We start from the raw sequence: 72,089 nt of genomic DNA, 5'->3' as shown, positions 1-72,089 counted from the left end.
AATCATTAGCATTCTCTTTGCCCAAGAGCCTCATGCCTCACGGGCTACTTACTATGCTTGGGGAGAGCGGGGGCCATTGTACTGATGTTTATGACAGCCCTAGACGTCAAATTGACCGTACGGTTACGGCTACGTACTATCTTCATGGACACACCTCTGCCAGTGCTCTGTTCGTCCTAGTCGTTCTATTGTAGTTTTCTCGGGTTACCTACAAGCCGTAATCCACAGATAACGGTCATCACTTGATATTTTTGACTGCGGGCGACCATAATCGGGCTGATCTTCAACGTTTCGTGTCTCGAGCTAGCGGTGTATTCTCCGAATTATATCACTGTGCTGTATGCTGTTTCAACGAGCACTTTCTCATGCTGAAAACCATTCTTGCGACAAAGTGACAACGCACGTTCAGAGCTTGAAATAAACTCTCGAGGCTAGTTTCAGACTGAGCTGTGTACACATCTGCGTTGCCATGTTCACAGTCTGCCAAAAATAGTGAAACACCTGGATGACATGGTAGAACGTTAATCCAACTGCGTACATGTACACGCCATCGGAGTGTAAGTGAAGGGTTACTATTAGCCATTCTCTGTGATAGGTAATACGACCACCAGATTCTGTTAGTGTTGTTCGCATTTAGTGTCGTTATCAGCCTTGATAGTGCACATAAGTAGTATGAGTAGCGTCACATATTGAGAGGAGACACAGATGCCCCGTACTCCAGTAAGAGAGTCATCAGCAGGTGATAGTGTTTGAAATTGTCCTCATTGTGGGTCTTCATTTTGGTGGCTGTTCGAATCGTGAAATATCTAGATTTGTGGGACATTCGGATGTAAGCGCGATCCCAAGTTGGATTGGATGGTAATGCGAAGGAAGGCATATTCATCGTCAAGGTTTCAGTCTATCGCGTCTGACCACTGCAAGGAAGGATCCTAAGTATTGTCTTTGGGAGGAATGATGTATTGAATGTCGAAGCAAGCATGTTGTTAAAAATTTGTTCCGATAATTACGTGAAGTCCGTGAAATCTTTTGACAGTGAAGAAAATCTTGTCCGCAAACTGCATCTGTAATGGTAAAATATAGTTCTTAATATTCATATGTCTTTGGTTGTGCACCAAGCACATCATATGTCTTTCACATCGGCGCCTGCCGTCTGAGATCAAGTAATGGACTCATGGTAACATTCTGAGTTATGCTGCGGCACTGGACAGAGGTTAGCAGCAGACGGATTATGGAGTTACCGTCCCAAGTGTAGCCTGGCGTCAGCACCACAAAGCAACCAGCTGCATGTCGAGTGGTGCCGTGATCGGAAAGAATGACGACTGGCGTCACATCGTGATCAGAAATAAATCGCGATTCTGCACTACCGAGGTATTGTCATCGTCGTTGAGTCTCATTCTTCCATTGTTCTCAGAGGCACATAGGTGTTATTCTGAAGTCATGCTGTGAATGGCCATCGCGTATTTTTAGTTACGGGTGGTACTGATTGAGAGAACTGTGACGGCGCAACGGTAGGTGTGAGATATCCTCACCTGTTACTGCTCATGTACCGTACTGCCATTTTACAACAGAGTAATGCTCGTGCGCGATTGGCACGTGTTGTTATGAACTGTTTTCCAGATGCTGGGACACTTCCGTGACCAGCAAGATCCACAGATCTGTCGCCGATAGAGGTTGAGCGGAAACAGATCGGATCACAGCTTTGTTCCAGTGCCAGTCTCCAGAGTATCAAGGACAAGTTACAACGACTGAGGACAAAATACCTTAGAAAAGGATAGGACAGCTTTATGACATCCTTCCCCATCGAGTCAGTACATGTATCCAGGCCAGAGGGAAAGCGTATTCATACTCAAACATTCCTTGTAAATTTCAATCGATCACTGAAATAACTATATACCTCCTCAGCGTATGAAGTTTCATTTCGTTTCCTCTTACATTCGCGGGTGCTCTACATTATTGTCAGACGATGTAGTTTGCTCTACTGAACTGTAAGGTGCCAGGACATGGGCACTTTCACGTTAGCTTACCAACATTAGTATTAATAATAAAGGGACTGGCAAGGGCATCAGATCATGAGTCTATTGAATTATAATAAATGTGAGGCACTCTCGTGCAGTACTCCCAGCATCCATGCAGGATTGAGCCACTAACTTAAGGCGTTGGTGAAAAGCGTCAGAAGTTGAGCATTGTGGAATATAAAATCTGCAGATGGCCGTAGCTCGCCGGGCCGCCGTGGGCGGCAGGTAGCGGTCACCGGAACGCGGGACAATACGGCGCCTTTGGGGGTAGCCCGGCATCCGGAGCCACCTGTGCTGGGCGACACCTGGCGAAGACGGGAATTTCGTTTGCCTAGGGGCGTTATGACCTACTCGATCATTGGGTGGATCTCAGTGGAGGGATTTCGGCGATGACAGAACTTTCAACACTGGCCGAAACTCAATATTCTTCCACCGAGTTTTCGTACGCGTGGGAGACGAAAGAATTGTGGAAGGAGTTCGCCTTCAGCCATCGACCGGTACAGACTTGGAGACGGCGTCTTGGCCATCGTCTTCGAACGGAGATTTACGCTCTGTATCGCAGCATTGCACCAACGCGTGTTCCGTGCAGAGTTCTGCGGTTAGAGCTCTTTGTGTGCTCAGAAGCGAGATTTTCACCAACGCCTAACCACTTCCAAAAACTTACCTAATATTCTCGATCTAGATGTTATCCTTCTGAGGTGCCGAGTATTTATCAACGCAGCTGCCGGTAATAGGGGAGCGTAATTGCAAATTGTTATTTTGCCACTCTCAGGAGTGTGTGGGTGGACAAAGAGATTCACATTTTTTTGTAAATTTTGTCAGTTGTGGGGAATATCAAATTAAAATGCAATATTACGCTCGATTTATCGACTTCATTGTAGCTAGCATTTACCCTGTCCCAGTAAGCTTTACATATACTCTACTCACTGCACTGCTTGTCCAGACGGGAAGGAAAGAAGGTTTGCAGACTTCTATGTCAGCGACGGACTGATAAGTTTACAGAACTACACTTCTCTGTGGTTAAACAAAAAGACGTCTCCCTTCAGTAGTTGCTGCAGTTGGGATTTAGTCGGAGAGGAACCCAAGGAAGTTTGCAGACTGAGAAAGAGGTGGCAATTGAAATGTTATCGTTTCTTCAAGATTAGTCAATGCAACATGTGGTGTTTTATACCCTCGACTGTGCGGAAATGTATACGAGTAGTACAATGATGATATATGCGTAAAAAGTGAAAGTGATACAGAAGTAGATGTCTAACCATGTAGTTCATCATTCATGTCAGACCGCGACCACCATTTCCTGTTTCCAGTTCAAAATGTGTGTGAATTCCTAAGGGACCAGACTGCTGTGGTAATTGAAACACGTATGTATTCAGTAGGAGCGATGGCGAGGCATGACAGAATCTCTGACCAGAGAGTTATTTATCGTGGATAGTCTGCGCTTGACCGCGGGTGAGTGCAGTTGTTGTACGTAGCGAGTCGCGAGAGCATGTAGTTCGTTCGTGCGAGAGACAGTCGGAGTTGTGTGTGAGGAGTCGGCGGGCGTCGACATGGGTCTCTGGTCAAGGTTCAGGACGAGGTATATTTTTTAAATAAGGTAATGAAGCAGCATTGCGCACATCTGACAATGTAATGTATGTTAACTTTAATTAATTTGTTCAAGAATTGCCCCAATGATATTTTTGTTCTCAAAACAATTTTTTTAAGAAAATAATCATTACAATTGAAACAATATTTCCTTTGCTTTTCCTCCCAGAATCAATTTATCAGGTTGATCTTAACGTTAAGTTTGTGGGGACTTAACATTTTTCACATCTTTTATTATCATTGAATTTTTTTTACCGTGGGAAGCTGACATTTGGCTCTATTTGCAATTCTTATTCAATTCTTTTCATTTTCATATTTTTGTGGGAAGGTTACACTTAGCAGAATGAATATTCACATTCTAAAAATTATCTTTCATTTTTGCGGCAAGGTTATACTGGGCTCTATTCCCATTAACATTTAATTATTGTCTTTTCAAAATTTTTCCGGGGAAGTTACATCATCGGTCCATAAACTTAGACACTACTTAAACTGACTTATGCTAAGAACAACACACACAACCATGTCCGAGGGAGGACCCGAACCTCCCGTCTCCAGTGAAACGTAGTAAAGGACAATCGTTGTCCAATGGGCGGGTACGTAACAATTACGTACGTGGAAGATCATCCGTAGTGCAGAAAGAAAACAATTTAAAATAAGTCTGCAGCAATTTGACAAGGCACACATGACACAAAAACTGCTATTTTCGCGTTTCTAAGATCCTCTATAGAATTTACAATATCTGCATGATAGTGACCTACTACGTTAGCACATCAAATTGCGCGAGGCATAGATTACAATGATTTCAAGGGACACAGTGGATGGTTCCACAACTTCAAACAGCGCTACAGAATAATAGGAGGTAAAGCAACGAAATTTTAAACAAACCGTCAACTTGACGATGCACAGCAAACTGCGGAATAGGCCAGAAAATTTGTAGATGAGTTAAAAAAACCTATCCCATCGTTCAGTAAGGAATTTGTTTTCAACTCCGATCAATCGGGTTTTGAAGAGGAAATGCATATGAAAGGAACCGTGGAAATTAGACTACCAAAATAGTTGTATCAAGATGAACTAATATCCATGCCTTAACGCATTCCTGTGCAGTTGTGCCCACTGTTGATCTGGATGGTAAATTGGCTGTATAGTTAGTTATTGTGCTGGAAAAAGTTGGAGGCGCTTTGCCGCCTACGATTCTTTCTGGAGTGCATGATCTTGAAAGGACAGTAGGAAATATTTACGGTATAACAAACAAGAGTGGGAAAATGAGCGTAACAGCACTACAACTGTGGTATTAGCGCTGCTTTTTGCCAAAAACTGGTCAAAATTATTTGGTTTTGATTGGTTCCTGGTCTGTATACCATAATCATACTCTTTTAGAGCAACCTATCCCTCTGAAAAAGTATCTGTCGTCGCAATTCATATTACCTGGAACAACTTGACAAAGTCAGCCTCTGGATATTGAGTTTTTTCCGTACCTATAGAATCTATTATCGCACTATCTACAGCTACGCCCTAAAAGATGGCCAGTTTCACGATAAGTTCCACGATAGACTGTTTCGCATTCGGTTGCGTACCATCACATTCCATTAGTTCCCATCACCCCGTTACACTACTTTGATTCTACATGCATTCCTTAAGAGTAGATGCCTAGCTCAATCTCCCGCACTGTTTCCAACTCCAAGGAGTTCGCCTTCCATCCAGATGGTGCAGATCTTTGTGATCACTGTGGCGTGTCAGTTTTCATTTTGTGTTCATGGTGCCAGTTAGTGGTTTGGTTCGAACATTTGTTGAACGCTGGTGATGTCCATTTTGCGAAGTGTAATACATACATTCCGTATAAGATAAATTTCTGCACCTCCCGGATACACATTTTCTGTCGTCCTCCTGGTAGACATGGTGAGTCATTAGCAGATAATATTCTTCCTGTCATAATCGTTAACACTTTCAAATAAGCGTTAACAAAGATTGAATTTAACTGCCTTCACCTCATCGAAGTTAAGCGCTGTCAGGCTGGGCTAACCCTTGGATAGGTGACCATCCGGTCTGCCGAGCGCTGTTAGCAAGTGGGGTGCCCTCAGCCCTTGCGAAGCAGAACTGGGGAGCTACTTGATTGAGACGTAACGGTTCAGGTCTCCTAAACAGAGATACGACCGGGAGAGCGGTGTGCTGATAACATACCCCTCCGTATCCTCATCCAGCGACGCCTGTGGGCTGAGGATGACACGACGGCCGGTCGGTACCCTTGGGCCTTCAAGGCCTGTTTGGGCGGAAAGACAACTTGCGGCCTAGCACTCAAGGAATTCCTCGTGAGACCGATTCTGCGTCTGCCTCTTCAGCAGAAGGTAAACGTCTCACTATAGTAAGACGCACAGAGTCAACTGTCTTACACTGATACCGAAGACCTCTCCGATTAAGCTAAACAAATGGTATTAATCATCATTTATCGAAATCCTAAAGCACCTAATTGAGAAAAGCATTTCCCGCTGGTTGTGGCAGATTCCCGAGTAAAATATTTGCATTACAGATTCAGAATCGTCGGTAAAGAACATTTACGCAATATTCAATGTGTTAAAACGGCTCTTCGACGATCCATTAAAAGATCGGTAAACTTACGCCCCCTTTTAAATTTTTACGGATATTCTCTCAGAATATACATTTAGTAACAGAAATTTGTATCTATTTCTTCAAATGTCTTTCAGTCTTTGTGACTATCCTTCTTGTATTTATCAAGTTTAAAAAAGATGATTCAGCAGCCCGTACCTCTGGGTTTTATGCAACCTGAAACGCCTTCAAGCACCACATGCAAGATCTTCATATGCTTTCTCGCTGCGCACACCAATGTTAGTCCTACACAAGAAACGAACATGATAATTTTGTAGGAAATTTAAGGTACTAACATTTTGTAGTGGGATCCGTTTTTTGCTAGAGATCTTAATTTTCGAATTATTTAAGAAAAAGTTACAAAACTGACCTTCAAAAGCATCTTTCTTAATTACTCCAAAACCATGGTTTCCAGCAAGACTGTATCACAGTACAAAATTTAACTAGCTGAAATTTCCTACAAATATGTTCTGTTCATTTTGTCTGGAAGACTAATGGTATGTGCGTAGTGAACGACAGAATATGAAAATCTTGCACATGGTATCTGGAGGCGTTGCGGGCTGCATAAAACCCGGCGATAGTGGCAACTGAATCCACTTGTATGATAATTGTAACTCTTATTGCTTGGCAGAGGTTGAAAATACCGCTTCAGCTGTAAATTTCTTCATTTTCACGCCACCGGTTTCGGACTGTTATAAGCCCATCCTCAGGTGTCGTAGCTGTGCTGTGGTCCCCGAGCACCGCATGTACCTGGCGCGGTGTGCTGCCTATGAGTGCAAAACAGGTTTTTTCAGCCACTGATAAAATGCCCGGTTTCACATGTTCTTCCAGCACGATTATTGCTTGAATTTATTGGTAACATTGCGTAGCACGGATTTCAAGTAAGCTGTAATTGTCAGTAAGAGTCTATAATCTTACCCTGGTTAGGCCAACAATTTGCTAATCTTTTGTTCTGGGAACCCTATGTGATGTGGAGGGAGATTATTATTAGCATCGGATGATTGTAAATACAAGTCACTTGAGCATGGAATTACAGAAAAATGGTTGTCTGTCTATCTTAGATATTTTGGTTGTATTGGCCCTCTGGGACATTCAGCACGCCGTAAACCAACACATACCGACCTGTATTTACAGTCATCGAGTTATCATATCCGTAGCAAACGATGAGTGTGCTTAAAACACTTGTACACAGAGCTCACACAGGCGTAGACGCAGGTAGTTTGCCTAAAGAGCTCGCCCTTCTAAAGACAGTGTTCAGTAGACTAACCAGGTACTATCAGTTAAAACCAGGAACCTCAAAGTAGATAAAGGGGATGGTTCGCCGGCAAACTGTTTATCTTTCCTTAACATTTGCTGGAAATATTCATTTAAAATAGCAAGAACTTTCTACAGATTTCAGGTGCAAATGGTTTTCCGACCGCCCTCTAAGGTTACCAACCTGTTGAAATCAGTAAAGAACGATTTATCATTACAGAAGGCTGAAATTTATAAAATACTTTGCTAGAGCGATATGGCTTGTACAGGCCAGAACACAGGTAGTGTGGAATATTTTTCTTTATTTTTATTTCATCCTCCTCCCCCCATATGGGCAAGGGGTGGGCTGTCAGTGGATACAATTTGCCGCTCCACAGCACAAAAGAGGAAAATTAAAAATAAAAACAACATAAAATAAATATTAGACATGGTATCTGGCAAAACATAACGTTTTTTTAAAATAAGAAGACAGATCGTCTGTTGCGTAAGTTGAATTATAAACGGTCGAATTGGTGGTTAATTAAAATATAGATGAAGATGAACGGAAAATGAGTGTCATGCACGAAGATGTAAAATCAGATACATAAAGTAAAAGAGAAAGGCCGATGTGTGAGCTATTAAAAGAGACTCATGGATGAGTGAAGAGGTGTGGATAGACTGACCGGGAGAAGGGTATCAGGGGAACGTAGCATTTAGAAGTAATGCTTAGGAGGGGTTTGGTAGTTGAATGTTTGGAGAAGGGATGGAGAAAGAATGGAGAGGGATGCGGCCCTGTGCCATGACTTAAAAAGTGAGTGGAAAGGACTGGAGGGGAGGGGAGTTCCGACGAGGCTCGGGTTTTAGGGACCTTCTAGACATGGTAGGATCAGTATATTTAAGAGCGGATTTCATTGTCGGGTAAGAGAAGGAGATTCAAATTTCGTTAGGAGAGGATTCGGTTGCCACTATCGCCGGGTTTTATGCACCCCGTAACGCTTCCAGGTACCATGTGGAAGATTTTCGTATTCTGTCGTGCTGGGGAAATATGGCGGTAGAGGCACGGCAGAGTAACAGATTCAGTGAGCAGTGGGGACTACGGGGTGGGTAGTATCGAGTTTGGGGGTAACAGAGGATACTCGGAAGTGCTCAGGAGGAGGAGCAGATGGGGAAACCTTATAAGGTGACAGAGGATGCCCGTGCTAGAAGGCGCGTATGGCGTTCAAGGATGTGTAGGGCGTGAAAAAAATTGAGTGAGGGTGGAAGTCCATGCCACACTGGCATAGCAGAAGATGGGTCGAAAAAGCGTGGAAGGATGCAGTATCCGTGTTCTTCCGATTAGTCGTTATAGTAAATTAAGCCTATTGAAGGCTTTGTGTGGAACAGTTAGTAGATGAGGCATCCATGTTATGGGCGATGAAGTATTGGTCCGAGGTATTTTAATGTATTAGTTTATAGAAGGGTCTTAAATGCTAAAGTAAATGTCGTGGCGGTGTAAGCTGCGGGTGGTTCGGTCTATAATAAATTCCTGCTGTTTGATGGGGTTGATTTTGAGGAGCCAGTGCCTATCCCAGGAGGTGAACTGATTGAAATGCAGCTGGAGGTATCGTTGGGATTTCTGATTGGTGGACTTCTGAATGTTGGGGTAGAGGATGAGGAAGCTAGGTCATCGGATTACTGGAGGAGATGAAGAGGAGGAGGGGGCTTGGGCATATCGGTTGTGTAGAGGACATAATGGACAGCTGAGAGGACAGAATCTTGGGAAACAGCTGTCGTGGAATGGAAGATATGAGAGTTGGGGTTGTCGATGTTGACGTAATATGGGCTGTTACAGACAGAGGAGGTGATGAGGCAAACATCATTTATGGGAAGTGCATAAGTGTGGAGCTTAAAGAAGAGCCCGGGAAACCATACACGGTCATAAGCTTTCTTAACATCTAGGGAGACAAAAATGGCGGATGTGAGGTACTTGAGTTGGTGGGATAGGAGATGAGTAAAGTACAAGAATTGGACATCGGCAGTTTGGAAGAACGCTGCACCAAACGTTAACGCCTTGCTCGCCTTTTGTGTCTCATCAAGTCTGTAATTGGAGAGCACAACATCTCCACCACATATTCAATAAAAAACATTAATTTAGGCCACCGAACTTCCTTATGAGACTCCTTAATTAAGGACTCCTTGAAAACACGCATGGCGGAAAATCTGATGAGTAGTGGCACCAGTTGGGAAATTCGTGGAGCGCTGTCACCTCCGCGATTCACTGGAACAGAGGACGACAGAGAACTCCGACGATCGCGGCGAGTGGCTACGCAGAGGACTGTTGATTTCTAAGGTTCCACCAGCGAGGGATCTGTCGCTAGTGTGGTCCGTCGGTCAACGTGATTTTAACTCATGCGCTGAATACCCACAGCGTGCCATATATTGCTGATTGGCTGGCCGACTTACCGATAGCCGGACCTATTGCGAGAGTGGCGTTCTCCCCACGTAACTTGAGATAGACATAACACCTTGGGCCACAAAAAATGAAGGAACAGCACTTGTTTGCTCATCCTGCGATTGCGAGCCTCTGTTCGCTCGCTCGAAAGAGCGACGGTTTCCTCACTCTAAAGTGGTTCACCCTAGGTTATCTGGCTGGTGCTGAATTGAAATGTCGTCGACTGTACTCGACTACGACTGGCTGCAAGTAAACAGTGATACAGCGATACAATTAATTAACGACCATGGTTCAAAGTATCATTGTGTATTCCGCTATCGATTGCCTTAATGGTAACTTGCATTAAGCTGTAGGTACGCTATAACTGTTTCAGTGAGAACCTGGTTTGGTACTCTGGTAAAATGGAAATAGATTGCTTCCTTTCGAAGGCAAAGTGACTTCGTTATAACCATCTTCTTAGGCGATTGTGTAAGTAACATAGTTACTTACTGAAATAAAATAATTGCATTTTACTAACAGCAAAGACAGGTTTCCCGTATAATTAGATTTTTATGAAAAAACACAATTGAAAATTAGGAGGTGGGGATAGTAAGGCTTCAAACAGCCAACTAAGCCCCCCCCCCCTTTCCATGTACCGTCTCAACATTGTATTTATCTGTAGCTTTTGCCATCTACGGCCTCTTGTAGTATCGTCAAAGCTAATCTCTGAGGTCATAACACACGTGCTATCAACCTGTTGTTAGTGTACCTCAAATATTTATTTCTTCGGCTATTCCGTCGAGGACCTCCTCATTTTTTTTTATTAGTCCATCAACGTCCAGCATCCCTCTGTATCACCACGTATCCACGCTTCGATTCTCTTCTCTTCCGTTTTTCCCACTGTCTCTGATTAATCTTCTTCTATACGTATCTATTTGTTTTTAACCTTCTTGTATCGTGCGTTACGTGTTGTTCCTTCACTTCATTAAGCACCTGTGCCCCAATTGTGATGTTATGTTCGTCATTTATCTCATTTTTACTGATCATTAGTACTTTTATCTTTCTTTGGTATACTCTTAATGGACATCACATTTCATTGAACAATTACTATAGCTCTTTCTGATTTCCATGTAGGATACCAGTGTCTTCGGCGAATCTAATCTGTGATATCATTTCACAGTGAATTTTAATTCCAGTTCGGAAAATATCTTTTTCTTCCTTAGTAATAACTCTCACTTAAACTTAAATCAGTACAGGGAAAGTATGAATTCGTAAGCTTTCCTGCAAAGATTGTCTATGATGTATTTGCTTCAATGGTTTATAATGCCGCTGCTGAACATTCAACACAATTTTATTCATGTACACGAGAAAGATTGTACCCCAGACTTTGTTAGCCCAAGTGCTTCTCTCTTAGTATTACATTATTGTTCTCCTCTTACCGCGTGCTATCCATCTCACCGTATAGCGTTTATTTATGTCGACGGTTGTTTCAAACATGGAACTTTTTACACTGGCGGAAAACATTTTTCATTTACTCGTTTGTATACTTTCAGGATTTTTATAAGTAACTCCAGAGTTTCGTTGACTTACAAAATTTCGAGTAATGCTCACTTTTTGAAGCGTCTTTTTGCTGCTACTATTCCATAAAATTTACTAGTCCATCTATGGCAGTTCCATTATTTCAAAAGACGATGTACTATTCCTTTTGGAAACAAAATGCGTCCCTCAACATTTCATTCTGTATGATCTTATTTACATGTTTATTTCGCTGAACTTTCAGATACTGCACCACAAATAAAATGTTGGTAAGAAAGAGTAAAAACTTTTTATACTGAGATAATGAATATCACTTAATTATCGACTACGTTCTGCTTTTTAAGATAGGTTCATTCACAAACGAACGCGAGACACCTTCCCTTGCAACAAACATCGTGTTATTGTATTTCCTGTTAGAGAAGGTGCGCTAGTAGATCTTTATCTTACGTTAAGTAAGTGACAAGCGAAAATCTACTTCAACTAATAAAATATAATGTCTTTTCTTTTATAAGACTCACTGGAAACCCTTTTTAATGACCTAAATTTGCAGTACATATAATTTATTTGCAGTAAAGTGTAGTGATATAGTGTCACTGGTGTGTTCCCAGGAACAGATAATTACTAATGAAAGTAGTACAAATATTATTAACTTAAATCACTATTCACATCTACAAATTTTGTTGCTGATATGATGTCAGTGTACTTTTAACTCAAAATTTGCAGGTGAAAATCATCGTAAATATAGTATGATTGGCCTGCTTCACTTACAACTCTGAAGTGTCAACTTCTCAACAGTTAATTAATGATATCACAGCAACAAACTGTTCCATATTTTGTAACGGCTTAGTGTGCTTCGACAATAGAACTTGCGCCGAGGTGGCGGGTTGCCCGGAATTAAAGGATGGCCTTCAGCAGGCATTCTCCCGGTATAACGGCGTGTTTTGTTGAATTCATCGGAATGGTGTATCCTTTTCAGCATCCATGGCGGCAATGAAATCAAGATTTATTGCTATCGTTGCCATTGTTTTCTTTTCGAAGGGATCCCTCAAAACGCCCGCTCGTAAATCGCCAACCCATTCGCTCTCACTGGCAATCAGGATAAGAACTATAGCCCCCTGTCAGCTCAGATATACATCTTTTCTATTGATCCCTAAAGTTATCTTGTAAGCCTATGTACCATTTGCCGATATTGAGAGTTGGATTAAAGTATGTTTCAGTAGGAGCTCATGAATTACCCGTAGTACTGAACAGAGATATTTTTCACAGCGTCCTAAACGGAAAATATTCGACGACTAACAAGAGGTAAGCGCGAAAACTTAAAAAGATGAAGAAAAACAATAACTGGAAGATGATTCACAAAATCAAATCAAATACCTATCGTCAATTTTAATGAAGTGGATCAAAATTTTATCGTAGGTTTGTCGTAAGGAGTTTCTGAAACTACGTATCTAGAATGTACAGGAAATTGAAGCTTGTATAATAATGTGATTTTCATATGAAAACTGGAAGTATATCCGTTACTATGCGATATCGGGAAGTAAAAGAAGCGATAGTGCCATAGTAATTACAACGTAGGTTTCCGAGAGAGCGTACGGAAGGACATTTAAAAAAGTCTTCGAGAGTTGAGAACAGTTTGGAGGGGAATGGGTTTCTCACGGTAGAGAAACGATAAATACATGTTACTGGTTCTTGACGACTATAGTATAAAGGCACACACGAATGAAGCGGAAACTACAGATACGAAGAAAATCGAAAAATGTGATGAAAACTTCTAATCCTCCTCGACGTTTGGATATTTTAAGCTCTGTTCATGCAGCTGACATCCGTTTATGCCGAATCACGTTATCTAACGAAATAAGCCGCAGTACGTACAGGATTAAGGGCTTATACCCCTGTACATTGTGTTGTGCTACCAGCTGATATTTACAAGTAACTAGACTGCAGGACTCCAGCTGCTAGCAACATAATTTGAGACATTCTCGGCTACAATCCAAATAACAAACTCCAAACAGTCAAGGACTTTTATAACTCCTCAGTTAGTTCTAAATCTATCTATACATCTACTGTATAGACTATGTGATCAAAAGTATCCGGACACCAGTCTGAAAAAGAGTTACAAGTTCGTGGCGCCCTGTGGCGGTAATGCTTTAATTCAATATGGTGTTTCCCTACACTTAGCCTTCATGACTGCTTCCATTCTCGCAGTCACACGTTCAATAAAGTGATGGAAAATTGCTTGGGGAATGGTAGCCCGTTCTTCACTGAGTGCTGCACAGAGGACAGGCATCAATGTCGGTCGGTGAAGCCTGGTACGAAGTCGGCGTTCCAAAACATCCCAAAGTTGTTCTGCAGGTTTCAGGTCAGGGCTCTGTACAAGCCAGTCCGTTACAGGGAAGTTATAGTCGTGAAACCACTCCGCCAAAGGCCGTGCTTTATGAACAGGTGCTCGATAGTGTTGAAACATGCTTTCGCCATTCCCGAATTGCAGTTCAACAGTGGGAAGCAAGAAGGTGCTTCAAACATCAATGTAGTGCTGTGCTTTGTTGGTCTCACGCAGAACAAGGGGGGCTAGACCCCTCCATTTAAAACTCGGCCACACCATAACACCACCACCTCCGCGATTCGTCACTCCACACAATATCTTTGCACTGTTCAATCGTCCAATGTTTACGCTCCTTACACCAAGCGAGGCGTCGTTTCGCATTTACCGGCGTGATGTGTAGCTTATGAACAGCCTACGACCATTAAATCCAAGTTTTCTCACCTACCGCCTAACTGCCATTGTACTTTCAGTGGATCCTGATGCAGTTTGGAATTCCTGTGTGATGGTCTGTACAGATGTATGCCTATTACACATTACGACACTCCTCAACTGTCGGCGGTCTCTGTCAGTCAGCAGACGAGGTCGGACTCTACACTTTTGTGCTCTACTTGTCCCTTCACTTTCCACATCACTACCACATCGGAAACAGTTTATCTACGTATGTTTAGGAGTGTGTAAATGCCGCGTACAGACGTATGACACATGAGACTCACAATCGCCTTAATATGTTCGTAGTCCGTGACTTCTGCAGAGCGTCCGATTTTCTCTCTCACGATGTCTAATGGCTGCTGAGCCCGCTGATATGGAGTACCTGGCAGTAGGTGACAGCGCAATTCACCTAATATGCAAAACGTATGTTTTAGGAGTGTCCGCATGCTTTTGATCACATACTGTTTTTACGGTGAACAGTCCGCAGCTCGTGGTCGTGCGGTAGCGTTCTCGCTTCCCACGCCGAGGTTTCCGGGTTCGATTCCCGGCTGGGCCAGGGATTTTCTCTGCCTCGTCATGACTGGGTGTTGTGTGCTGTCCTTAGGTTAGTTAGCTTTAAGTAGTTCTAAGTTCTAGGGGACTGATGACCATAGATGTTAAGTCCCTTTGTGCTCAGAGCCATTTGAACTATTTTTGCTGTGAACATGATCTGGAACAAAAACATTAAAATCTGTTAAGCTGACCGGTGACTGAAACTTCCTGGCAGATTGAAACTGTGTGCCCGACCGAGACTCGAACTCGGGACCTTTGCGTTTCGCGGGCAAGTGCTCTACCATCTGAGCTACCGAAGCACGACTCACGCCCGGTCCTCACAGCTTTAATTCTGCCAGTATCTCGTCTCCTACCTTCCAAACTTTACAGAAGCTCTCCAGCAAACCTTGCAGAACCAGCACTCCTGAAAGAAAGGATACTGCGGAGACATGGCTTAGCCACAGCCTGGGGGATGTTTCCAGGATGAGATTTAGTAAGGTAGGAGACGAGATACTGGCAGAAGTAAAGCTGTGAGAACCGGGTGTGAGTCGTGCTTCGGTAGCTCAGATGGTAGAGCACTTGCCAGCGAAAGGCAAAGGTCTCGAGTTTGAGTCTCTGTTGGGCACACAGTTTTAATCTGCCAGTAAGTTTCATATCAGCGTACACTCCGCTGCTGAGTGAAAATCTCATTCTGACCGGTGACTATCCACACAATCACTCGGAGGCGTAAAGAACATGATGAGTTTAATTCAATATTGACACAGACATGAGCTTACGGTAACAAGTACCATTAAAAAAATCAGCGCTGAACTCTACTCAGGTGTGAATGAGCCATGATATCCAGGACTGAAAGCAAGTATGTTATTGCCTCCAATCCGCGCATGACATCTGCTGGTGCCATAATGTTTAAGACTCTTCAGTTGGCCCAGTGCTTGATGACCAGATTGCATGCGGCGTCTGCTGCTCTTCCTGCAAGTTGCTGCTATCAATACTTAGCCCAGCCAGAAATCTTTGACTGTGACCAGCTTAAGAACTCGTAGCTTCACGAGCTCCACCCCTGGTAGCAGGAGTGCCACAAAACCAACTCGCCAGTGATATGGCCACCCTCTAACTGTCGGTACCACGGCCTGCCAAACCCAACAACATACTCCTCAACCAAATTCGCTAGACCTTGCCAATGACCACGATCGATATCCGCTGTACAAGTAGTTAGTGACGCCAATGGAGTGGAATGCTCTCCAAAATTAAATCCCCCAGGTCTCAACCTCCCCACCTTGAAAGTAATATTTTCCCTACTTGGGGAAAGGCGGTGAGTTCAACTAACAGGCGTAACTTGACTAAAGTGGACTCTGAAGATTTTACTAGGGGCTAAATCCCTGCCCAGCAAATTAACTAGCCTCACAACCTTTACAATGGAGCATAAACCGAGAAAGGGGAAGGTGAATTTACCAAGTCTATCGCCACCCTGGGTTCGCTTGGCGTAATTTCTAACAAAAACCCTAACCCCCAACTTCCCCTGAAAGGGGCGTCTGCCGAGGCTGTAGTTCTTTATCTGGCGACGACGGGCCAATGCAGTATTGTTTCTAGCCCTTGCCAATTTCCTTAAAATTATCGGGTAACAGACGTGGCCAGAAAGTCATTAATATTTCTCAAGTTAGGTAGTGGAGAACTGAGGCGATACGCCAACATACGGGTAGCGCTAAGAGCTTTATGTTGAGCGGAGGTAGCCTCAACATTGAGCCAAGGGAGAGTAGTATCTCATTACCTCGGTGACGTATCGTGGTTTATATTCAAGTTCGACTTAAGATTATCGTTCACTCTTTTGGCAATAGACACCAAAGAATAATATGGCATGGCAGTGATATGCTTAATAGCATTACGAAAACAGAATTGTTTAAATTAGTTAGAAACTAACGTCGAAGCCTTATCGCTCACCAGAGCCTTAGGAAGGCGAAACGAGGAGAAAGAAGAGTCCCACCCACTAACCAATCGCTGGATATCGCTATACATTAAGGTCAGGTGAGGTGAGTTCGGATCTTCGCCAAGGTCTTGTATATCCCTAAATGCCCACCCACCAACGAACTGTGGAAGTACAGAAAAATGGACGGGACCAAATAGAGAGGCAAGCTAATCCTGCATTTGCCAGGTTCGTTCACTTTTTTACATATTATACCATTTTTTTGGGAATACCTAGGCATCTCTTTTCCAGACAAAAATTGGGCGCTAGTCGGTCGCCACAAAGGGTCCTGATATTGCTTAATTTTAAAGTCAGCAAGCAGTTGGGGCACTTCGCTTACAACGGTACAAGCAAAACCATAGGAGCGACGGCTTGATCTCCCTTAGTTATACCAACCTGCTCAAACATGCGACTAAGCGCATCAGCTACCTGGTTGTTGGAGTCTTTAATGTGGCGCACCTAGAAATAAAACGCTGAAATCCGGAACTCCCACATAGCGATTCTACCGGTTTTCCTGGGACTCAACGCCTGATTATGGTTTCTAAATCAAACTTCCCATGTTCCTGATAGAACTGAAATTATCTAAAGTGAACAGAATGACCAGGGCCTCATATGCGTACATGGAATAATTTTATTCGGGGCTGTACATCCTCTCTGATGCAAAATCCAATGGGTGTCTTTGACCATGATCCTTTGAGGAGTACTACAGCAATCTCTGGATTGGACGCGTCGATGTCGTCCACAGCCAAGACCAGATGTTTCCTGATGGCGATTTCCTTCCACTCTGTGGAAATTATTAACAGGAGCAGCAAGTTGAGCTAAACTGGGAACAAACCTGCGGAAAAATTGGCCATTTTGATTAACCTACCTACCTCCTCCCTAGTTCTGTGTTGGGGGTAGCTCTTCAAGTCCTCCGTTCGCTCTTGTTAGATACTGATCTTCGTGAACCATACGACCCAAATATGAAACCTGACGCTTGGTGAGAGTAAACTTAGACGGCTTGGCATCGCTAAACTTCGACAACATCCGTCCAAAATGGGAAAGGTGTTGCTCAAACGGCCACTATAAATGACGACATGATCCATGATCCATGTTCACAGACAAATTTCAAATCCGCCAACATAAGGGCCAACAAACGAGGGAGAACAGTGGCTCCGGTGGTCAACCCATATGGCATCCTACTGAACTAAGAAAGATTGCAGCCAGTGCAAAAGGCCGTGAGATGCTTAGGGCCCTTCGTGAGAAGGTTCTGATAATAGGCTTGACGCAAATCAAGCACAGTGAATCACTTGGTCACAGAGAACCAGGTGCAACAGTTGTGAAGATGGGGCAAGGGGACTGGCTGTAAAACAACCATGTTATTCAGCAGCCTGTAATTCACCACCAGCCCTGATCCTGAGCCTGATCCTTGGACACAATAAAACTTGGGGAGGAATTTAGAAGAGTAAAAGGTTCGTCCTCTAGCATATTAGCCAGCTTCCACTCGAAATTTTCGTTTTGGGGGCTGGGGAAGGGGGCCGAACAGGAACACTATCCTTCAGACGTATATCATATCGTATCGCATTACTCACTCCTAATTTATTAGACAAACCATCAGGATACCCCCAAAAGGACTCAACAAGTGCGTGGCCTGCACTGAGTGCTCAAGTTCCCTGATCCCGCAACTTACAGGATTAATCACGCTCTGGTGGTGACAGCAACAGAGGGCTATTTTCTCCCCTGACGAGAATTTAAAGCCGATGGTACGAGTTGCAACATCAGAGACCAACGCGGCTCTTTGAATAAAATTGCAGCGGAGCAACAAATTAACTGCTATGTCCTTCACACCCGGAAGAGTAACCGGCCACGAGATGTTACCACATACCTCCCCAACGAGAGGAAACTCTTGCCCATTGGCCACACGGCATCTCTATGGGCAGGGGAGCACAGGAGATAGCTTACAAAAATTGCCGAACTACAAATACCACTTGAAATCGAGTAACGAGGCTAAAATACTGGAGTCGAATAATGAAGAAAAGTTCCTGTCCGGCAGGGGCACAAACATATTTTGGTCTTATGTCAAAGCGGTAGGTGGACCAAAACAAAATGTCCAGACACTCTGTGACCAAAATGGTACTGAAACAGAGGATGACGGACTAAAGGCCGAAATACTAAATGTCTTTTTCCAAAGTTGTTTCACAGAGTAAGATTGCACTGTGGTTCCTTCTCTAGATTGTCGCACAGATGACAAAATGGTAGATATCGAAATAGACGACAGAGGGATAGAGAAACAATTAAAATCGCTCAAAAGAGGAAAGGCCTCTGGACCTGATGGGATATCAGTTCAATTTTACACAGAGTACGCGAAGGAACTTGCCCCTCTTCTTGCAGCGGTGTACCGTAGGTCTCTAGAAGAGCGTAGCGTTCCAAAGGATTGGAAAAGGGCACAGGTCATCCCCGTTTTCAAGAAGGGACGTCGAGCAGATGTGCAGAACTATAGACCTATATCTCTAACGTCGATCAGTTGTAGAGCTTTGGAACAGGTATTGTGTTCGAGTATAATGACTTTCCTGGAGACTAGAAATCTACTCTGTAGGAATCAGCATGGGTTTCGGAAAAGACGGTCATGTGAAACCCAGCTCGCGCTATTCGTTCACGTGACTCAGAGGGCCATAGATACGGGTTCACAGGTAGATGCCGTGTTTCTTGACTTCCGCAAGGCGATCGATACAGTTCCCCACAGTCGTTTAATAAACAAAGTAAGAGCATATGGACTATCAGACCAATTGTGTGATTGTATTGAGGAGTTCCTACATAACAGGACGCAGCATGTCATTCTCAATGGAGAGAAGCCTTCCGAAGTAAGAGTGATTTCAAGTGTCATGGGACCGTTGCTGTTCACAATATACATAAATGACCTTGTGGATGACATCGGAAGTTCACTGAGGCTTTTTGCAGATGATGCTGTGGTGTATCGAGAGGTTGTAACAATGGAAAATTGTACTGAAATGCAGGAGGATGTGCAGCGAATTGACGCATGGTGCAGGGAATGGCAATTGAATCTCAATGTAGACAAGTGTAATGTGCTGCGAATACAAAGAAAGATAAATCCTTTATCATTTAGCTATTATATAGCAGGTCAGCAACTGGAAGCCGTTAATTCCATAAATTATCTGGGAGTAGGCATTAGGAGTGATTTAAAATGGAATGATCATATAATGTTGATCGTCGGTAAAGCAGACGCCAGACTGAGATTCATTGGAAGAATCCTAAGGAAATACAATCCGAAAACAAAGGAAGTAGGTTACAGTACGCTTGTTCGCCCACTGCTTGAATACTGCTCAGCAGTGTGGGATCCATACCAGATAGGGTTGATAGAAGATATAGAGAAGATCCAACGGAGAGCAGCGCGCTTCGTTACAGGATCATTTAGTAATCTCGAAAGCGTTACGGAGATGATAGATAATCTCCAGTGGAAGACTCTGCAGGAGAGACGCTCAGTAGCTCGGTACGGGCTTTTGTCAAAGTTTCGAGAACATACCTTCACCGAAGAGTCAATCAGTATATTGCTCCCTCCTACGTATATCTCGCGAAGAGACCATGAGGATAAAATCAGAGAGATTAGAGCCCACACAGAGGCATATCGACAATCCTTCTTTCCACGAACGAGACTGGAATAGAAGGGAGAACCGATAGAGGTACTCAAGGTACCCTCCGCCACACACAGTCAGGTGGCTTGCGGAGTATGGATGTAGATGTACATAAGGGAGGGACGATGTTGTCGCAACACGAATATCTGCACACCAAAGGGTAGACCTTCTCTAACATTTACGAACCCTTCCTGCAACAGTGCGTCAGCTGTTAGGCCTAGGGCCTTCACAACAGGACACTCTATTAACAGGAGGTCATGCTTGCTTCAACGAAAACAACGCCTATGCGCTAGTGAATCAAATTTGAGAGAGCCGTTATCACCCTCGGAGACGGAAGGCATCCCTTTCAAACATACATCTACCCTACGCTGCTTATCATCAAAGGTGCGAGCCTGAATAGAATTTACTAACTCTCGCTATTTACCCTAGTTGGTGGGGCGGCGATCAAACACCAAACGTGATTGATCCTCGGGGCGCATGACCTCTAAGATGTTAGAAATGCTATCATGTTTGGTGACGGGAATGCCAAGGGCTAACATGTCAATGTGCATTCGCTCCACGTATTGTCTGATACCCGTAACTGCCACTAATACTTCCACTCAAGCTCACTGCGCATACGCGCCGAAAAATTTCTGTCAATAATGAAAGCTCTGAGCAGCCCTATACATTCCTGACGTCTCAAGGTTTTCTAGACCAAAGTAACCAATGTCCCTTTAGTTAAAGGATGAAACAAGGATAGAATCTCGTGGTGTGGTAAGCGTAAGGCACCAGCTGTAACTCAAACTGGGGAAGCAGCAACAAGATTTGCTGCACTTGATTCAAACTATCGGCAGACAATTCTGAAATAGCGGTAAGGAGGCACGTAATGAGACTGGGTTACTTAGCAAAGTGACCGGAGGGCAAACTACCTAAACCTCGGGCCTCCGAGTGCTTATCGTCACTGAGTTGTTTGAGGCTTAACATTTGCTACCCCGAACCTGCATCCTCGCTTTCTAACCTTAAGTATGCCACCATAACGTGCAAGCCCCATGCCCAAACACTCAACTGCTTAACTCTGCCTTTCGGAATCGTTCAGCTCAACAATGCTCAAGTCCATTGAGCGGTATCGTAAATGCGCCAGAGACGCTTGAATCCCACCAACTTGTCTAGCGTTGCGTTTCCTATTCTCCAGGTAGGACATATTTCGCTGTACCTCATCCAACGCAGCTGAAACGTTATGAAGATGTCCCCGATGATGTCCGTCGAAAGACGGATTCTCCAACTCCACACGCAACCTGGTCGCCAACTCCCGGACGCTACCTTCGCTTGGAAGTTGACAGATTTTCAATTAGTACGTAAGAACACCATTTTTGGATGCAAAATTCCGGGGCACCCCGTCGAATTCATGTAAGAAGTGGCCTCCTAAAATGAAAACAGTGCATGAGTACAATACTTCGAAAAGGAGAAATATATTAACACAATAATCTCAAGAAACAGCAAATGGTGACAGCTGTAGATCATTCTAAGCACGCCACCAAACAGAACGCAACCAAGATCTGTGTACACAAATTGATACCTCACAAGAAGGGTTGAGATAATTTTCAGGAAAAACACACTGAAGGTGGACCCACATGTTTCGTCATTTGTAATTTCATGAAATGCACTTTATTTCTTAACAACAGTTATTGCAAGTACACTTTAGAAACCTTGTAAAAATGAATAACAAAGCTCACAATAATTAAAAGAACTAGAACAGGATCAGTTCATTAATAAAAATCATTAACTCATAGCATTAATAACAGTCTTACAAAAAGGAATATACGTAAGCCACGACGTACAACTGTGTGTGACTGCAAACTGGTTCAACAAAATGGGTTTTACCAGTGAAATTAATTGCAAATGACTGCCACTAAAAATATTACTAATTCCCAAGCAAGGAAAAACTTTAAGCAAAGAGACAACACGCATCAAAACTACAGAAAGAATAACAAGTCAATATACTCATTGTGGCTGTTGAGAGGACCTTCATAATTTACAAACCTCAATAAAAATCCCTTAAACGATGAAATACACAGTCCACCAAAATACGGGAATAGCTGGCAAGGCATGCAATTTAAGTGTTACTCGCTAACGGTGCAAACCAGCAGAAACAATAAGAATGAGCCTTGTGTAAATACATGATCCCTCAAAATAAAAGAAATTGACAAATTACAGCAAACAGTTATCACAGTAAACTGCCAGCAACTACACAAGTACAACATAGAATGGAGTTATCTAATGACTGCAGATGAAAAACTCAATAGTTCACACACATAAGTGAAAGTTTTTAAAGCTTAACACGCTCCATAACTAGAAGAATAGAGCCTACAAGATTGAAACAAATTGGTAAAGTGTAAATTCAGTCACAAGGAACTTTGGGCTTGTAGAACACTTTAGGGCTTGTGTGCTTGCTCAAATTTCAATATTTGTATAGATCCAGGGTTCCGGAACTGATTGGGCAACATTCCGGCGTGACCCTTACAAAAACGTTCAATTTACTGGAGATAACACGAGGGAGCTGATAGAAGCTATAAAGCAATCGCGGTATGTTGAATGCCAAATATGACATAAACCTACAGTATAACGTTAGCCTCTGGGAGGAATTTGGAAACTGACTGTGTGTTAACCTAATGGTCACAGGGTATCGAACCTCAATTGCTTACTAGGCAATTAGTAGAAAGCAGAAAGAAAAGAAAACAATGAAGTTCCCATAAATGAAACAATAAACGGTCGCCAGCCTAATCGGGCATAATATGTGAAAACGTTATTTTCAGAGGATTTAAATATACTCTTGCAAAAGGGGCTTTCATTGATTCTGTCTTAATAAAGTGCAATGAACACACACAGCTACCAGGCGAAATGCACAGTGAATAGCAGAAGTTATTAATAGCATATGTTAGCAATCACAGAAATGTAACAGTGACTTTACTCCTGTTAACGGTATTTACATTTTCAACCATTAAACAATTCGGTACCCACATGTTACCAAAGACACTTCAAAACAGAAATTGAACATAAACTTAGTGCTGATTTAACTAATGCCCAAATAACACAAATACTGTTAAATGACACTGTACTAAACATTTTAAGTTCATTATACTATGGAAATATTTCACATTTCACTAGCGAAAACCGAATTGAAACTAACCATTTCCTACTCGCAAAGATTAAAGTGGGGGCTCTTAAACTGCCCCTTCCTGCATAAGCAACTATGCACACATTTCAGAAACAATTTGTATCACATAAATGCTGAGTTACAACCCCACTTAAGGTTATTTAGCCCTCAATGCTTTATAACAATTTATACTAGCAATATTCTCATTTAGTTTCGGAAATAAATTCAAGGTAAAGTGAAGTCTCAAATTGGTTTGGCATTATGTGCCTTTTTCATTACTTTAGAAGCAAGTGATTTTAATTATCAACTTTTATACGCTTTAGCACAATCAAAGTGGTAGCAATTCTATGTAAAATGAAGCTTTTTAACAAGTTTAAAATAATGTTCCTCTCTCATTATCTGTGAAACAAATGATTCAACTAGCAACTTTTATATACTTTAAAACTGAAACTAAGGCACATTTAAATAGAAACAGGTTAGAATATCTTCATAAACAGGATACACGGTCTTTAGCACTTTTAGGATAGGACCGTACTTGGTATCTTGAAGTGGACAGTTTCAAAGGTCCAACAAGTATTTTGCAACACTTGAATTATTATTGCAAAAGCACACAAAAGCATACTCATTCGCCGGCCAGAGTGGCCGAGCGGTTCTAGGCACTACAGTCTGGAACCGCGCGACCGCTACAGTCGCAGGTTCGAATCTTGCCTGGGGCATGGATGTGTGTGATGTCCTTAGGTTAGTCAGGTTTAAGTAGTTCAATGTTCTAGGGGACTGACGACCTCAGACGATAAGTCCCATAGTGCTCAGAGCCATTTGAACTATACTGATTCATACTAGTATACGTATGTGATCTCTAAAGTTCGTGAAGCAGTGACGCAACAGTGGTGGCAAGCACGTGGTGGCTACATGGTCTCACCTCTGGCGGAATTATGCTCTATTTAATTCATCTTGGCGACGTATTAATCATTTGCAGAGCCATTCCGAATGCGAGAGCACCATTTTACAGCCTTAACCACATCCGAGGCCTTTCCATCATAAATTCGGTTTCTGAATGCCTCACTTGCCAACTGCGGTGTTGTCTACACAACTGCTGGCCACTGATTGCCCAACGTGCTCTTTCTCTCGCCGCCCAAATTGACCGCCACTTCCACCTTTTCTCGCACGCCAAGCCCCTTCCGCAGTGGAGGGGGTTCTATTTCACAATACAAGATCCCTAGGTATGAACCAGTTTTCTACATACAACTTTGTTTTCACAAACCGACATATTTACTAAAATTTCATTATTTAAGTGCACTGTTATGTTCAACAAAATATACATCACAAATTTCCATTTCCCTCCAACAATTAAATGGGCTTAACTTATACAGGATAAACACTTCATAATAAAATTACGCTGTACCGATTACTCACAATCGATAATGGCGCTACAAGGTGCGTGGCTGTGGGAAAACCTAGACGTCGCGCGGCGACGGAAGTTTTTTCTAAGCAGAAAAAAACACGTTTCGACTCAGGACCCAGGAAACAGGAATGCATCGTCCACTGCCAGAACTACACTGCCAACAGGCATCAGAAAGAAACAAGTGACCTGCCAAATAAGGCAACAAACGGCAGTATATAAGCTGTAGAACATAGTATCTTATTGGAGAAGTGCGTAGACATACATGTCACCATCTTGACGCTTCTTAATATCACGTGAAAACTGACGACGTGAACTACAACCACCTGCAAATCCTAATAACAGGGCACACCCTCTTTTGAAAGTGCTTTGCCTTCGACACAGACTACATTGTAGTCCCAGTTACTTCACCTCAGTTTGCAACGGGGAGTGTTAATACGCTTGCAATGAATATGATCTGCAACATACATATTAAAATCAGTTACACTGTCTGGTGGCCATTCACACAATCACTCGGAGGCGTAAAAAATATGACGAGTCTAATTCAATACTAACACAGAACTGGACCTATGACAGTAAGTAACATCAAAATATCATCACTTAACTCCACCCGCTCGTGAAGGAGCAACGACTTCCCAGGTTTCAAGCCAGGATGTTACAGCCTCCAATCCGTGTAGGTGTTCTACAGTGGCCGTAGTACGAGGGCAGTTCAATAAGTAATGCAACACATTTTTTTTCTGAAACAGGGGTTGTTTTATTCAGCATTGAAATACACCAGGTTATTCCCCAATCTTTCAGCTACACAACACTATTTTTCAACGTAATCTCCATTCAATGCTACGGCCTTACGCCACCTTGAAATGAGGGCCTGTGTGCCTGCACGGTACCATTCCACTGGTCGATGTCGGAGCCAACGTCGTACTGCATCAATAACTTCTTCGTCATCCGCGTAGTGCCTCCCACGGATTGCGTCCTTCATTGGGCCAAACATATGGAAATCCGACGGTGCGAGATCGGGGCTGTAGGGTGCATGAGGAAGAACAGTCCACTGAAGTTTTGTGAGCTCCTCTCGGGTGCGAAGACTTGTGTGAGGTCTGGCGTTGTCATGAAGAAGGAGAAGTTCTTTCAGATTTTTGTGCCTAAGAACACGCTGAAGTCGTTTCTTCAATTTCTGAAGACTAGCACAATACACTTCAGAGTTGATCGTTTGACCATGGGGAAGGACATCGAACAGAATAACCCCTTCAGCGTCCCAGAAGACTGTAACCATCACTTTACCAGCTGAGGGTATGGCTTTAAACTTTTCCTTGGTAGGGGAGTGGGTTCGAAGTGATGAACCCATGTTTCATCGCCTGTAACAATCCTTGACAAGAAATTGTCGCCCTCAGCCACATGACGAGCAAGCAATTCCGCACAGATTGTTCTCCTTTGCTCTTTATGGTGTTCGGTTAGACAACGAGGGACCCAGCGGGAACAAACCTTTGAATATCCCAACTGGTGAACAAATGTGACAGCACTACCAACAGAGATGTCAAGTTGAGGACTGAGTTGTTTGATGGTGATCCGTCGATCATCTCGAACGAGTGTGTTCGCACGCTCCGCCATTGCAGGAGTCACAGCTGTGCACGGCCGGCCCGCACACGGGAGATCCGTCAGTCTTGCTTGACCTTGCGGCGATGATGACACACGCTTTGCCCAACGACTCACCGTGCCTTTGTCCACTGCCAGATCACCGTAGACATTCTGCAAGCGCCTATGAATATCTGAGATGCCCTGGTTTTCCGCCAAAAGAAACTCGATCACTGCCCGTTGTTTGCAACGCACATCCGTTTACAGACGCCATTTTAACAGCTCCGTACAATGCTGCCACCTGTCGGAAGTCAATGAAACTATACGAGACGAAGCGGGAATGTTTTAAAATATTCCACAAGAAATTTCCGGTTTTTTCAACCAAAATTGGCCGAGAAAAAAAATGTGTTGCATTACTTATTGAACTGCCCTCGTATTTAAGCCTTCAGAGTTGGTCCGGTGCTTGCTGACAAGGTGTCACGCAGCCTTAGCGGCACTTCCCGCAACTCGCTGCTGTCAATACTTAATCCAGACGGAAAACTTTGGCTTCGACAAACTTAAGAACTGATGGCTTCACGAGCTCCAGGCCCGGGCAGCAAGAGTGCGGAAAAACCATCTCGCCAGCCACATGGGCATCAGACAACCGCCGATACCACCGCACGCTAAAACCCACAACTCCTCGAACAAAGACCCTAGCCCTGGTACATGACCAGGATCGATATCGGCTGTACAGGTAGTTAGTGGCGCTAGTGGAGTGGCATGCTTGCCAAAGTTAGTGCCGCCATGACTCACCCTTCATTCTTCATCTGAACACCGATGAAACATCACTACGCTCTTGCTCAAATAAATCTAATCGATAACAACTTTCACTGATAAACTTCCCTCTGCGTTTCCACCGCATTACACTTCTATATATTCAGCTTCATTATGAACAGGTACCCTCACGTTCAAGCTCATATATGCACTACTGGCCTTTAAAGTTGCTACAGCAAGAAGAAATGCAGATGATAAACGGGTATTCATTGGAAAAAATTTTATACTAGAACTGACATGTGATTACATTGAAACGTCCCCTTAGAAAAATTAATGAATTACTGTGCTGATAAACCTCCTACATTATTTGCTTTTCAAACAGCTGAGCAAAACTGAACGCAATCAGACATTACTCTCTTCACTTATTCGGATCAACACTAAACTAGCAGACAGTATTTTTAGCGCAACGCAATCTGCCTTTTAATAATCCCCACAAAAGAATGTCATGAACTGTGTCAGTTTAGTGTTGATCAGAATATATATATATATATATATATATATATATATATATATATATATATATACCAGTTCATGACATCCAGTCTTACAAATTTACTGCCTCCGATGGACACACGTCCAGATCATCTGCTCTCAAAACTTCGCCATCTCTCTTCCCACACCCACCACCGCTGGCGGCTCACCTCCAACTGCGCAACGCTATGCGCTGTTAACAGCCAACAGCCCAACACTACAATAGCAAATATTACAACAATGCTAACCAGCCACAGACTGCTCAAGCACACCCAGTTACTTTCATACAGAGCGCTAGGTGATGTTACCAATATAAAAACCTAAACAGCCTACTTACATAGCCTCCACGCTCCCCACAAAAAAATTTTACAAATTGTTTTGGGCAGTGGCCGATACAGATTTGAAAAATTTTTTCATAATTATAGTAACAAAGATGTCATATGCACACACTTATTGATACACTGTTCGTCAAAAGCAAAAATTGTTCTCATAAAGACAGTGTTCTCATCACAATATAATTTCAACGCACAAAGTCTGATCAGTAAAAGAAAATGCACACTGAAGTAGTGGATATCTATGCTGCCTTGAAGAAGTAGTGTTGTCCTTCCAATGGAAAGACAGTGCTGACTTTTGACATGAAGACAGGTAATGGGCCACAACAGACCAAACCCACAGCAGAGTCAGCCGACGTTTTGAAGAATATTGGTATGTAGGTCATCACAGAGGAGACCCACTGTAGTCCTGGTAGAGAGTATGGTATTGGTGGGCCACCAGAGGTGCAGACCCACTGCAGTCCTTGTAGAAATAATGGTATTGGTGGGTCATCAAAGGTGCAGACCCACTGTACTCCTTGTAGAGACGGCCAGCAGCAATCTGTTGCTACCGTGCAGGTGCACAATCACCATCGAAGAGTCTTGTAGACAATATTGCAAGTCCATAAACCACCACTTGTGCACTCACAAAGGTTTTGGAATTGACCTTAGAACCAACAATGCTGTTCCCAGTCCCTTGCTGAATTATTAACACACATGCAAACACTAACACTCCCAACTTGTCACATATTGTGGATATACTATGACCAACAGAAATGTGTGCACTGAAATGAATGCTTACTAGTTACTTAATTTGATGAACTTGTTCAATTACAATTATAAATTTACAACATAAGAATCCAATTACAAAGGTACAAAATACATTGTTAAAGAACTTAACAATACAGATAACATTTGTAGTAACACAGGCTTTACAAAAAAATAGAAATAAACATAAACATCAGTGTTACAGGAGTTATGACATAAGTACATACATAAAAGATCAGAATAACTTTCGAAAATAATGTCTAAACATCTTTACAAAGCAAATAATATATTATTAATGCAAATTATGTTTGAGGATAACAGTAATCCTCATCATAGTGAATGTAGCTGAGTATTAGAAAAATACTACAATGTAAGTCTTATCAGATAAGCACATAAAGACAGGAAGAACACAAATACACAAGGTACACAAACACATTGTGAAATAACACAAAAGGACAGGTCAGGGATTGTTTTTAGTGTGACATTTGGTACTGCAGTCTAACCCAAAACTTCATTTCATAGATGTTTCCTCATATTTCACCTTTTTTTTAATACCTTGTAAATGCGTTTCTTCCAATTCATCACAACTCATTCTCTTATATAGCCTAACCTCTCTTAAGCTAACTTAAATCTACTGAGTGCTGATGCTAAACTAAGGGACGAGGCAATGCAGCAGCAAAAAACAATTAATACAAATAGCAATGAAAAAATGCAAATCGGCAAAGCAAGCGGCAATAAATATAAATTAGCAAAGCAAATGCACATTATCACTAATATGAGGCAATGTGCAGCAAAAAGAAAAATAAATCAGTAGTAAAAGTGGCTTAACAGAGTAATACAAAGTGAAATTCAGTAGCACTATGAGTGGCAATCAGCAGCTGCAAATGAAATAACTTATATCTAAACATGACAAAGCTCAAGCAGAAAAAATATTACAGTAAAGATGGCCATGCCTAATTCCTATGTCACATCTTAACACTTGAGTGATGCATCACGATAAATTACTCGATGAAACAAGCTACCCAGCCATTGAAAAAAATTATGTATGCAATTCCTGTGAAGGGAAATGTCTCTTTGTGCTCCCTCTTTTTTTTGGAATTAGATCATAAAATTATTATTTACTGGATCTGTAGGCATAAAATATCTATATTAGTACATCTATAAAATTTTATTTTAACCAATGCTGCAGTGCAGCTAGAAACTAGATATTAAACAAAATGAGCAATGTCTCAACTAGAAAGACAATAGATGTAAAATGTTTCTCATCATTTTATTAGGTATTTCAGCAAATATCATAAATTAAGAGCTCCACAGTGTAATCATATGTTTTCAAGTTTTGAGGGTGTCGTATTTGCGATGCTTTCTACAAAGAAATGTCAATAGTGCGGATAATGGCTTATCCTTTTTTTGTGCCTCTGAAAGGCAAGGCTTTTAATTTAAAATTTTTTTGGCGGCATTGTGATACCTTCATGCATTTACACACATTTCATAACTCTTAAACTACGATTCTTGGTTTCCAACATCCTTTTTCACAAGTCAATGTCCCTAACCACTACACATTATTCCTTACCTTATTACACATACACATATTCGTCGACACTTCTTCAATATTTCATCATAATAAATACGTAGCATAATCAAATTCCTCATATAGCATCAGCTTATTGATCATAAACATACCTCAACAGCATAATACACTTCGTCGTCGTAATAATAACATCATAACAGTTGAATCACATCTCAAAATCGTTGCAGCTTCTTTCAATAACTTCAAGACCTTCAATAAAGCCATCTACCGCAAACGTACTTCAAAAATCATGCTCCCTTACCAAATACGACATTCAAAGCTCTCATAGTATAACAATGGTTCCGAAAAAATATGAACAGTTCACAAAGTACAGACAAAATACAATTTCGTATGTGTGAAGTTATCCTACTGTGTAATTACGTGAACATCTGTCACTGATATTGTAAAATAAACGTTTGTCTCTCTCAGTTAAATGATCAGATAGCTGTGTAATTTATGTGTTAGAGAAATATGGTACCGATGTGTAAAGTTGTATAAGCAAATACCATATTAGCTAGGGCTCCTTGTACTTGCCTGACACATGGTAAACAAAGTAAGGATGTACCCCCCTGAGGATTAATTATACCCTCAGGTGTTACAGATTACAGCAATGGAATGAAATGTATCACGGAAAACTTTTGTATCATTGTAATTCAAAAATCTTTAAACATGAATATTTTAAGTACAAAATCAGTCACTCAAATATGTGTACTTTAGCGCTAAACTGTGAGTCTTGTTTTAAGATAATCTCTGTCATTACTTAACGGTAAAAATGTGCCAAGTGTCGTAATTATCGTCGTCCATAAGCGAATTTCTGTAGAAGTAAATGTACTTACCTCATAATAAACAAAAGTGAAATGCTTTTGCCGTGATGAATTAAGTACTGTACTGTAACGTGTTGTTGTGCTACAGAAAAGGCTGTCTCATTGTAGCTATACAGCCAAGTTCCAACTAAAACATGTTTTCCTTTCCAGAAGAATTCAGAAAAACTGTGCAGAGATAAAACAGATACACCGCAAAAGCAACAATGTAAATTGTGTCACACATTAGTAGCGTCGTGATATAATCGTGTAGCTGTCACATAAACTAACCACTGTGTGATCTGGTACCTCTCAGAAAGCGCTTTAAAGACATAATGTATTTTCAAGTAAACCAAAATGTTGCAGTAAAATCTCATTAGCAGTACTGGTATATGTTCTTAGTATGTAAGCCTTATAGTCGTTACGTAATCGTGCAACTAACAAGCAAGAATGGACACACACAATAGCACTGTGACATATGTTCACTATAACAATGCATTTGTAATTACTTGTCTAAATAAGTTCCCTAGGTTCTTGACTGGATAGTTAACTTTAAATCATAGTTGCATGTTAACAGTTTCTAAGTGTGGCAAAGAGTACTAGTAATGTGAAGTGAAAAATTTTATAGCAAAGACTAAGTTAAGAAACAGATTATCTCTCAATAAACGGTTTTACATGTGAAATGTGGTGCAATCTTTTACCCTTTCTAGTGTGCAGAGTTTCAACTTCAAAGCAATTGTTATGTTGTATACGTTGGTAAGGAATACTAAAATTTTTTTCTAGGTTAGAGTCTATGTTATTTTTCTCAGCGAAAGCCGGCGCACGTGGCTGCCTGCGGTGCGAGTCATTGTCTGTCTCTTTGTTGGCGAGCGTCGTTATTGGAATTCGGAGACCTAACTTCTACAAATTCACCTTGTCGAGAGGGTCCTGTTTGAATCCCGCCAGTTCTGATGCAATACAGGTCTGTCGTTACGATTATATCGACTGTCGTCATGTCGGTAGATTCCATAATTTTTTTCTTGTCGGTCACGTAGTGGAGAACTTCTGCCTGAATCGAAACTGCGCGCTGAGCTGTTGCGTCTGAAGTTATTCTGTCTCCCTTGATAATAATTGTTTTGGTTCCCATATTGTCTGTTTCTATGGTTATCTCTGTCATATTCATTACTACAGAAGTGCGATCTTTCTCTGTAACTATTATTCTGCCAACAGTTGTCATACGGGTGGTGTCTGTTTTGGTCACGATTTACGTTGTAAGAATAACCTTGTCGTGTCGAGTTATTATTTCTGTCATCGCGGAATCGTGACGGAGGTGACCTGTAATTGTTATGCTCCTGTTTTCGCGTTCCGCGATTGTCAGTGTCAATTTCCAATTCTTGTTAAGTCCCTGAAAAGCTTCAATGTCGACTTTGCAACGTCCTGCCAAAACAATATGTCGTAAATGTTCGGGAAACTTGATTAAGAAAATGCGGATGAGTTCTGAGGGGCTGTATGGGTTTGAAAGGTACTGATTCTTGTGCAACATGTCTTCAAAATACACTCCTGGAAATTGAAATAAGAACACCGTGAATTCATTGTCCCAGGAAGGGGAAACTTCATTGACACATTCCTGGGGTCAGATACATCACATGATCACACTGACAGAACCACAGGCACATAGACACAGGCAACAGAGCATGCACAATGTCGGCACTAGTACAGTGTATATCCACCTTTCGCAGCAATGCAGGCTGCTATTCTCCCATGGAGACGATCGTAGAGATGCTGGATGTAGTCCTGTGGAACGGCTTGCCATGCCATTCCCACCTGGCGCCTCAGTTGGACCAGCGTTCGTGCTGGACGTGCAGACCGCGTGAGACGACGCTTCATCCAGTCTCAAACATGCTCAATGGGGGACAGATCCGGAGATCTTGCTGGCCAGGGTAGTTGACTTACACCTTCTAGAGCACATTGGGTGGCACGGGATACATGCGGACGTGCATTGTCCTGTTGGAACAGCAAGTTCCCTTGCGGGTCTCGGAATGGTAGAACGATGGGTTCGATGACGGTTTGGATGTACCGTTCACTATTCAGTGTCCCCTCGACGATCACCAGTGGTGTACGGCCAGTGTAGGAGATCGCTCCCCACACCATGATGCCGGGTGTTGGCCCTGTGTGCCTCGGTCGTATGCAGTCCTGATTGTGGCGCTCACCTGCACGGCGCCAAACACGCATACGACCATCATTGGCACCAAGGCAGAAGCGACTCTCATCGCTGAAGACGACGCGTCTCCATTCGTCCCTCCATTCACGCCTGTCGCGACACCACTGGAGGCGGGCTGCACGATGTTGGGGCGTTAGCGGAAGACGGCCTAACGGTGTGCGGGACCGTAGCCCAGCTTCATGGAGACGGTTGCGAATGGTCCTCGCCGATACCCCAGGAGCAACAGTGTCCCTAATTTGCTGGGAAGTGGCGGTGCGGTCCCCTACGGCACTGCGTCGGATCCTACGGTCTTGGCGTGCATCCGTGCGTCGCTGCGGTCCCGTCCCAGGTCGGCGGGCACGTGCACCTTTCGCCGATCAGTGGCGACAACATCGATGTACTGTGGAGACCTCACGCCCCACGTGTTGACAATTCGGCGGTACGTCCACCCGGCCTCCCGCATGCCCACTATACGCCCTCGCTCAAAGTCCGTCAACTGCACATACGGTTCACGTCCACGCTGTCGCGGCATGCTACCAGTGTTAAAGACTGCGATGGAGCTCCGTATGCCACGGCAAACTGGCTGACACTGACGGCGGCGGCGCACAAATGCTGCGCAGCTAGCGCCATTCGACGGCCAACACCGCGGTTCCTGGTGTGTCCGCTGTGCCGTGCGTGTGATCATTGCTTGTACAGCCCTCTCACAGTGTCCGGAGCAAGTATGGTGGGTCTGACACACCGGTGTCAATGTGTTCTTTTTTCCATTTCCAGGAGTGTATTTCACAAGACTGGAAAATTCAGATTGTTCGAAATGTTTCATCATTATGATGCTATGTTTTACTCTTTCTTGCGTAGCTTGAGACCAGTGTACTGAAAGGGAGGCATGATAAAATTCTCCTTGACTGTGACAATCGTGAATGACCGGTCGCATTCTTACAGCTGGTTCATTCTCTAAGTAGCCACACATATATTCCAACCTGTGCTCCAATGACCAGTTGGGAGGAAAACAATGAAGGAACTGATGGAGCCATGCTTGTGGATGGATGTCTTTGCCAGAATTCTTAAATGTTTTCAATTTTCGTGTAGTGATGAACAGCTTATAGTCAAAATCATCATTTCGCCGAGTCGCATATCGGTCATTGTTACTTCGTTTCGGCGGTTCCATCTCAAAATTCGGTGTAGCTAGTCAATTTCTTTCATAATTTCCGAAGTGCCTTGTGTTATTATTTTGTGGCTGTTCCGTAATACTATGTCCCACGTCCCCATGTTGGAGCGCGAGTGCCCTCTGAAATATGTAATTCTTCTATTACCTGTGTCAACTGACCTTGAAATTCCCGGATTTCTCTTTTGCACTGTGTACTGATTTGATTCTGGTTTTGTTTGAATTTTCTAATTTGTTCATACTCTTCTTGTGTCATTCGGATCATCATCTACCTTTGTAGATAAGTTAGTAAACTGATCCGAAATTTCGACTACTTTCTCCGATAATGAACTGATTTCCTCAGTGTGTGTTTTTCTGAACCAAGTTTCAGAGTGTTCATTTGTGTTCAAATCGTATCTACTCTGTCGTTTAAGTTTTCCTGAGTTTTTTCAAGTTGCGTAACCGAATCGGTAGGTGCAACTGAGTCAACTTTAGCTTGCAAGGTGTCGTGATTTTCGTGAACAATAGTTTGCAGTTCTTTTATGGCTGCTTCGTGATTCTGTGATGGAGTTCCATGACGCGAAAAAATAGGTTCAAAATGCTCACAAATTTGTGTTTTTACGTCATTACAGACTTTTCGACATTAATGTTCGATTTTAAGTAACTCTGCAGTTAAATCTTCACGTGGTTGTTCAAGCGTTTGTTCTATTGAGTCTAACTTTTGAAGCTGTTTCTGTGTTTGTCTCTGGTGTTGTTCCATTGTATCTAACTTTTGCTGTGTTTGTCTTTGATTTTGTTTCATTTGTTGCATTAATTTCAATAATAATGTATTAGTGTCTGGAATATGATTCTCTATGCTTTTTGGCAGTGCTTTTTCACCGGCAACATTCACATTTTGACAAGCAGAAAATGTGTCTTGACTCGTTTGAGAAAACGGTGAGGACGCAAAACCTGAATCTACAGTATTTGCAAGATTGTGTCCTGTCATTTCGGAATCGTGAGGAAAGCTGTTGCCGATCGATCGATCAATAATGCTTCCCTGTTCGCTATTTGTTTCACTGTCTACCCCATTATTTGCCGCCCGCTCCATTTCCCTATGCACAATTACCAAATTACTGTCCGCAGCTCGTGGTCGTGCGGTAGCGTCCTCGCTTCCCACGCCCGGGTTCACGGGTTCGATTCTCGGCGGGGTTAGGGATTTTCTCTGCCTCGTGATGACTGGGTGTTGTGTGGTGTCCTTAGATTAGTTAGGTTTAAGTAGTTCTAAGTTCTAGGGGACTGATGACCATAGATGTTAGGTCCCATTGCGCTCAGCGCCATTTGAACCAAATTACTACTTTCAAATGGCTCTGAGCACTATGGGACTTAACATCAATGGTCATCAGTCCCCTAGAACTTAGAACTACTTAAACCTAACTAACCTAAGGACACCACACAACACCCAGATATCACGAGGCAGAGAAAATCCCTGGCCCCGCCGGGAATCGAACCCGGGAACCCGGGCGTGGGAAGCGAGAACGCTACCGCACGACCACGAGATGCGGGCTAATTACTACTTTGAATGTCTGTTAATTCATTACACAGTGGTGCTGATAAGCTACGCTCGTCGTCACTATTATTTCTCAGTATACTTTGGAACCCAGTGTTACGTTTTTCACACGCCATTATTGTCACAATATTTCACATGATAACACAGAAAAGCACAATTTGAAGACCAAAATAAGAAAACACCTTAACATAGCACTGAAAATGATATCTAGTTAATTGATAGCGCAGCTGCGAAATACTTGGTCCAAATCTACATGCATGCCACAACTGTTTTACTCTACAACAATGAAAAACTACAACTACAAACGAAATTCTCTCTATATTTACGCGCTGGAAATAAACAAAAGTTTCACTAATTACACAAACTACAAGAAAAAATCAGAAGATTCCAGTGAGGTATTCTCAGCTAAGGGTCGACAGATGAAACGTCCCAATAGAAAAATTAATGAATTACTGTGCTGATAAACCTCTTACATTATTTGCTTTACAAACAGCTGAGCAAAACTGAACGTACTCAGACATTACTCTCATTACTTATTCTGATCAACACTAACCAGACACACAATATTTTTTGCGCAACGCAATCTGACTTTTAATAATCCCTACAAAAGAATGGCCCTGACTAACAATAACCTATACCTTTCATGAATCACTTACCTCATAAAAATCTTCGTTAATCAAACTACTGCAATACAGCGAGCGCCAATACTGACAGCTAAATAAAAGATTCTAACTACTAAAGTCAGTAACTACTGATAGGCATAGTTGGCAAATGAAAGATTTTGACAAAGAACAAACAATGTATTTACCTTAATAGTGTTCAAAAGTAATAATATATATACATCATTTCATGACATAAAGTCTTACAAATTTACTGACTCTGATGGACACCCGTCAAGATCATCCGCTCTCAAAACTCCGCCATCTCACTCCCCACATCCACCACTGCTGGCGGCTCACCTCCAACGGCGCAACGCTACGCGCTGTTAACAGCCAGCTGCCCAACACTACAATAGCAAATATTACAACAATGCTAACCAGCCACAGACTGCACACAGCACACCCAGTGATTTTGATACAGAGCGCTACGTGTCTTTACCAATATAAAAACCTAAACAACCTACTTACAACATTTTCACGCAATTTCAGAAATTAGTACCCAGAATAACCACCTCTAGCCGTAATAACGCCCTTGACACGCCTTGGCATCCAGTCAAATAGAGCTAGGTTGGCATGTACCGGTACAGCTGCCCATGCAGCTTCAACACGCTACCACAGTTCATCAAGAGTAGTGACCGGCGTATTGTGACGAGCCACTTGCTCGGCCACCATTCACCAGACGTTTTCAATTGGTGAGAGATCTGGAGAGTGTGCTGGCCAGGGCAGCTTTCGAAATTTTTTTGTATCCAGAAAGGCCCTTACAGTACCTGCAAAATGTGGTCGTGCATTATCCTTCTGAAATGTCGGGTTTCGCAGGGATCGAATGAAGTGTAGAGCCACTGGTCGTAACACATCTGAAACGTAACGTCCACTAAGTGCCGTCAATGCGAACAAGAGGTGACCGAGACGTGTAACCAATGGCATCCCATACCATCACGCCGGGTGATACGCCAGTACGGTGATGACGAATACACGCTTCCAATGTGCGTTCACCGCAATGTCGCCAAAAGCGGATGCGACCATCATGATGCTGTAAACAGAACCTGTATTCATCGGAAAATTTGACATTTTCCCATTCCTGCACCTAGGTTCGTTTTTGAGTGCATCAACGCAGGCGCTCCTGTCTGTGATTCAGCGTGAAGGGTAACCGCAGGCATGGTCTCCGAGCTGATAGCCGATGCTGCTGCAAACGTCGTCGAACTGTTCATGCAGATGGTTGTTGTCTTGCAAAAGTCCCCATCTGTGGACTCGGGGATTGAGACATGGCTGCACGATGCGTTACAGCCGTGGGGGTAAGATGCCTGTCATCTCGACTGCTAGTGATACGAGGCCGTTGGTATCCTGCACGGAGTTCCGTATTTCCCTCCTGAACCCACCGATTCCATATTCTGCTAACAGTCATTGGGTCTCGACCAACGCGAGCAGCAATGTCGCGATACGATAAACCGCAATCGCGATAGGCTACAATCCGACCTTTATCAAAGTCGGAAACGTGATGGTACGTATTTCTCCTCCTTACACGAGGCATCGCAACAACATTTCACCAGGCAACGCCGGTCAACTGCTGTTTGTGTATGAGAAATCGGATGGAAACTTACCTCATGTCAGCACGTTGTAGGTGGCGCCACTGGCGCCAGCCTTGTGTGAATGCTCTGAAAAGCTAATCATTTGCATATCACCGCATCTTCTTCCTGTCGCTTAAATTTCGCGTCTGTATCACGTCATCTTCGTGGTGTAGCAATTTTAATGGCCAGTAGTGTACAACGACAACGCAGACAGAACGTAAGCAGTAAAGTGGAGAACCACAATAACAACTATATTTGCCTAAGTAGCTGCTGATATTTATCTTAAATACTAATCCATGTGTGAATCTACGTAAAAATATGACTATGAAAAATTATGCAAAATAAAGTTATAAATGAAAATATTCAATTATAATTTATGTTGATATCAGTCTTCAGAATTTCTCATACGTTGTGTGAGACTGGTTGTAAAGGTACGGAGGGAGTATGACACTTGACCGCAAGAGGAATACAGTGTCTGTGTTCCACGAAGACTGGAAAGTCTGCAGTTTACTTCCGTGTATTTACGGAATTTTCACTGCAAGTTTAATTTAACTTTCATAATTTTTTCCTACAGCGTATGCATGGTTAAACGTTTAATTTATTTGCAGAATCTGAATTGATTTTGTGACGTCAGTGCCTTAGGAATTCGGTGGTAGCTGCTTTTGTTGGGGTCCCGAATGCTGTCAGAGATGTTTACCTGTTCACCGTAGATACACCTACGCCTGACTGGAGGTAGCTGCTGTTACAGGATGCGGTGCGAAACTTGCTGGCCAACACTGCCGTATTGATCTCAAATGGCTGGAAAATGGCTGCACTTCATCTGTACCTCCGCTTCCAAATTTTGCTAAATCCCCAATTAATACCGCGAGTAGTACACTGTGAACGATATTTTCCTGTACTTTAAGCGTTTGGATAAGCCAGTAAACTTTCAGGTTTGATTTGGATGAGGTAGGCCTACAATGCGAAGAGCACAACAGTTTATGGCAACAACGCCGCCCGCACAATTATGTGTCTTTAACTGTCAGGGAGCTCATTTCTTGAGACTTTTTTTCGCTCCAAACTGTGTACTATATCCCACAAATAATTAAATAGTTGTCAAATGTTCTTCTAAGACGCAAGTTCCTACAAAAGTCCCAGATTCCGATAATCTATTAGTTGATTTGCTACAGCCCACAAAAGTCACTTCCTACTCCGACGAATAAAATAACTCTTACGACAGTTCATTCACTCCTTCTCCCCATAAGATATCAGTCAGTGACCACGTTGCTACTCAAAATTCTTGAAGCTCATCGTATCATCCATCCACCACTACACAATTCTTGATGCCTACTGCTCTTCTCTTCTCTGTTGAGAGTCTTCAACAGTATATCAGTTCCAATTAGTTCCACTCCTTCAGTCTTCCAAAATCGTGGCCTTCTTCCTGGATACACATTCACAGTGTTTAAATAATTATTTTCAAAAATGGTTCAAATGGCTCTGAGCACTATGGGACTCAACATCTTAGGTCATAAGTCCCCTAGAACTTAGAACTACTTAAACCTAACTAACCTAAGGACATCACACACACCCATGCCCGAGGCAGGATTCGAACCTGCGACCGTAGCAGTCCCGCGGTTCCGGACTGCAGCGCCAGAACCGCTAGACCAATTATTTTCCTATCGCTACGTACTCCAAGACAGCTTCACACTCTAACTCCTTCTATTTACAGTACTTCTTACTACAACCCTCTCCGCATAACTGTACAGCAGAATTTTTTCATTTCGCACCATTACATTAATCGTTCTTCCGCTAATAAACCTCCATCGCACCCTCTTCACCATTACTATTCCTCACTATCATCTGTCCATGTCGGCGTAGACATTACTTTTCGCCCAGTGGGTGTGGTTTTTCAGTATAAATATAGTAAATTTTACCTTGTATATATTCAGTATATTAAAATAACTCAAATGAGCAGTAAAAGAAATAAATTTCCAAGACTCATTACCCCTATACAGTCATATATTGTATATGTATTAACAGAATCAATAATAAAACGAGAAATAACTGAAAAATGAAAGGAAAGGAAGTCAACAAAACATAAGGCACTGCCGGACCAACACACAGCAGTTACATAGGATAAAAGTCTTACTCACATCTTCCTCCAAACTGTCACAAATTCTGAAAACGTCCATAAACACTTCTGACTGTTATACACATTAATCACGTTAGTGTTACACAGCTGATGACTTAAAATAATCTAAATTAGTCTCCGCTCATTCTGAATTCATGCTGCCTCTATCACTTCACTGACGCCGGCCGTTGTGACCGAGCGGTTCTAGGCCCTTCAGTCCGGAACCGCGCTGCTGCTACGGTCGCAGGTTCGAATCCTGCCTCGGGCATGGATGTGTGTGTTGTTGTCCTTAGGTTAGTTAGGTTTAAGTAGTTCTAAGACTAGGGAACTAATGACCTCCGATGTTAAGTCCCATAGTGCTTAGAGCCATATGAACCGTTTGAACTTCACTGACAGTTCTCACATTTGTAAACAAAATGTGTCGTTACCTCACTTCTGCTGTCGCCCAAGCACTTTGCTTCCAGGCCCTCTAATCCAACTGAAATTCAACGCTGCATCAGACAGTTCATTGCAAAAGACAAACCACTCCTTTAGACATCAACACTGTTGTCCAGAACGCTCAACAAACAGCAGTGAGGCTCGCGTAGTCGACAGCGATTAACTGCGGCTTCGGCTCCAATCTTTCTGGACACACTTATCTTGTATTTAAATGTTGCTACAGCGAATCATCACACGTACATATTGAATAGAAACAAATTAAATAGTCCTGTAAGCTCTGGCTCCCCAACATTTTCCCTTAGTAAATCCTCTTTTAGAAGCTACCTAGGCTACTTAATTGACCTCTTCCAAATACTGGTTTCACGTGTTAATCTGGTGGATTCTTAATCAGTTATTTCGGTACATACATTGGGATTTTGTCTTGGCAGTGGGTATTTTCCCTTCTCCCTTCTTCCTCTTCGAGCCTGACTGGCCAAAGAATTTTTGTACTTGTTCGTAATACTCGTTTCCCATAAAAAAAAAACACCTTCAGCTTGTATAGACAGATTGTCTCAGACAGCTGTATTTCTATGATGTCTTGCCTCCTCTGATGTGTGTAGTTGCTGATTAAATTTCCTGTATTTGCTAATCCCTTCATTTTCGCAATCCCTGCTTCGCTCTGCCTATACTACTTTTCCTCCTCTGCGTCTCCTTCCTTCGCTTCTCTCTGCGTCTTCTTTTTCATTTCTTCCTCTTCGTCCTCTCTGTTCTGTTCTTTACTGATGTCTTGTACTAAAGCAAGAATCTGGTTCGCTTCCTTATTCTGCTCCTTCCAGTTTACATATACTTACACGGTCTTCTTCTATGCTTACATCTACCACAACCATCCACTCTTTATACTAACATTTCCAATTTTATAACAACAAAACCATCAGCAACATTACTATCTCCTCACATGCTCTGATCTTCTCCGGCCGACGTTCTAGTTCTGCGAATTGTTGTTCCTTGTGATGCTTACAGGTTTCTCCATTTCTGTCCTACTCCCATCCCTCCTGAATTTCTGATTCTAATGATTTACTAAAGTGTTCTCCTCTTTCTCTTCTTCTTAATACATTGCCATTATACACTCTAGTCTCAGAAGACACAGATATTACGATTTAGTTCCTATCTTTTTCGTCATCTCATCTGCACTTATTATTACACTTCCACAGATGCGACCAAATTTCACGATTTCCCTGTTCATTTTCTTTCGTCTAGTTTCTTCTTTTCTTTTTCTTCTTCAGTTGTAGTTTTTCTTTGTCTTCTTCTCTTCTTCTTCTTCTTCACTAAAATTATCTTCTTCCTGCGACATTTCTGCTTCTCCCCTGTTCTTCGTACTTGATGTTTTACAAACTGCAGATATTTAACGATTCATCTATAAGAGTAATACAAGGATTTTCACAAGGGTCAGTTTACATGCAGTTCGTCTCCAGCTCCATACTGCACTCATGACTTCAACCCCGTCAACGAATCTACTGAGTTCCAAACAGTTCACTTCCCACGCTCCTTCGCTGTGCATCGCGTCGCTCCCGCCTATGTCGCTGTCCAACGCTTCGCAGTTGGTCTCCTTTACTGACTTCCCATAGATGATCCTCTAAAAATTACCGAACGATCTTTACAGTTGTATCTGAACTTTTTCTACTGTTGTTGATTTCATGCTGACTCTTCATTATCACGTCGCATTCCCAGCGTGTTTAGAATTCCTGGTCTCGATTGTCGATCCTTATATGTGCAGACCTCCGCACATACTCGCCTTTGCTTTTCGTGTGGTCTTTCTGGTAATTTCTTGTCCCGTCGTTGTTCTTTTCCGCTCTCCTGTTATGCTTCCTGGTCTTCTATTATCACCGTTTATGTTTTCTGCGTGCCCATTGTTTCCCATAGCTTGGTGAGAAATTGCGCTTGCCATTTGTATGTTGTTTTGGTTCTCAATTATTATTGAAGTTGGCTTCCACTCATTCCATCCTTCTCATAAAACTGTCCACATTATTCAATGGCCCCGTCCTACTAATCTTAGCACTGCTTCAAGCAGTTTACTCCATAGTTCTGAAACCTTCATCATTTGAAAACGTACCGGTGTGCTGAACTTTTTAATCGTCTTCAGACAACAAGCTGAAACACCGCCTGCCCTGTACCCTCCCTCTTACTACGTTAGTCTGAATTTTCTGAGAGCAAACTCCTTCAATCTTTGATACTGATTTTGGACTTCTTATTCCTATTGTCAGCTACATTCTTTCATCAAGCTGCAAGCTGCTTTAATTTTCTTTTACTTCGTGTCGTTGTGTTCCTTTGCATTCCTTGCACGACTTCCAAAGTGTTTACAGATCCTCGTCTCTTAAATTGCTGATTACTACATTTTGCTACTTCACGGTGCAGTTCAAAGTTTTCATGCTGCAAATCCCTCTTGGCGGTACTCCTAAAACTTCCTAGTAATTGTGGAATGATTTTGTTTCTATCTTGTTCTATCAGCGTATTCGTTTCTCTAGAGTTTCTGGTTTCCTCTTGCTTTTCTAAGACCTTCTTCACACTAGTGTCTACTGGCTTTATTTGCCCAGAGACTTTTATTTCCGTCTTGACTGAAAGATTTACTTTTCCCTCGGATTCTTGCCTTAGATTTTTCGATTCCTTCTTCATTCTTACTTACACTTCAGGAGTGGTTCTTTCTGATTTACTTTGACTCTTTACTACTTTATCCTCGTGTCTTCTTTGTTTTGCATCCAATTTGCTGTGCGCTGCCACCATTGCATTTCTCATCTCAATTTCTCGCACTTGCTATGACCCATTTCCATTTTAGCTTTCATTTCCGTTACCGCTCCTTCCAAACGGTTTTATATTCAGTTACATTGACATTTATCATGTAGGTAATACAATATGAAATAACACAACAAAGGACACAAAGACAGTCGAAAAACAGGTAAGATAAAGAACACTGCCGGACCGACACACAGTAAACACATTGGACGAAGGTTCCGTCACATATGGTATAGTTCCAGATATGAAACGGGTGTGTTATATTTTCCATTGAGTCGCCGGCAACCATGTAATGAAATAATAAAGAGTGTCTCAGTTTTTTATACACAATATATTACATTTGTTTATATTTCATCAGATGTCAGTCGCTGGGCTAACGGTCGATTCTCTACAAGTCTTCGCGTACTTCGCTGCAATCTTGACGTCTCTACATACAAGAGCGGCATATTGTAACAGCCTCACGGAGGATCCAACACCATCCAGGACGTCGTTTCCATACATTGTGAACATTAATACAGTTTCCCTAGTAATAAGTGAACCTGCATCTACTTCCGAGTATATCTCTTCTTTAACAACGACATTCTATTTCCTTGAAGTTCTTCAGTACAAAAACAGAGATGTTCATATATTCTGTACGGTCAGATCTTGTTCACCAGGGGACTACAAAGGATCGTATGGAACTTATGTTGGGCGTCTAAAAACACAGCATCAATCTGGGCACAAGTATAAGTTGCTTACTGGGCCTCGTCTACAATAATGGATCGCTGCATTTTTGACGGCCGATTTTTCCTGAATCCATCTTAATTGCAACAGAGGAGATATTCTGCCACCAGAGAACTCATAATACGTCGGTAGAAAACGTATTTCTAAACTATACTACTGCTTGATGTCACCGATGTAGGCTTGCTGTAGCGTACCATTGTTGTTGTTGTGGTCTTCAGTCCTGAGACTGGTTTGATGCAGCTCTCCATGCTACTCTATCCTGTGCAAGCTTCTTCATCTCCCAGTACCTACTGCAACCTACATCCTTCTGAATCTGCTTAGTGTATTCATCTCTTGGTCTCCCCCTACGATTTTTACCCTCCACACTGCCCTCCAATACTAAATTGGTGATCCCTTGATGCCTCAGAACATGTCCTACCAACCGATCCCTTCTACTGCTCAAATTGTGCCACAAGCTTCTCTTCTCCCCAATCCTATACAATACTTCCTCATTAGTTAAGTGATCTACCCATCTAATCTTCAGCATTCTTCTGTAGCACCAAATTTCGAAAGCTTCTATTCTCTTCTTGTCCAAACTATTTACCGTCCATGTTTCACTTCCATACATGGCTACACTCCATACTAATACTTTCAGAAATGACTTCCTGACACTTAAATCTATACTCGAAGTTAACAAATTTCTCTTCTTCAGGAACGCTTTCCTTACCATTGCCAGTCTACATTTTACATACTCTCTACTTCGACCATCATCAGGTATTTTGCTCCCCAAATAGCAAAACTCCTTTAATATTTTGAGTGTCTTATTTCCTAATCTAATATTCTCAACATCACCCGACTTAATTCGACTACATTCCATTATACTCTTTTTGCTTTTGTTGATGTTCATCTTATATCCTCCCTTCAAGACACTGTCCATTCCGTTCAACTGCTCTTCCTAGTCCTTTGCTGTCTCTGACAGAATTACAATGTCATCGGCGAACCTCAAAGTTTTTATTTCTTCTCCATAGATTTTAATACCTACTACGAATTTTTCTTTTGTTTCCTTTACTGCTTGCTCAATGTACAGATTGAATAACACCGGGGAGAGGCTACAAACCTGTCTTACTCCCTTCCCAACCACTGCTTCTCTTTCATGTCCCTCGACCCTTATAACTGCCATCTGGTTTCTGTACAAATTGTAAATAGCCTTTCGCTCCCTGTATTTTACCCCTGCCACCTTTAGAATTTGAAAGAGAGTATTCCAATCAACATTGTCAAAAGCATTCTCTAAGTCTACAAATGCTAGAAACGTAGGTTTGCCTTTCCTTAATCTTTCTTCTAAGATAAGTCGCAAGGTCAGTATTGCCTCACGTGTTCCAGTATTTCTACGGAATCCAAACTGATCTTCCCCGAGGTCGGCTTCTACTGGTTTTTCCATTCGTCTGTAAAGAATTCGTGTTAGTATTTTGCAGCTGTGGCTTATTAAACTGATTGTTCGGTAATTTTCACATCTGTCAGCACCTGCTTTCTTTGGGATTGGTGTTATTATATTCTTCTTGAAGTCTGAGGGTACTTCGCCTATTTCATACATCTTGCTAACCAGATGGTAGAGATTTGTCAGGACTGGCTCTCCCAAGACCGTCAGTAGTTCTAATGGAATGTTGTCTACTCCCGGGGCCTTGTTTCGACTCAGGTCTTTCAGTGCTCTGTCAAACTCTTCACGCAGTATCTTATCTCCCATTCATCTTCATCTACATCCTCTTCCATTTCTATAATATTGTCCTCAAGTACATCGCCCTTGTATAGACGCTCTATATACTCCTTCCATCTTTCTGCCTTCCCTTCTTTGCTTAGAACTGGGTTGCCATCTGAGCTCTTGATATTCATACAATTGGTTCTCTTCTCTCCAAAGGTCTCTTTAATTTTCCTGTAGGCAGTATCTATGTTACCCCTAGTGAGATAAGCCTCTACATCCTTACATTTGTCCTCTAGCCATCCCTGCTTCGCCATTTTGCACTTCCTGTCGATCTCGTTTTTGAGACGTTTGTATTCCTTTTTGCCTGCTTCATTTACTGCATTTTTATATTTTCTCCTTTCGTCAATTAAATTCAATATTTCTTCTGTTACCCAAAGATTTCTACTAGCCCTCGTCTTTTTACCTACTTGATCCTCTGCTGCCTTCACTATTTCATCCCTCAAAGCTACCTATTCTTCTTCTATTGTATTTCTTTCCCCCGTTCCTGTCAATTGTTTCCTTACGCTCTCCCTAAAACTCTTTACAACCTCTGGTTCTTTCAGTTTATCCAGGTCCCATCTCCTTATATTCCCACCTTTTTGCAGTTTCTTCAGTTTTAATCTACAGGTCATAACTAATACGTTGTGGTCAGAGTCCACATCTGCCCCTGGAAATGTCTTACCATGTTGGACGCCAATTCATGAAAGCGAGTATGTCCTACCCATTTGTGGGAAGCTTTATTTCAACAGCACCCACGATAGACTGGTACTAGAACCCGACAGATTACTTTTACATAACATAAACAGAAACGTATAGATATTCCTTCAGGTTCAGTTTTCTGTCCTATGGCTACTTATTTTAATATTTATCATTGTGGCGTTGGTATGATAACTGACAGGAAGACCTGCATTAGAACCTTCTTCAATGAAGTGATTTTGGAAAGTGAAATTTCGTTTTTCGGCCTTCTTTCTGGAGTTCTCTGTTTCAGTTACACTACGATCAGCTACCGGCTGGCTAGCAGGCTGTGCTTAGTGCATTGACGTAATCCAAGTTCTTCTTTGCATTTCCTGTCAGATCTGTATGCAGAACGTTACATTGTAATGCGTCGGAAAGTCACGAATGGCCCTACTCATTTTGACTTCTCTCAGTTCTTGTTTGTCAACAAGGTCTCTGCTACCTTTAAATCTATGGTCAAAATCTTTACTTTCCAACCTCATTCTTGTTCCAGGGCAAAAACTTTGCTTTCTGTTCTTCAGTGTTCTCGTTGTCTAACGGTTTCGAATGCTGAAATTCAACATTGTTACAAAATAATGTAATTCATTTCGAAACTCAACTTTCCTCTGTCTGCGGAGAATTTCATTCCAACGTCATGATGCACAATTATATATGCCGGCCGGGGTGGCCGAGCGGTTCTAGGCGCTACAGTCTTGAACCGCGCGACCGCTACGGTCGCTGGTTCGAATCCTGCCTTGGGCATGGATGTGTGTGGTGTCCTTAGGTTAGTTAGGTTTAAGTAGTTCTAAGTTCTAGAGGACTGATGACCTTAGCAGTTAAGTCCCATAGTGCTCAGAGCCATTTGAACCATTTTCTACAATTATATTTAGATTGTTGAAACTTAGACACATGCTCTCGATAATACAGTTAGTGTAGCATTGGAATTACATTTACATTCTTGAAACTTAGACACGTACTCTTAATGGGACAGTTAGTGAAGCATTAACTAATAGACGTTTTAACTGGGTGCATTAAACGAGATGATAATTATACATAGTGTACCATAGACATCAGCGAAAACTCACACGTTTGGAAATACGTGATAGTAGAAACAAAGACTATACAGTAAACGTAGGTGTACAAAATTGGCGTTAGTGAGATGATAGCGAAAATGTTGCTATGGGCCACTGCTAACTTCAGTATGAAGTACTTTCCTCGTTTGTACAAATTTATTTGAAATGCAAACTGTATGAGGCACCTGATACATTTTGCTCCTGATGCAATGCATCTACAGCGCCAGTGTAGTCGAAGATGCTCCCTACACCTCCCACTTTACCACATTTTTCATCCTGTTGTATCTGTATACTTTATTACAGATACAGCATGACTCGTGCATATGATGTTGATTACATATATTTGACGATGTTGGTGCTGATTTTGTATTTAACATTTGACTGTGCCACTACGGCTGCAGTACATTAGGACTTTGTTTTTATAAAACAGATCTGATGATGGTCATTATAGACCAAAACCGGTAATCTGTCAACAAAAAGTTTGCGATCATATACGCAAATTAAAGGAAACTTATACTTTACTACATAATTATTATATCTTTCTGCTTCACAACTACCGTCGATACTTAGCTCACCAGTCATTCCATCGAACGATATCGCATTGATTTCATTATTATTTCAATTTTCAGAGATCCGTCTCGTCGTATGCTCGTTTCACTTTTTTTTTTACAAAATTTCAATGTGTTCATCACTATCGGGCTTCGATCAGAAACCTTATCTGCTTCTGAACATCGCTAGCTACACCCTACCTTCTAATACTACAATCGAGACAAAACATACTGCGAACTGCAGGTGCATTTTTACCCTGTCATAAAATCTAAATAAAACACCGAGGTAACACTTAAAATTACACATAAAATATGCCCAGTAACGCCATTCCTTCTTCCCTTATTGAAACATAAACATATCGAACTGGGACATAAAATTTAATTTCTTCCACAGTAATAGCACAGTATCGTCAGATGAGGAACGTGGGAAAATAAGAACAATAACTGAAAATAGAGTCTGATAAATGAGACATATCACAGAGCCATGAATCCATGTACAGTCGTGCTCAAAAGTATCCGAACGACGTGAATTGCATTTCGCCTGATTCGCATACAACCGGCATAACGCAGCTGTCTAGCAGGTCCTCTAATCGCTCCTTGGTACAGTCGATTGACTATTGAAAATGGTTCCAACAAGTCACCACTAGAAAACACTGCTCTTTATCGCACCAACTCAAGGTGTAAAGTTATACCACGATACTACAATTATCAGGGAACACCTTATCACAAATAAGACTGTCCTTAAGACTTATAAGCTCACATTTATTACTATTAATGACATACCTGAAACTTTAGCACTCTCATTATTACGTCAGATAGGTAATGCACGTAGTAAGTTCGTCGTATTCATGATTTACCCCTGGAAGTAACAAACCGTACTTATTATTTAACACAAACTGACATTAAAAATTTAGGTTATTCACCACCAGCTAGTTGAGAATATGTATGTACTTCAAATGACACGAGGAACCGTCTCGTTCTGCATATGGATTCAAACCCAGGTCATGCAGACTAAGCAAAGATTTCGTCACTAACGGAAACCAACAGTCATTCCTGATTAGGCATACAGAGAGTGATATACCGTGACTTTAGACAGTATCAGTTAACAAATATAAACTTTAAATTACACAACGTAGGCATTTTTAACGGACGCGAATTCCTACCCAGCATCTACTGTCCCTGTTAACGAACTACGAGAGATGTTAAATATTGCTTCTTCACCAGTAACTTACTTGAAATGCCGTGAGGTAAAGCTTGGTGCTGGACAGGGATTCGAACCCATAACCTAATAGGATTGATTTCGAAGCACAATCAACTGTGACATATCGGATTTTCTCGGCAGTAGCTAGATGTTTTAACTGAAATGACGAGACGAAATATTAATTTTTTCCTTCCCAGGACTCCAACCCGGCACCTATCGCTGTAATATTCTAGAGAAAACGAACGTTAAATATGGGTTTGTTGCAACAGCAGCGACATGTGAGCATGTTTGAAATAGAAATAATATGACGAAGAGTTCAGTGCTGACTGGGAATAGAGCCCCACACATATCGTTGTTCACTACACACAAAGAGACGTCAGCTACCGACTTTTTCTCCACCAGCAGCTCGGAATAACATCTTGAACTTGCAGTGATCTCGCAAATAGGTCTGTGTCATACTGGGAATCAAAAACGTCAAATATCCATAGTGTTGACAATGAATGAAAATACATTAAACATCAAAATTATTATCCACCAGCAGGTAGATGTTCTCATGCTAGAACTTGATAATACATAATGAAATCAGTAGTACCGGACCCGGATTCGAACCCATTCAGGCGCAACATGTGGAGATGTTGAGGAATCTGCAGTTTTGAACAAACAACAAATTGCAGCCGAGCTCTATTGTCACGAAGGGATTAAATTCCGCGTTAAGAGCGGTCTCAATTGCATTCCTAGTTCAGATCCAATTTTATCGATATACAGAAGCTCAAATGAAAAATTGAATAAGTGTCCTGTGACCCTACATAACGTTTGTTTCGTCATTGGAAATAAATAACTAGTATAAGAAAGGTTATTGGTGATAGAGTTTCTACATGTCGCCACTCCAGACTTTATTGTGGTTCAAACTAACGTCTACTTCGTAGAGAAGGAATATCATTTTTAATGCGAATTTCAGAGCACAGTGCCATTATAGCTTCTTCACTTGGTATAGACAGAAGAGAAAGGAATCTGTCTCTTCCTATATAAAGTCGTTGACAAGAGTTGGAATCGAACCCAGACCGTAGGTATATGAACCTATCATCAGTCCAACAGAGCACCAAATCCTGTTCTCTGTGGCTCATTAAGATGTCGCGAGTTCGAGTATATTCACTTCTACGTTTTTTAAAACGTGCCAAAACACGTCAGAAAAGTATTTTCTACATTAGCAGTCGTGTGGTAGTGGCATTTCATTCTTCTTCAAACCTTATTTGACAGCTTCAACTCATAACATGTTTTCTACATGATGTAATCAATAAACTGCATGTGTATTGTCAGACTGTTGTAGATAACATCAGAGAATTCGCATACATATTTGATGATTAATATCTCTCTCATGTTTACTATTGTTTTAACAACACTAAAGGATAATTTACGAAAATTGTGCACTGTGTCATAAGAAATGAAATAAAACTACCCACAACAACCTTACGACGAATGTCTGTTATAAAAAAACTGAGTATCTGTACACAAGCGTGCCTCTACGGACACGAATAGTAAAATACTACTGATTTAGATTGGGTCTGCGTTTAATTGGTATGCTGTGACATACTCAAGGGGTATACAAATGTGGCATTTCATAGATAATGTTACATATTCCTAGAACCCAAAATTTGCTTGCCAGCAGCGGAAAGAGCCGTTACCTGTTGTGCGGCATTCTAAGTTTTTTACCATTGCACTATTACCCGAAAGTATTTTCTTGCGATTTCCTTATCGATGTTTGACCTGACTGCTTCAACCTCTTCCGCAGAAAGGATAAAAGCGTTACAGTTAATGAGACTGGAACTGCGAACCGTAACGGACGCTTTCTAACAGGTCAGCACATCACCAAAGAGCTGGCGAAGATGTATGTGACTTAGCTTGGTTTAACGAGGCCAATGGTTACCAGAACTCGTAAACCGCTACTTAATGGACGAGATTAGTTGCGATTTCCATGTGCAACGACTTTTCTGGGCTGAAAATCGTAAATTTTCAATCTGTTATTACACCTCAAGCGAAAATAACTCAGATTATTCAATGGAAATGACAGGTAAAATCAAGTGAAATTTTAGGCTTATTTCCGTGCACACCAGGAAGTAACTCGTCGATTACAGAGTTGCCAAACATACCCTGCCTTGTTGCCAAATCTCAGTTATAGTACCAGCAGGAAGAAGACGAGCCGATGTGATCCTACAGCGAGCTGGGAAATGACCATAGCTGGCGTCTCCAAGTCGTGGCTGCTACGGCCTGGAATACGTAATGCGTTTGATTCGCATTTCTGTAACTAGGTTTAGGGACTGGAGCGTAGTTACTAATAATACTCAGAACTGACTGCAAACTAAGCATCATAAATCAGTAACTCTCATAGTTGTGTTTATATTTCTTTCGTAAGAGTACTCAGAACTAAGAACTCATTCACAGAAATTTTCGTGGCTCGCTGATAGTCGAGCTCAACAAATAAATAAAAATTAAAAAAATAATGTGTGTGTGTATGTGTGTGTGTGTGTGTGTGTGTGTGTGTGTGTGTGTGTGTGTGTGTGTGTATGTATGTATGTTTGTGACAGAGGGAGAGAAATAGAGAGAGAGAGAAATCAAAAAGATTGAGAGAGAGAGAGAGAGTAAAAGATTGTTGTAAGGAAATTAAATCATGGTATGTAAAGAACTCTCTCATTAAAATAACACGTTCCACATCATTACGAAATGTATTCATGATCTATGGAACAATAATTAGTCTAATGTAATCTAATCATATCATATTGACAAATAGCAATGAAAAGTCATGAATTACCGAAATTTTTTCCAATTTCGGTAACCAAATCTAAACTTGACAATAAAAGACGACAATTTTTGTAATAAACCGGGACTCCTATCAAAACCCTTCGTACCTGTTAACTAACCACGGAAGTAACAAAGTGTGCATGCATTTAAAGATGAAGTGCATAATGTGGAGTTCTGTGTTGTAGATACGAACCCAACACATAATCGGATTCTTAACTAAATAAAATCAAATGTTACGTATAGGTTTTCCTATCAGCTGCTAGGTGTTTGAATCTAAAATAAGGATACAGACTTTCATGCCTAAGCGACAATCGAACTGCACACCTATCGTGCATCCACGAATATACCTTAAGTATCAGTTGCTTACTCACCAACAGTAAGATGTGTGCGTGTTTGACCAGAAATAACGGCACCTAATGCGATTGTTAGCAACACATAAACAGACATTAAAAATGCACGTTAAATTTCACTGGCAGGCCGGTAAGCACGTGGTAGGACTTGAAATGAAATTATGGTTCCAATGGTCAAAATGGCGCTGAGTACTATGGGACACAACTGCTGTGGTCATAAGTCCCCTACAACTTAGAACTACTTAAACCTAACTAACCTAAGGACATCACACACATCAATGCCCGAGGCAGGATTCGAACCTGCGACGTAGCGGTCGTGCGGTTCCAGACTGTAGCGCCTTTAACCGCTCGGCCACTCCGGCCGGCAATGAAATTATGAATATTTTTGTATTGGATCAGTATTCGAACCCAAATGCTTACCTTTGGAGGAGACCTAGAAAACATTGCAGTCTTGGGAAAAGGAACGAAATGATTGAACCATACTATTCCGAGAGATTCAGATCCTTGAAAGAGGAGATACAAATTCGAATCACAGTCCAGCACCAAATTTTCAACGTCTCTAATTCAATCAAGTATTAGTAAAATAAGAGACCTGTTCATTTAAATGGCTATCGGTTCAACAAATAAAATAAAATTTTATAATGTAAGTAAGTTTACTGGCGATTGTATTTCTGTTTACCATGACTTCCGCTATGTCATTTCCCAACGTAAACCGGCTCTGTACAGTTGGTAATGAAGGAATGTGATGTTTAATGCGGATTCTGGATTATAACGTCTTTCTTTTGAGGTTACCATTTCTTTACATACCATGATTTAATTTCTTTACAACAATTTTTTACTCTCTCTCTCATTCTTTTTGATTTCTCTCTCTATCTCTCTCTCTCTCTCTCTCTCTCTCTCTCTCTCTCTCACTCTCTCTCTCTCTCTCTCTCTTTCTCTCCCTCTCTCGCTCTGTCACACACACACACACACACACATACACACACACACACTATTTTTTTTTTATTTTTAATTGTTTGTTGAGCTCGACTATCAGCGAGGCATGAAAATTTCTGTGAATAAGTTCTTAGTTCTGAGTACACTTACGAAAGAAGTATAAAAACAACTATGAGAGTTACTGATTTATGATGCTTAGTTTGCAGTCAGTTCTGAGTATTATTAGTAACTACACTCCAGTCTCTAAACCTAGTTACAGAAATGCGAATCAGACGCATTACGTATTCCAGGCCATAGCAGCCACGACTTGGAGACGCCAGCTATGGTCATTTCCCAGCTCGCTGTAGGATCACATCGGCTCGTCTTCTTCCTGCCTTTACTATAACTGAGATTTGGCAACAAGGCAGGGTATGTTTGGCAACTCTGTAATCGACGAGTTACTTCCTGGTGTGCACGGAAATAAGCCTCAAACTTCACTTCATTTTAACTGTCATTTCCATTGAATAATCTGAGTTATTATCGCTTGGGGTGTAATAACAGATTGAAAATTTACGGTTTTCAGCCCAGAAAAGTCGTTGCACGTGGAAATCACAACTATTCTTGTCCTTTAAGTATGGGTTACCAGTTCTAGTACCCATTCGCCTCGTTAGACAAAGCTAAGACACATAAATCTTCGCCAGCTCTTTAGTAACGTGTTGACAATCTAATGGAACTATGGACATAATTTCCTTCACTTCTCAACACAAAATAGTCACATGTGAAAAAAGAGCTAACTTTTGCGCCCTTTGTTATTTTCAGGTTTAATAGACAGCCAGGCAGGCAGCTGAATTGCGTTTCAAAAGACGTAGAAGTGAATGTACTCCAACTCGCGACATCTTATCTACAGTGCGCGACACTTACCATGAACTCAAAAATTCCTCCAGAATTTCTACTTTCCACCGCACTGTAATATAATGCATACGGCCGGGTCTAGACTTCTGAGAGACAAAGAGTTGCAGCTTTTCTTTTGCACTGCACGACGTTTTCAACTAACAGAAAGTGCAGTACAGTAGCTCAAGTGGAAGGAACACTTCTATTTAAATTTCTGCACCCTACATTGTTGGCTGCTCTGTGAAGGTGGAAGTTACGTGACTTTATTTCTGTGATTATAAAATAGAGTCCAATGTATGCACTGTGTAGCCGAGGCAGCTAGTTCATGGTGAATTGGTCCATCAAGTAAATGAATTTATTGAACCTGCTGCAAATTTGATAGATTCATATACATACGGTCTGCGTTCGATTCCGACTCTTGTCAAACCATTTTATATAGGAAGAGACAGATTCCTTTCTCTTCTGTCTACACCAAGTGAAGAAGATATAATGGCACTGTGGTCTGAAATTCGCATTAAAAATGATATTCCTTGTCTACCTAGTAGACGTTAGTTTGAACCACAATAAGATCTGGAGTGGCGACATGTAGAAACTCTATCACCCATAACCTTTCTAATACTAGTTATTTATTTCTAGTGACGAGGCAAACGTTATGTAGGGTCACAGGCCACTTATTCCATTTTTCATTTGAGCTTCTGTATGTCGATAAAATTGGTTCTGAACTGGGAATGCAATTCAGACCGCCCTTAACGCGGAATTTGATCCATGCGTGACAATAGAGCTCGGCTGCAATTTGTTGTTTGTTCAAAACTGCAGATTCCTCAACATCTCCACACGTTGCGCCTGAATGGGTTCGAATCCTGGTCCGGTACTACTGATTTCATTATGTATTATCAAGCTCTAGCGTGAGAACATCTACCTGCTGGTGGATAATAATTTTGATTTTTAATTCATTTTCATTCGCTGTCAACACTAACGAAATCTGACGTTTTTGACTCCCAGTGAGACACAGACCTATTTGCGAGATCACTGTAAGTTCAAGATGTTATTCCGAGCTGCTGGTGGAGAAAAATTCGGTAGCTGACGTCTTTTTGTGTGTAGTGAACAACGACATGTGTGGGGCTCTATTCCCAGTCAGCACTGAACTCTTCGTCATATTATTTCTAGTTCAAACATGCTCACATGTCGCGGCTGTTGCAACAAACCCATATTTAACGTTCGTTTTCTCTAGAATATTACAGCGATAGGTGCCAGGTTGGAGTCCTGTTTCGTCTCGTCATTTCAGTTAAAACATCTAGCTACTGCCGAGAAAATCCCATATGTCACAGATGATTGTGCTTCGAAATCAATCCGATTAGGTTCTGGGTTCGAATCCCTGTTCAACATTAAGCTTTCCCTCACGGCATTTCAAGTAAGTTACTTGTGAAGAAGCAATATTTAACATCTCTCGTAGTTCGTTAACAGGGGCAGTAGATGCTGGGTAGGAATTCGCGTCCGTTAAAAATGCCTGCGTTGTGTAATTTAAAGTTTATATTTGTTAACTGATACTGTCTAAAATCGAGGTATATCACTCTCTGTATGCCTAATCAAGAATGACTGTTGGTTTCCGTCAGTGACGAAATCTTTGCTTAATCTGCATGACCTGGGTTTGAATCCATATGCAGAACGAGACGGTTCCTCGTCTCATTTGAAGTACATACATATTCTCAACTAGCTGGTGGTGAATAACTTAAATTTTTAATGTCAGTTTGTGTTAAATAATAAGTACGGTTTGTTACTTCCAAGAGTAAATCATGAATACGACGAACTTACTACATGCATTACCTATCTGACGTAATAATGAGAGTGCTGAAGTTTCGGGTAAGTCATTTATTGTAATAAATGTGGGCTATTAAGCCTTAAGGACAGTTTTATCTGTGATAAGGTGTTCCCTGATAATAGTAGTATCGTGGTATTACTTTACACCTTGAGTTGGTGCGATACAGAGCAGTGTTTTCTAGTGGTGACTTGTTGGAACCATTTTCAATAGTCAATCGACTGTACCAAGGAGCGATTAGAGGACCTGCTAGACAGCTGCGTTATGCCGGTTGTATGCGAATCAGGCGAAATGCAATTCACGTCGTTCGGATACTTTTGAGCACGACTGTACATATAGCAAACCACTTAGCTTGACACCAAACGAATATATTCTGCCGACTTCGCTGTGTAACAAATCTAATTGTGACATGGCCAACTACAATACACATAGTTAGTGTACATTATTTTGCGTTTTCTGTATTCCGGTTTAAATTGCTCACAAATTCAATGTTGCTCCGTAAGGACATTTTTTAAACGAATATAAACTGCGAACAAATTTTTTCATCACGAGCCACGTTAATACAGCGACTGATGGAATTAGTAAATATTGAAACATATTTCACGTTGCTGAATAATTTACGGCCAATGGCAATTTTCGAGTGTGGTGGCTTACATTCGTCAGCATTAAAATCGCATAAAAATTTTATTGCTGTATGAGTGAAGTATTATCTGAATTTTCCAGGCAAATTTCCGTCAATGATGCTAAGGTCACGTAATACATTATTCCAAAGCTTTTGTTAAGTTAATAGGCGTTCAGACCGAAAATTCCTCCTTGTTCGCGTCTGCGCCTAGGTGACAAAAAGTTGAGCACGTCTATATTTGTTGGCTGGCTTGGTAACTTACGCGACATAAGTAAAAATTAGGGTGATACGCTTTCCCGTGATTCTTAGCGGGACGATTAAATTATTCAAAAATATTAAACAAATCAGGATAACTTTCAGTACGCTCAGTACATTACGACGCATGTTCCTCACATCTATTGATTATTATCACAATAAAGTACAAGACATCCATAAACTTATAACTGTATTCGTACATTAAATATTTGTAGTTGCCGATAGAGCACATGACTCATCGTGGCAGAAATTTTCAATACAATTACATCAAAATTTCAAGGTTCTGAAAGAAAGAAAGTAACCAAATTTTGGTTTCACTTATTGTGCGTGTACTGCGTGTAAGACAAACAGAGGTGCTTTAATCCATGGTACTTCAATTCTATGCCCTACTTCACTAATCGTAGTGGCTGGCAAGTGGTGAATTGCGTGTCTCTCGTCAATCTAAGAAAAAAAGTTTTCAATCGGTTACGTCACAGACTTGGAGAACGGGCAAGCAGCGTTAATGTTGAACTATCTTCGTCGAGCATCGCTAGGACAGCATTTTATTTCTTTTTTTTTTTCTGACTGGTTTGATGCTGCCCGCCACGAATTCCTCTCCTGTGCTAACCTCTTCATCGCAGAGTAGCATGACAATACGTGCTCAACTACTTGCTGGATGTATTGCAATCTCTGTCTTCCTCTACAGTTTTTGCCATCTATAGCTCCCTCTAGTACCATGGAAGTCTTTCCATCACGTCTCAACAGATGTCCTATCATCCTGTCCCTTCCCTTTAACAGTGTTTCGTACGTGTTCCTTTCCTCTCCGATTCTGCGCAGAACTTCTTCATTTCTTACCTTATCAGTCCACCTTATTTTCAACATTAGTCTGTAGCACCACATTTCAAATGCTTCGATTCCCTTCTGTTCCGATTTTCCCACAGTCCATGTTTCACTACCACACAATGCTGCACTCCACACGTACATTCTCAGTAAATTCTTCCTCAAATTAAGGCCGATATTTGGTATCTGTAGACTTCTCTTGGCCAGGAATGTCCTTTTTTTCATTGCTTGTCTGCTTTTGATGTTCTCCTTGCTCCGACTGTGATTGGTTATTTTACTGTCTAACTGCAGCTACTTCTTGACCATCAATCCTGATGTTAAGTTTCTCGCTGTTCTCATTTCTACTCTTTCTCATTACCTTCGTCTTTCTTCGATTTACTCTCTATCCTTACTTTGCACTCACTAGACTGTTGATTCCGTTCATCAGCTCATTTAATTCTTCTTCCCTTTCACTCAAGGTAGCAATTTCATCAGCGAATCGTATCATTGATATCATTTCAACTTGAATTTTGCTTCCACTCCTGAACCTTTCTTTTATTACCATTATTGCTTCCTCGATGTACAGACTCAACAGTAAGGTTGTCTTACACCCTTTCTAATACGAGCATTTCGTTCTTGGTCGTCCACTCTTATTATTCCCTCTTGGCTGTTGTGCATATTTGAAATGTGTGTGAAATCTTATGGGAATTAACTGCTAAGGTCATCAGTCCCTAAGCTTACACACTACTTAACCTAAATTATCCTAAAGACAAACACACACACCCATGTCTGAGGGAGGACTCGAACCTCCGCCGGGACCAGCCGCACAGTCCATGACTGCAGCGCCCTAGACCGCTCGGCTAATCCCGCGCGGCTTTGTATATATTGTAAACCTAACTAACCTAAGGACATCACACACATCCATGCCGGAGGCAGGATTCAAACCTGCGACCGTAATGGTTGCGCGGTTCCGGACTGAAGCGCCTAGAACCGCTCGGCAATACCAGCCAGCTCTCTCTTCTTACTCGCCCAGCGAAGTGTCAATGTGATATGAGCCCGCTGCGCTCCAGATGTGGAAATACACTCATGGATACTTGTCTTCCTGTAAGAAATTCTGTTTCCTGCCTCAAGGTAGGTGACGCCTCTAAACGAACAGTATGTGTGTATAGTTGTAACTGTGTGTTTCCCCGCAGTGGCTAGCACACTGGAGTCGCAGTCGGGAGGACGATGATTCATACCCACTTCCAGCCATCCAGATTTAGCTTTTCCGAGATTTCTCTCAATCATTCTAGACAAACGCCGGGATGTTTCCTTCGCAAGGGCAGGGCCGATTTCCTTCTCTAGCCTCAACACAATGCGAGCGTGCGCTCTGTCTCTAGTGACGTCGATGTCGACGGGACGCTAAAACCAACCTTCGTTCCTTCCTTCCTTTCTTCTTGAGTGTTATGTGTTCTGTCGGACATATCCAACAGAGCAGACTAAGTTATGCTTATGTAACAGTTCTACGACATACGATTTTGTTGCGGATTCACAAACATCGTTCCAACCACTACGAGAATCAGGAATTTGAGACTAGGTGGTGTTACGGAGATGGGACGCTGCGTTGTAGCGTCTGATAAAAATGAGGAAATAGATCGGACACCAGGTGTGTCCAGGTGCGCAAGACGGCGAAGATAACCGTTGTGGAGCATCTAAGTTGGAATCCCTGACCAGTACAAATTTCCAGCATTTCACCAGTGAAATATCATACAGCCCCTCTGTGGCTGGGAATCGTGATAGCCCATCTCTCCATTACCCTTTCTTCCACCCTCCTCTATTTCAGAAACTATGTGTATTCAGAGTGTCCATAACTAAGACTCCAGTTTCAGAAATCTGTAGACGCAGAACCGCTACTCCTGTGACCTCAAATTTGAACAGATAGTAATTCATGGGGAAACGACAAGAATTCACGAAAATTTCACCAACATATGGTGCTGTAAGCGTTTGAACTGAAATGGGGTCGGCTACAAATAACAGATGAATCGCAATACGACAGCTGTAGTTTGAGTAGCTCTTTACACCATCCGTATTGCTCCGTTTGCATGACGGCACCAGTTCGGTAGTCGACAGCTGTGGCACTCTTAGGGAAGTGGATCATCCGTGGCAAGTTCGTACCACATCGGATGAGATAAAACGATTTTAACTGACCTGTTGCAAAAAACGGTTTACAAAGGAAAACGATATCGCTTTCTAACGGTTGTGAGACTACCGCAAGACATATCAACTATTCTGTCCATTGTTTTCTTCCACGAGCTGAACTCGAGGAACTGTATGTCCCATAAGAGATCTGACTGTTCCTGGGGTCAGCCGGCCAGTATGGCCGAGCGGTTCTAGGCGCTATAGTCTGGAACCGCGCGACCGCTACGGTCGCAGGTTCGAATCCTTCCTCGGGCGTGGATGTGTGTGATGTCCTTAGGTTAGTTAGATTTAATTGGTTCTAAGTTCTAGGGGACTGATGACCACAGATGTTAAGTCCCACCGTGCTCAAAGCCATTTTTTGTTCCTGGGGTCAAGTTTGGGAAGCGTTGCGCAATGTGTGCCTTCGATTCAACTACGTTCGTAACTAGAACACTGAACATAACGTCCTCCAGATAACCCAAAAGTTACAAGTCACACTGATTAAGAACTTGTCATATGGACGGCCAGATTGTATGGAGATGACGCCTGATAATTCTAGAATTTCCGAAATGCCTCTGCAGTAGCCACTTTTCTTGCTGTGCAATGCACGAGGAAGCGTCAACTTGCACAAAAATGATTCTACCCACACATCGAAGCTGTTAAAGGCTTTAAATGACGTTGTTGCCCAAAAGACTCTCATGGTGTCTACTAGCGACGGTATAGGTAACACTGACAGTAGAACTCAACTCTTCTGAAAGGATAAACATCCCCACGATAAATGCTGCCGTCAACCTGCCTCAGGAATCACTTTGGCAGACTGAAGTAATACCGGTTGATGCGTGTGCGAATTTTCCACTCCCCGTATTCTGCAATCCTGCGTATTGTCATGTCATTGGAAATGGGCCTCGTCTGTCCATAGAATGATCCACTGTCCACTTCCATGCTAGCAACACATTTCAGAGCTAACGCTTGTCTTGGTGGCAGGTCAGCAGGAAGAACTCCTCAATATGGACAATTCCGTGTGGATAGCAATGCAGAATGTTTCGCAGGATTTTATACAGTGTGCTCGCAGTCACGTCCAAAAATCGGGCAATTCCCCATGCACTGCATGTGTGCGCAGCATTGCCAACCCCACCTGCAATGCTGTAGCCACATCTTCGACAGACATCGGATCAACTGCTTTCCTCCCCATGCCACATGACACTTAAAAAGAACCAGTCTTTTCGAATTTTGTAATAATTTTCTCCATAACCTTAGCAGCCATCGAATTAGTGCCTTTTTTCGTACCTTTGAGAGTCCGGAAGTTCTGGTGGGCTACTGGCGCACAGTCTACCTTTATGCACGATCCTTCATGGAGACAGCATGTTTGAAATCTATGACGCAAACTAAGGAACAGCTGTGCACCGCACGTCTGTTAGAGTGCATATTCCGAAACTTAGAGCACCAGCTACTTGTAAAATGTTCGTTAATCCTTTTGTTTCATGACTGTTCGCTCTGCGTCATAACAATAATATGCTGTTATCATTTGACGTCATTTTGAGTATTGGTTTTCATCCTACAATGTATTGAAACTGGAACATCATAATTATGGACATCTATACGCTTGGGAAGTAGTCGGTTGAAGGTCGGTATGGCATTTTGTGTCGCAGTCCATAACCCATTGATTTCATATTTGAATTACAGTCGTAGGATCCCGACCAATGCGCGCAGCAATAACGCGGGGCTATAAACCTCAGTCTTCATATCGCACTTCCTGTCGCTGTGTAATTCCAGCTGATGCAGAAACATGTGAAACGTCCCCTTAGAAAAATTAGTGAATTACTGTGCTGGTATATCCCTTACGTTATTTGATTTTCAAAACTGAACTTACTCAGACATTTCGCTCTTAACCTATTCTGATCAACACTAAACTGACACACAATATTTTTTAGCGCAATGCAATCTGACTTTCAAAAATCCCTACAAAAGAATGGCCCTGACTAACATTAACCTATACCTTTCACAAATCACTTACCTCACAAAAATCTTCGTTACTCAAACTACTGCAATACAACGAGTGTCACTGCTGCCGGCTAAATAAAAGATTCAAACTACTGAAGGTACTAACTACCGATAGGCATAGTTAGCAAATGAAAGATTTTGATAGAGAACAAACAATGTATTTTCCTTAATAGTGTTCAAAAGTCATAATATATATATATAGCAGTTCATGACATCCATTCTTACAAATGTACTCTTTCTGATGGACACACGACCAGATCATCCGCTCTCAAAATTCCGCCATCTCTCTCCCCACATCCACCACTGCTGGTGGCTCACCTCCAACTGCACAACGCTATGTGCTGTTAACAGCCAACAGCCCAACACGACAATAGCTACTATTGCAAAAATGCCAACCAGCCTCAGACTGCACACAGCACATTCAGTGATTTTCATACTGAGCGCTACATTGCGTTACCAATTAAAAAACCTATACAGCCTACTTACATAGCCCCCATGCTCCCCACAAAAATTTTTACAAATTGTTTTGGGCAGTGGCCAATACAGATTTGAAAAAAATTTTCATAATCACAATAACAAAGATATGAAATGCACGCACTTACAATGTTGGTCGAAAGCTAAGATTTTCTCACAGTCCATAAAGACAGTCCTGATCATTCATCACAGTAAAATAGCTTTTTTTTTCTCAAAGTCTGAGCAGTAAAAGAGAATGCACACGGAAATAGTGGATTTTCATGCAGTCTTGAAGAAGTAGTGTTGTCCTTCCAACGGAAACACGGTGCTGACTCTTGACATGCAGACAGGTAATGGGCCACATTGGTGGGCCACCTGAGGTGCAGACCCACTGCAGTCCTTGTAGAAATAATGGTACTGGTGAGTCATCAAAGGTGTAGACCCACTGTAATCCTTGTAGAGATGGCTAGCAGCCATCCGTTGCGACTGTGCAGGTGCACAATCACCATCAAAGAGTCTTTAGCAAGTCCATAAACCACCACTTGTGCACTCAGAAAGTTTTTTTTTTTAAATTGTCCTTAGAACCAGCAATGCTGTTAACCAGTCCTTTACTGAATTATTAACACACGTGTGAACACTATCAGTCCCTGCTTCTCACATATTGTCCATATACTATGACCAACAGAAATGTGTGCAGTGAAATGAAACTTAATTTGAAGAACTGGTGTCTGTACAATTATAAATTTACAACATAAGAATACAATTTCGAAGGTACAAAATACATCATTAAAGAACATAAGAATACAGATAACATTTGTAGTAATACTGGCTTTACAGAACAATAGAAATAAACACATACATCAGTATTACAGGAATTATGATATAAGTAAATACATAAAAGATCAGAATAACTTTTGAATCATCGACTTCACACATGAACATTAAAACAAAACAGAATAAATAATGTCTAAGCATCTTTACAAATAAAATAATATATTATCAGAAAAATTCTGCAACGTAACTCATATCAGCTAAACTCATAAAGACAGGAAAAAGACAAATATACAAGAGTACACAAACACATAGCAGCATAATGCAAGAGGAAAGGGCAGGGTTTGTTTTCAGTGTAACATTTGGTACTGCAGTCCAACCCAAAACTTCATTCCATAGATCTTTTGTCTTATTTTAACATTTGTTTCCACCAAAAAAATCCTATCCAAGCATGCTTTATGTATTTATATGTTCACATGTTTCTTACCTTATTATTTATTTTCCATTATCTTACCTCATCATTTATTTCCAAGAAAATCCTACCTAAACCTGTTGTCCCTAACCCTACTTTTTTGTTAATATCCTCTTTCTAAATACATTTGGAGCCAAACCATTTTCTTATAGCTTCTCAATGTATTTCTTCCAATTCATCACAACTCGTTCTCTCATATAACCTCCCCATCTTAAGCTAACTTAAATCTACTGAGTTCCTATGCTAAACTAAGGAACGAGGCAATGAAGCAGCACAAAACAATTAACACATACAGCAATGACAAAAAATGCAGATTTGCAAAGCAAGCAGAATTATAGAAATTAGCAAGGCAAATACATCTAATATGAAGCAATGAGCAGCAACAAGAAAAATAAATCAGCAGTAAAACTAGCTTAATACAATGTAAAATTCTGTAGAACTATGCCTGGCAAACAACAGCAGTAAATGCTATGACCTATATCTAAATGCTCAAGCAGAAAAAATATTACACTAAACACAACAATGCATATAAGGGAAATATCTTTTCACATCTTAATGTCTATGTAACTAAAGTGGTGCACCACAAAAATTTATTCCAAAAAAAATTACCAACTACTTGAAAAGAAAATTATGTATTCTGTTCCTGTGAAGGGAAATGTCTTTTTGTGCTCCCTCATTTTTTTTAGAAGTATATCATAAAATTATTATTTACTGGATCTGTAGACAGAAAATATTTATATTAGTACATCTATAAAATTTATTTTAACCAATGCTGCAGTGCAGCTAGAAACTAGATATTAAACAAAAGGAGCAATCTCTCAACTAGAAAGACAATAGATATAAAATGTTTCTCATCGTTTCATTAGGCATTTTAGTAAATATCATAAATTAGGAGCTCGACAGTGTAATCATATGTTTTCAAGTTTGAGCGTGTTGTATTTGTGATGCTTTCTACAAAGAAATGTCAATAGCGAGGATAATGGCCTCCTTTTTTTTTCACCTGTGCCTCTGAAAGGCACACACTAATGGCTTTTTCTCCAGGCGACACACATCTGGGCATCAACGACGCATTATGTCGAGGTCACTTAGCTTTCTTACCGAAATTTACAACAGAAGTTTCTGCTACAGTGACAGTTTTATACAAATAAAATTTCACAAGTCGAGAAATTACAGTAGATAAGTGTAGAATCAAAATCCTATAAATATAACAGTCTCGAACAAATTTTCGCCAGCATTGTGATACATTCACACATTTACACACATTTCATAACTTTTAAAGTACGATTCTTGGTTTCCAACATCCTTTTTCTCAAATCAGAATGCCTAACCACTACTCATTATTCCTTACTTTATTACACATATACATATTCGTCGACACTTCTTCAATATTTCATCATAATAAATACATAGCATTATCAAATTCCTCATATAGCATCAACTTATTGATCATAAACATACCTCAACAGCATAATACATATTGACATCATAATAATAACATCATAAAAACTCAGTCAAATCTCTAAAACGCCGTAGCTTTCTGCATTACTGTCAAAACCTAAAAAAAATTCTCTTCTCATTTCAATAGTGTTATCTACCTCAAAAGTACTTTAAAAATCATGATCCCATACCAAATACTTCATTCAAGGCTCTCATAGTATCACAATAGTTCCAAAAATAATATGAACAGTTCTCAAAGTACAGACAAAATACAATTTCATAAGTGTGAAATTATCCAACTGTGAAATTGCGTAAACATGTGTCACTGACGTAGTAAAAAGAATGTTTGTTTCTCTGTTAAATAATCAGATAGCTGTCTAATTCCGTGTTACAGAAATATGGTACCGATGTGTAAAATTGTATAAGCAAATACCACATTAGCTAGGGCTCCTTGTGCTTGCCAAACACATGATGCACAGAGTAAGCTTGTACCCCCTGAGGATTAATGTAATTATACCCTCAGGTGTTACAGATTACAGCAATGGAATGAAATGTATCACAGAAAACTTTCTTTGTAATTCAAAAATCTTGAAAAATAAATGGTTTAAGTACAAAATTAATCACTCAAACGCGTGTCCTGTAGCGCTAAATGTGTGTCTTGCTGTAAGATAATCTCTGTGGAAGTGTCGTAGTTATCGTCCTCTGAAAGCTAAGTTCTGCAGAAGTCAATGTACTTACCTCATGATAAACAACAGTTAAATGCTTTGCATATAGATATCTTAGTTATTACGCTTATTACCGTGATGAAGAAAGTACTGTGCTGTAACGTATTGTTGTGCTACGGAAAAGGCTGTCTCACTGTAGCTATACCACAAAAGTTACTACTAAAACAGGTTTTACTTTCCAGAATAATCCAGAAAAACTGTGCAGATATAAAACAGAAACACCGCACAAGCAACATTGTAAATCGTCACTCATTAGTAGCGTCGTGATAAAATCGTGTAGCTGTCACATAAACTAACCACTGTGTCATCTTGTATCTCACAGAAAGTACTTTATATCCAGAATGTATTTTCAAGTAAACCAAAATGTTGCATTAAAATCTCATTAGCAGTACCAGTATATGTTCTAAGTATGTAAGCCTCATAGTGGTTACTTAACTGTGCAACTAACAAGCAAGAATGTACACACACAATAGAACTGTGACGTCAGTTCACTATAACAATGCATTCGTAATTTCTGTTTAAATAAGTTCTCTTGGTTCTTGACTGGATATTTAACTTCAAACACTGTTGCATGTTAACAGATTCTAAGTCTGACAAAGCATTCTAGTAATGTGAATTGTAAAGTTATATCCCAGAGACAAATTTTAAAAAACAGATTATCTTTGAATAAACTGTTTTATATGTGAAATGTGGTGTAAACCTTTACTCTTCCTAGTACGCAGAGTTTCAGCTTCAACGCAATTATCATGTGGTATACGTCGGATTCTGTAAGATCCATTGTAAACTAGAAAGGATTTGTGGCTCAAGTGTTTCTTCTTATGTGACAATGATTGAGCTTTAATGAGAACTTTCTGACCAATATATAATTTATTTGCATTTGCTTTACCGTGTAGTTTTCTCCTTCTGTCTGCTGCAGATTTTATATTTTTAATAGCCAAATCAATTATGTCTTTGTATCGAAGTTTTCGTGTATTCGGGAAAGGTACAAGCTCTCTGATTCTGTTCGGTAGTTCTTCATTCTTCAGTACAAGAGTAGATGGTAAAGCAGTGGAGTCATGAGGCATTTCATTCAGCACGTTTTGAAATAAGTGTAAATATCTGTCCCAATGCTGATTCTTTCTGTGGCAATGAAGTCTGCAAAGTTTATTGATTTCTTTCATAGTCCGTTCAGATGGGTTACAATGTGGTGAGTACAATGAAATAAAAGCAGGTTTGATTTTATGATTCCAAAGCATGCGTGAGCAAATACCAGATCTGAATTGCGGTCCGTTATCTGAAATGACTTAAGCAACGTGGCCAACTTCACGTAAGAAATTTTTAACAAAGGCGTTGGATACAGACCGTCCAGTGGCTTTACATAACGGAGTGAAAGAAACAAATTTTGAAGTAAGTTCAACAGCGACTAGAGCGTACGAAAATCCATTCGGTGTTCTGACAAGGGGTCCCAAGAGATCAACAGCAGCAAATTCTTTTAATTTAGAAGGAATGATAGGTAACATCGGAGAACGATGTGAGATAGTAGATGGTTTCGCCTTTTGACAAAGTTTACAAATAGACAAGACTCTTCGAATTCTCTTTTCCATGTTGTTAAAATAACAAGTCATTCGAAGAATATGATGACGTTTTCGTGGACCAAAATGTGCGTAGCTGAAATGAATGTACCAAATGAGCTTATTAACAAAATCATCTGGAATGCAAAGTACCCATAGCTTGTCATCAACAGTGCAGCGTTTGAAGAGTATGTTGTTTCTAACCAGACAATAATGCCAAATCTGAGTGTGTGTCTTTTCATGCCATTTACTTTTGATGTCTTTCCAAATCGGATCTCTATCTTGTTCATGAGCAATGTCCTTTAAAGATGTGGTGATGAAGTTTTCAAAGCCGACTTTCTGAATGTAAAGAATACTGAAATTTTTCTCGAGGTTGCCTTCTGTGTTACTTTTCTCAAGCCCAGCCGGTGCGCGTGACAGAGCGTCCGCAACAATGTTCTCCTTGCCGGGAATGTAGACTATTGTGAAGTGGAATTCTTGCAGAAACAATGCCCAAAGTTTTAACCTGTCATGATTTAATTTTGAAGACATAAGAAATTGTAATGCACGATGATCACTGTATACTTTTACGAGCTTACCAAAAAGAAAGAAACGGAATTTGTTAAATGCCCAAACGATAGCTAAAGCTTCTAATTCAGTAACTGAATAATTTTTTTCAGATTTAGTTGGCACTCGGCTAGCAAAAGCGATGGTTTTCTGAACAGTAGTGTCATTTTCTGTGGCTTCTTGAAATAAATGGGCACCAACACCGACGTTAGAAGAATCCGTGATAAGGCAGAAATCTTGTGACAGATCTGGATGAGCTAGTATTGGCGCGTTAAGTAGCGATTCTTTCAAAGAACTGAATTTCAACTGTGCTTGTGCGTCCCAGTTCCAAATTGTATTTTTTCCAGTGAGAGAACAAAGTTTTGGTGTAACTGGAATTTGCATATTCAGAAAACGACGGTAAAAATTTACGAAACCTTGAAAACTGCAGACTTGTATTTTTGTGGATGGAACTGGAATGACTCTGATTGCTTCTAACTTTTCAGAATCCGGCTGAATGCCTCCAGAAGAAATAATATGTTCCAAAAACTTCACCTCTGTCCTACCGAATTCAGACTTTTCCAAGTTAACTGTAATTCCAGATTCTGCAAAAATATGTAACACACTATTGAGGATGCGATTATGTTGTTCCCATGAGGCTTCTGCTATCAGAATATCGTCCACATATAAGGTGATGTGACGTTTTAAGAACTCAGGTAATATGGAATCTAGCCCGCGAATGAATGCTGCCGAAGAAATGTTCAAACCAAAAGGAAGATACCGAAACTGATAACAAACGCCGAAACAAAAGAAAGCCGTGTATTTTCTACATTCTGGATGAACTTCGATCTGATAAAAGCTGGATCTGAGATCAATGGAAGACAACACTTTTACACCATTAAAATTTTGAAGAAGTTCTTCCAGCGTTTGCGGCCTGTCTGTTTCAGGAACGATGATAATATTGATTTGTCTCGAATCTAAGACAAGCCTGATCGATCCATTTTTCTTCTCAACAACATGTAATGGATTGCTGTATGAGCTTACTGCAGGCTCAGTAATGCCCTCGTCAAGCATAGATTCTATTTCTGGTCTAACACGGTCCCTATAATGAGCCGGAATTACGTATGGTCTAACACAAAATTTAGTATGCTCACAAACACGAAATTGGTATTGAAATCCCTTGATTGTTCCTGTTTTGTGAGTAAAAACTGTGGAATGTGCTTGTAAAATCTCAAAAAGGTCTTACCTATCAGTGTCATTACAATACTCAATTGTTTGAATTTTATTCTGAATTAACTCATTAGTATCAAATGTGCCGTCGATATCATCCCTGTCAGTACTTGCAGAGTGATTGTTAGTGTCAAGTTCCGTCGAACATTCCGAACTGTTGTCTAACAGGAGGTAAAGCCGATTAATTTCTTCGTCATGGTTTGAGAGCCAATCTTCAAATTGCAAAGCTATTGACTAAATGTTATGTAACTCAGTAGTTAAATCTTCACGTGTTTGTACAAGTGTGGTGTCTAACATAGAAGCTTTTTTTGTGTTTGTCTCTGATTTTGTTCCATTGTGTCTAAATGTTGCGGTGTTTGTCTCTGATTTTGTTTCATTTGTTGCATTAATTACAATAATAATGTATTTGTGTCTGGAATCTGTTCCTTTATACTTTTCGGCAGTGCATTTGCACCGGTAACATTCACATTTTGACAAGCAGAAAATGTGTCTTGACTTATCTGAGAAAACGGTAAGGACGCAAAACCTGAATCTACAGTATTTGCAAGATTGTGCCCTGACATTTCGGATTCCTGAGGTGAGCTGTTGCCGACCGATCGATCGATAATGCTTCCGTGTTCACTAATTGTTTCACTGCCTACATCATTATTAGCAGCCCGCTCCATTTCCATATGCACAATTACCAAATTACTACTTTGAACATTAGTTAATTCATTACTCGGCGGCGCTAACACACTGCTTTCGTCTTTACTGTCATTTCTCAGTTTACTTTGGAGCCTAGTATTACGTTTTTCACACGCCATTATTGTCAGAATATTTCACATGACAACACAGAAAAGCACACTTTGAAGACCAAAATAAGAAAACACATTAACATAGCATTGAAAATAATATCTCGTTAATTGCAAGCGCAGCTGCGAAATACTTTGTACAAATCTACGTGCATGCCACAACTGTTTTCTGTACAAGAATGAAAAACTACAACTACAAAGGAAATTCTCTCTACAATTACGCGCTAGCAATAAACAATACCTACACTAATCACACAAACTACAAGGAAATAATCAGAAGATTCCAGTGACGTATCCTCGGCTAAGGGTCGACATATGTAACGACCCTTAGAAAAATTAGTGAATTACTGTGCTGGTAAATCCCTTACGTTATTTGGTTTTCAAACAGCTGAGCAAAACTGAACTTACTCAGACATTTCGCTCTTTACCTATTCTGATCAACACTAAACTGACACACAATATTTTTTAGCCCAATGCAATCTGACTTTCAAAAATCCCTACAAAAGAACGACCCTGACTAACAGTAACCTATACCTTTCACAAATCACTTACCTCACAAAGATCTTCGTTACTCTAACTACTGCAATATAGCGAGCGCCACTGCTGCCAGCTAAATAAAAGATTCAAACTACTGAAGGCACTAACTACCGATAGGCATAGTTAGCAAATGAAAGATTTTGATAGAGAACAAACAATGTATTTACCTTAATAGTGTTCAAAAGTCATAATATATATAGCAGTTCATGACATCCATTCTTACAAATGTACTGTTTCTGATGGACACACGTACGGATCATCTGCTCTCAAAAATCCGCCATCTCACTACCCCACATCCACCACTGCTGGCGGCTCACCTCCAACTGCGCAACGCTACGTGCTGTTAACAGCCAACAGCCCAACACTACAATAGCGACTATTGCAACAATGCCGACCAGCCTCAGACTGCACACAGCACAGTCAGTGATTTTCATACAGAGCGCTACGTGGCGTTACCAATTAAAAAACCTATACAGCCTACTTACACATGTTCCTCTTCCTCAGAATGCGATCTTCACAAACAAACAACATTCAAAAGCAATTTCTCAGTCAAAAGCCCGCTGTATAACCCCTTCTCGTGTGCAGCCTGTGGATGACGTCACTCCTACCTTTTTGTGCTGCTGTGCTGAAATGCTAATTCGCCTCTAATCCTCTTGGACACTTCATGACAATTTGAAGTTTCGTTCAAACCTCTTCCAAGCGTTGCAATTTCGAAGGGCAATATACCATAAGTAGAAGGCTAACTTTCCCGGTGTGGATGATAAGACCACAATTTTCATTTAGGATTCAGAAGCAATAGTCACTTTCTGCTGAACGTGACAAACCTGTTATACACTGTGTCTCCAACCTTGTGGGTCAAACTGAGACAGGCAATAGTGGGCCCCCAATTGGTTATGGACACACACACGGCCTACACCGCCAAACAACAACGTAGGTAATAGTAACTGTTCAAAGTGACGACCGACAGGCTCAGTGCAGGCATGGCAGCGGCCCATGAGGTTCTGTCGCACTCTCTGAAAAATCCCTGGTATCTTTTGTACCAAGATAAAGGCAACTTCGACCCTAGCAACCTGGTCTTCATCGATTAACTACGGGGATGTCATACACAACCAGGTCTTCATCCGTAAGTACGGGGGTTTTATACACCAAAGTCTTGACCTAACCCCAGAAGACAAAGTCCAGAGGTGTGAGATGCAGCGATGGCGCTGGCCATGGAGCAGAACTTCCCTTACCAATTCAAAGATGGGTACATGTTGTTCAGGTGCTAGTGGACATCAACACTGAGGTGGCGTGGTGCTCTGTCGGGCTGAAACCACATCCTTTCGTGAACAACAAGGGGTATGGCCTTCAAGAACCGCATGATCTGTTGCAGTACAAGCAGTGGGACTGTTGGCCGTTGCTTTGAACAGTTAATATGAGCTACGTTGTTATGCGGGGTACGCTGCGTACGTCCATAACACAAGAATTATACATTTCCGTTCGTCGCTTCCCTATCTGAATATAATCGGATGTGGTCCCGCTATCACCTGTTTCAGTTT

This window comes from Schistocerca piceifrons, chromosome 5, assembly GCF_021461385.2.
Source record: "Schistocerca piceifrons isolate TAMUIC-IGC-003096 chromosome 5, iqSchPice1.1, whole genome shotgun sequence".
NCBI classification, from domain to species: domain Eukaryota; kingdom Metazoa; phylum Arthropoda; class Insecta; order Orthoptera; family Acrididae; genus Schistocerca; species Schistocerca piceifrons.
This window is presented reverse-complemented; position numbering follows the sequence as displayed.